Raw genomic sequence first — 72,089 nt, forward strand, 5'->3', positions numbered from 1 at the left:
AGTGGTGTTAAGATACAGATCATCCATGATCAAATGTTATGGGGGAACAGGCTCCAGAGGCTGAATGGTCTCTTACTATATGTGGAGCCTGCACATTCTTCCTGTGTCAGCATGGGTTTCCTCCGGGTTCTCCAGTTTCCTCCCACAGTCTGAAAGACGCGCTGGTTAGGTGCATTGGCTGTGTTAAATTCTCCCTCAGTGTACCCGAACAGGTGTCGGAGTGTGGCGACTAAGAGGTTTTCACAGTAACTTCATTGCAGTGTTAGTGTAAACCAACTTGTGACGAATAAATAAACAAACTTTACTTTATAGTATCATAGAATGGTTAGAGCACAGAAGGAGGCCATTCAGCCCATCCTGTCTGTTCCAGCTCTCTGGAAGAGCAACTCATTGAGACCCACTGCCCTGCCTTTTCCCCGTAGTCCTGCAAACTCTTTCACTTCAGATAACCGTTGTGATTCTCTTCTGAAAGCCTTGATGGAATCTGCCTCCACCGCACTCAGGCAGAACATTCCAGATCCTAACCGCTTGCAGCATCGAGAGGTTTATTCTCATAGTTTTTCTGAACAAGAAAGTGGTCATTTCTGCTGTTGATGTGGACCGGGTGATGGTGCAGGATCTGCGTACAGAACTTGAATGTTACTGAAATGAGAGACATCTTGCTGAACCTTTTCAACTCGCACTCATCAGGACAAACAGGAGAATACCAAATTTCAAGCGATCACCTTGTTTATAAATTCAAGTCCAGAGACTTTGATGTGAAGCTGAGAAGTTCATATGTTTATTTTCTTGCAATTGTTCCATCAAAGTAATCAACCGTGACATTAAATGGAGGTTTGTGTTATCAAAGCTTCTTTGAACAGAACAGGATCTGGTGAGTGCTGCACAGTTAAAGTAATATTTACTTTATGTAAAAAAAAACTTTTAACGTCCCGAGAAGGCGCTGAAACAGATCACGTTTAGAACATAGAACATAGAACAGAACATAGAACAGTACAGCAAAGAACAGGCCCTTCGGCCCACGATGTTGTGCCGAGCTTTATCTGAAACCAAGATCAAGCTATCGCACTCCCTATCATCCTGGTGTGCTCCATGTGCCTATCCAATAACCGCTTAAATGTTCCTAAAGTGTCTGACTCCACTATCACTGCAGGCAGTCCATTCCACACCCCAACCACTCTCTGCGTAAAGAAGCTACCTCTGATATCCTTCCTATATCTCCCACCACGAACCCTATAGTTATGCCCCCTTGTAATAGCTCCATCCACCCGAGGAAATAGTCTTTGAACGTTCACTCTATCTATCCCTTTCATCATTTTATAAACCTCTATTAAGTCTCCCCTCAGCCTCCTCCGCTCCAGAGAGAACAGCCCTAGCTCCCGCAACCTTTCCTCATAAGACCTACCCTCCAAACCAGGCAGCATCCTGGTAAATCTCCTCTGCACTCTTTCCAGCGCTTCCACATCCTTCCTATAGTGAGGTGACCAGAACTGCACACAGTATTCCAAACGTGGTCTCACCAAGGTCCTGTACAGTTGCAGCATAACCCCACGGCTCTTAAACTCCAACCCCCTGTTAATAAAAGCTAACACACTATAGGCCTTCTTCACAGCTTTAGTGGAGGAAGTGTGACTAAAAGCTGGGGTCAATCAGTCCATCAGTGTTTTCTGTATTTCTCAGGAATGTGTCACTCCCAACACCACCCAAAATTTGGGAAAATGGTCAGCGTCCTTTAGGGATTGATAAATCCACATGGACTTCTGGTAAAGGTTTTCTACCTCACTCCTTGCACTGTTCCTCTCTCCCCACCTTACAGTTTCACCTCAAACTCCATTTAAAGATGGCAAATGGTCAAATCTCTCACTGTCGCAGAGGGGCAGGACCCCCTGGAGCACCGACTTCATGGATTCCTCCTGGGTCTTGGATTCCTCTGGTGCTCCATCTGAAAAATATGGCGGAGTGGAATTCTGCTAAAGCAGCTCAGGGGACAGTAACTATATGGGTAATGAGATTATGGACGGACGGTCGGACGGACGGATAGATGGATGGATGAATGGATGGATGGGTGGATGGACGGATGAATGGGAAGAGTGTTTTCGAGTCAGCTTCAGAGTGAAATAGACTGGGAATAGTGTCCTGCAGTCAGTGTTGTGGTGAAACAGTCTGGTAATAGTGTCCTGCAGTCAGTAACACAGTGAAGCAGACTGGGAATAGTGTCCTGCTGTCAATAACACAGTGAAACAGACTGGGAATAGTGTCCTGCTGCCAATAACACAGTGAAACAGTCTGGGAATAGTGTCCTGCAGTCGGCATCACAGTGAAACAGTCTGGGAATAGTGTCCTGCAGTCGGCATCACAGTGAAACAGTCTGGGAATAGTGTCCTGCAGTCGGGATCACAGTGAAACAGTCTGGGAATAGTGTCCTGCAGTCGGGATCACAGTGAAACAGTCTGGGAATAGTGTCCTGCAGTCGGGATCACAGTGAAACAGTCTGGGAATAGTGTCCTGCAGTCGGCATCACAGTGAAACAGTCTGGGAATAGTGTCCTGCAGTCGGGATCACAGTGAAATAGTCTGGGAATAGTGTCCTGCAGTCGGGATCACAGTGAAACAGTCTGGGAATAGTGTCCTGCAGTCGGCATCACAGTGAAACAGTCTGGGAATAGTGTCCTGCAGTCAATAACACAGTGAAACAGTCTGGGAATAGTGTCCTGCAGTCAATAACACAGTAAAGCAGACTGGGAATAGTGTCCTGCTGTCAATAACACAGTGAAACAGTCTGGGAATAGTGTCCTGCAGTCAATAACACAGTGAAACAGTCTGGGAATAGTGTCCGGCAGTCAGTAACACAGTGAAACAGTCTGGGAATAGTGTCCTGCAGTCAATAACACAGTAAAGCAGACTGGGAATAGTGTCCTGCTGTCAATAACACAGTGAAACAGTCTGGGAATAGTGTCCTGCAGTCAATAACACAGTGAAACAGTCTGGGAATAGTGTCCGGCAGTCAGTAACACAGTGAAACAGTCTGGGAATAGTGTCCTGCAGTCAATAACACAGTGAAACAGTCTGGGAATAGTGTCCTGCTGTCAATAACACAGGTGGAGAAGGTGGTGAAGAAGGCATATGGCATGCTTGCCTTTATAGGACGGGGCATAGAGTATAAAAGTTGGGGTCTGATGTTGCAGATGTATAGAACGTTGGTTCGGCCGCATTTGGAATACTGCGTCCAGTTCTGGTCGCCACACTACCAGAAGGACGTGGAGGCTTTGGAGAGAGTACAGAGGAGGTTTACCAGGATGTTGCCTGGTATGGAGGGGCTTGGTTATGAGGAGAGATTGGGGAAACTGGGGTTGTTCTCCTTGGAAAGACGGAGGATGAGGGGAGACTTAATAGAGGTGTATAAAATTATGAAAGGCATAGATAGGGTGAACGGTGGGAAGCTTTTCCCCGGGTCGGTGGTGACGTTCACGAGGGGTCATAGGTTCAAGGTGAAGGGGGGGAGGTTTAACACAGATATCAGAAGGACATATTTCACACAGAGGGTCGTGGGGGCCTGGAATGTGTTGCCGGGCAAGGTGGTGGAGGCGGACACACTGGGAATGTTTAAGACTTATCTAGACAGCTATATGAACGGAGTGGGAATGGAGGGATACAAAAGAGTGGTCTAGTTTGGACCAGGGAGCGGCGCGGGCTAATTGTTCCTGGTTTCTCGTTTCAAGGCTTCATTCTACGATCATCTTGCTGGTGCCAGTACAGAGTGAGACTGCGGATAGTTGGGAACCTGTCTCGGGGGCAGGGAATTCATATGGTGTTCGTGGAAGTGGAAATGACTAGGGTTGGGAAGCATTTTCCGATCGGGGCCATTGTGATCTCCTGGACTCGTTTCGATCGCCTCAGGGGGTCGGAGAGGAATTTCCCAGATTTTTTTTTTTTCCCCATATTGGCCCTGGGGTTTTTCACTCTGGGTTTTCGCCTCTCCCTGGAGATCACATGGTCTGGAATGGGGGGGTGGGGGTAAGTTAATAGGTGTAATGAACAAAGCATCATAGCTGTGAGGGACAGCTCGGTGGATAGGATATTGCTATGTAGATAGGCTGGAAAATTGGGCGGGGATCCTGGATTCAGGATTCAATCCTGGACCTGGGAGCGGCGCGGGCTTGGAGGGCCGAAGGGCCTGTTCCTGTGCTGTATTGTTCTTTGTTCTTTGTTCTTTGTTCTTGAAACAGTCTGGGAATAGTGTCCTGCAGTCAATAACACAGTGAAACAGTCTGGGAATAGTGTCCTGCAGTCAATAACACAGTGAAACAGTCTGGGAATAGTGTCCTGCTGTCAATAACACAGTGAAACAGTCTGGGAATAGTGTCCTGCAGTCAGTAACACAGTGAAACAGTCTGGGAATAGTGTCCGGCAGTCAGTAACACAGTGAAACAGTCTGGGAATAGTGTCCTGCAGTCGGCATCACAGTGAAACAGTCTGGGAATAGTGTCCGGCAGTCAGTAACACAGTGAAACAGTCTGGGAATAGTGTCCTGCAGTCAATAACACAGTGAAACAGTCTGGGAATAGTGTCCTGCAGTCGGCATCACAGTGAAACAGTCTGGGAATAGTGTCCGGCAGTCAGTAACACAGTGAAACAGTCTGGGAATAGTGTCCTGCAGTCAATAACACAGTGAAACAGTCTGGGAATAGTGTCCTGCAGTCGGCATCACAGTGAAACAGTCTGGGAATAGTGTCCGGCAGTCAGTAACACAGTGAAACAGTCTGGGAATAGTGTCCTGCAGTCAATAACACAGTGAAACAGTCTGGGAATAGTGTCCTGCAGTCAATAACACAGTGAAACAGTCTGGGAATAGTGTCCTGCTGTCAGTAACACAGTGAAACAGACTGGGAATAGTGTCCTGCAGTCAATAACACAGTGAAACAGACTGGGAATAGTGTCCTGCAGTCAATAACACAGTGAAACAGTCTGGGAATAGTGTCCTGCAGTCAATAACACAGTGAAACAGTCTGGGAATAGTGTCCTGCAGTCAATAACACAGTGAAACAGTCTGGGAATAGTGTCCTGCTGTCAGTAACACAGTGAAACAGACTGGGAATAGTGTCCTGCAGTCAGTAACACAGTGAAACAGTCTGGGAATAGTGTCCTGCAGTCAATAACACAGTGAAACAGTCTGGGAATAGTGTCCTGCTGTCAGTAACACAGTGAAACAGTCTGGGAATAGTGTCCTGCAGTCAATAACACAGTGAAACAGTCTGGGAATAGTGTCCTGCAGTCAATAACACAGTGAAACAGTCTGGGAATAGTGTCCTGCTGTCAGTAACACAGTGAAACAGACTGGGAATAGTGTCCTGCAGTCAATAACACAGTGAAACAGTCTGGGAATAGTGTCCTGCAGTCAATAACACAGTGAAACAGTCTGGGAATAGTGTCCTGCTGTCAGTAACACAGTGAAACAGACTGGGAATAGTGTCCTGCTGTCAATAACACAGTGAAACAGTCTGGGAATAGTGTCCTGCAGTCAATAACACAGTGAAACAGTCTGGGAATAGTGTCCTGCTGTCAATAACACAGTGAAACAGTCTGGGAATAGTGTCCTGCAGTCAATAACACAGTGAAACAGACTGGGAATAGTGTCCTGCTGTCAGTAACACAGTGAAACAGACTGGGAATAGTGTCCTGCAGTCAATAACACAGTGAAACAGACTGGGAATAGTGTCCTGCAGTCAGTAACACAGTGAAACAGTCTGGGAATAGTGTCCTGCAGTCAATAACACAGTGAAACAGACTGGGAATAGTGTCCTGCAGTCAATAACACAGTGAAACAGACTGGGAATAGTGTCCTGCAGTCAATAACACAGTGAAACAGACTGGGAATAGTGTCCTGCAGTCAATAACACAGTGAAACAGACTGGGAATAGTGTCCTGCAGTCAATAACACAGTGAAACAGACTGGGAATAGTGTCCTGCAGTCAATAACACAGTGAAACAGACTGGGAATAGTGTCCTGCAGTCAATAACACAGTGAAACAGACTGGGAATAGTGTCCTGCTGTCAATAACACAGTGAAACAGACTGGGAATAGTGTCCTGCAGTCAGTAACACAGTGAAACAGACTGGGAATAGTGTCCTGCAGTCAATAACACAGTGAAACAGACTGGGAATAGGTCCTGCTGTCAGTAACACAGTGAAACAGTCTGGGAATAGTGTCCTGCTGTCAATAACACAGTGAAACAGTCTGGGAATAGTGTCCTGCAGTCAATAACACAGTGAAACAGACTGGGAATAGTGTCCTGCAGTCAATAACACAGTGAAACAGACTGGGAATAGTGTCCTGCTGTCAATAACACAGTGAAACAGTCTGGGAATAGTGTCCTGCTGTCAGTAACACAGTGAAACAGTCTGGGAATAGTGTCCTGCAGTCAATAACACAGTGAAACAGTCTGGGAATAGTGTCCTGCAGTCAGTAACACAGAGAAACAGTCTGGGAATAGTGTCCTGCAGTCAATAACACAGTGAAACAGTCTGGGAATAGTGTCCTGCAGTCAATAACACAGTGAAACAGTCTGGGAATAGTGTCCTGCAGTCAATAACACAGTGAAACAGTCTGGGAATAGTGTCCTGCAGTCAATAACACAGTGAAACAGTCTGGGAATAGTGTCCTGCTGTCAATAACATAGTGAAACAGACTGGGAATAGTGTCCTGCAGTCAATAACACAGTGAAACAGACTGGGAATAGTGTCCTGCAGTCAATAACACAGTGAAACAGACTGGGAATAGTGTCCTGCTGTCAATAACACAGTGAAACAGACTGGGAATAGTGTCCTGCAGTCAGTAACACAGTGAAACAGACTGGGAATAGTGTCCTGCAGTCAATAACACAGTGAAACAGACTGGGAATAGGTCCTGCTGTCAGTAACACAGTGAAACAGACTGGGAATAGTGTCCTGCAGTCAGTAACACAGTGAAACAGTCTGGGAATAGTGTCCTGCAGTCAATAACACAGTGAAACAGTCTGGGAATAGTGTCCTGCTGTCAATAACACAGTGAAACAGACTGGGAATAGTGTCCTGCTGTCAATAACACAGTGAAACAGACTGGGAATAGTGTCCTGCTGTCAATAACACAGTGAAACAGACTGGGAATAGTGTCCTGCAGTCAGTAACACAGTGAAACAGACTGGGAATAGTGTCCTGCAGTCAGTAACACAGTGAAACAGACTGGGAATAGTGTCCTGCTGTCAATAACACAGTGAAACAGTCTGGGAATAGTGTCCTGCAGTCAATAACACAGTGAAACAGTCTGGGAATAGTGTCCTGCTGTCAGTAACACAGTGAAACAGTCTGGGAATAGTGTCCTGCAGTCAATAACACAGTGAAACAGTCTGGGAATAGTGTCCTGCAGTCAATAACACAGTGAAACAGTCTGGGAATAGTGTCCTGCTGTCAGTAACACAGTGAAACAGACTGGGAATAGTGTCCTGCAGTCAATAACACAGTGAAACAGTCTGGGAATAGTGTCCTGCAGTCAATAACACAGTGAAACAGTCTGGGAATAGTGTCCTGCTGTCAGTAACACAGTGAAACAGACTGGGAATAGTGTCCTGCTGTCAATAACACAGTGAAACAGTCTGGGAATAGTGTCCTGCAGTCAATAACACAGTGAAACAGTCTGGGAATAGTGTCCTGCTGTCAATAACACAGTGAAACAGTCTGGGAATAGTGTCCTGCAGTCAATAACACAGTGAAACAGACTGGGAATAGTGTCCTGCTGTCAGTAACACAGTGAAACAGACTGGGAATAGTGTCCTGCAGTCAATAACACAGTGAAACAGACTGGGAATAGTGTCCTGCAGTCAGTAACACAGTGAAACAGTCTGGGAATAGTGTCCTGCAGTCAATAACACAGTGAAACAGACTGGGAATAGTGTCCTGCAGTCAATAACACAGTGAAACAGACTGGGAATAGTGTCCTGCAGTCAATAACACAGTGAAACAGACTGGGAATAGTGTCCTGCAGTCAATAACACAGTGAAACAGACTGGGAATAGTGTCCTGCAGTCAATAACACAGTGAAACAGACTGGGAATAGTGTCCTGCAGTCAATAACACAGTGAAACAGTCTGGGAATAGTGTCCTGCTGTCAATAACACAGTGAAACAGTCTGGGAATAGTGTCCTGCAGTCAATAACACAGTGAAACAGACTGGGAATAGTGTCCTGCAGTCAATAACACAGTGAAACAGACTGGGAATAGTGTCCTGCTGTCAATAACACAGTGAAACAGTCTGGGAATAGTGTCCTGCTGTCAGTAACACAGTGAAACAGTCTGGGAATAGTGTCCTGCAGTCAATAACACAGTGAAACAGTCTGGGAATAGTGTCCTGCAGTCAGTAACACAGAGAAACAGTCTGGGAATAGTGTCCTGCAGTCAATAACACAGTGAAACAGTCTGGGAATAGTGTCCTGCAGTCAATAACACAGTGAAACAGTCTGGGAATAGTGTCCTGCAGTCAATAACACAGTGAAACAGTCTGGGAATAGTGTCCTGCAGTCAATAACACAGTGAAACAGTCTGGGAATAGTGTCCTGCTGTCAATAACATAGTGAAACAGACTGGGAATAGTGTCCTGCAGTCAATAACACAGTGAAACAGACTGGGAATAGTGTCCTGCAGTCAATAACACAGTGAAACAGACTGGGAATAGTGTCCTGCTGTCAATAACACAGTGAAACAGACTGGGAATAGTGTCCTGCAGTCAGTAACACAGTGAAACAGACTGGGAATAGTGTCCTGCAGTCAATAACACAGTGAAACAGACTGGGAATAGGTCCTGCTGTCAGTAACACAGTGAAACAGACTGGGAATAGTGTCCTGCAGTCAGTAACACAGTGAAACAGTCTGGGAATAGTGTCCTGCAGTCAATAACACAGTGAAACAGTCTGGGAATAGTGTCCTGCTGTCAATAACACAGTGAAACAGACTGGGAATAGTGTCCTGCTGTCAATAACACAGTGAAACAGACTGGGAATAGTGTCCTGCTGTCAATAACACAGTGAAACAGACTGGGAATAGTGTCCTGCAGTCAGTAACACAGTGAAACAGACTGGGAATAGTGTCCTGCAGTCAGTAACACAGTGAAACAGACTGGGAATAGTGTCCTGCTGTCAATAACACAGTGAAACAGTCTGGGAATAGTGTCCTGCAGTCAGTAACACAGTGAAACAGACTGGGAATAGTGTCCTGCAGTCAATAACACAGTGAAACAGACTGGGAATAGTGTCCTGCTGTCAATAACACAGTGAAACAGTCTGGGAATAGTGTCCTGCAGTCAATAACACAGTGAAACAGTCTGGGAATAGTGTCCTGCAGTCAATAACACAGTGAAACAGTCTGGGAATAGTGTCCTGCTGTCAATAACACAGTGAAACAGTCTGGGAATAGTGTCCTGCAGTCAGTAACACAGTGAAACAGTCTGGGAATAGTGTCCGGCAGTCAGTAACACAGTGAAACAGTCTGGGAATAGTGTCCTGCAGTCGGCATCACAGTGAAACAGTCTGGGAATAGTGTCCGGCAGTCAGTAACACAGTGAAACAGTCTGGGAATAGTGTCCTGCAGTCAATAACACAGTGAAACAGTCTGGGAATAGTGTCCTGCAGTCGGCATCACAGTGAAACAGTCTGGGAATAGTGTCCGGCAGTCAGTAACACAGTGAAACAGTCTGGGAATAGTGTCCTGCAGTCAATAACACAGTGAAACAGTCTGGGAATAGTGTCCTGCAGTCGGCATCACAGTGAAACAGTCTGGGAATAGTGTCCGGCAGTCAGTAACACAGTGAAACAGTCTGGGAATAGTGTCCTGCAGTCAATAACACAGTGAAACAGTCTGGGAATAGTGTCCTGCAGTCAATAACACAGTGAAACAGTCTGGGAATAGTGTCCTGCTGTCAGTAACACAGTGAAACAGACTGGGAATAGTGTCCTGCAGTCAATAACACAGTGAAACAGACTGGGAATAGTGTCCTGCAGTCAATAACACAGTGAAACAGTCTGGGAATAGTGTCCTGCAGTCAATAACACAGTGAAACAGTCTGGGAATAGTGTCCTGCAGTCAATAACACAGTGAAACAGTCTGGGAATAGTGTCCTGCTGTCAGTAACACAGTGAAACAGACTGGGAATAGTGTCCTGCAGTCAGTAACACAGTGAAACAGTCTGGGAATAGTGTCCTGCAGTCAATAACACAGTGAAACAGTCTGGGAATAGTGTCCTGCTGTCAGTAACACAGTGAAACAGTCTGGGAATAGTGTCCTGCAGTCAATAACACAGTGAAACAGTCTGGGAATAGTGTCCTGCAGTCAATAACACAGTGAAACAGTCTGGGAATAGTGTCCTGCTGTCAGTAACACAGTGAAACAGACTGGGAATAGTGTCCTGCAGTCAATAACACAGTGAAACAGTCTGGGAATAGTGTCCTGCAGTCAATAACACAGTGAAACAGTCTGGGAATAGTGTCCTGCTGTCAGTAACACAGTGAAACAGACTGGGAATAGTGTCCTGCTGTCAATAACACAGTGAAACAGTCTGGGAATAGTGTCCTGCAGTCAATAACACAGTGAAACAGTCTGGGAATAGTGTCCTGCTGTCAATAACACAGTGAAACAGTCTGGGAATAGTGTCCTGCAGTCAATAACACAGTGAAACAGACTGGGAATAGTGTCCTGCTGTCAGTAACACAGTGAAACAGACTGGGAATAGTGTCCTGCAGTCAATAACACAGTGAAACAGACTGGGAATAGTGTCCTGCAGTCAGTAACACAGTGAAACAGTCTGGGAATAGTGTCCTGCAGTCAATAACACAGTGAAACAGACTGGGAATAGTGTCCTGCAGTCAATAACACAGTGAAACAGACTGGGAATAGTGTCCTGCAGTCAATAACACAGTGAAACAGACTGGGAATAGTGTCCTGCAGTCAATAACACAGTGAAACAGACTGGGAATAGTGTCCTGCAGTCAATAACACAGTGAAACAGACTGGGAATAGTGTCCTGCAGTCAATAACACAGTGAAACAGTCTGGGAATAGTGTCCTGCTGTCAATAACACAGTGAAACAGTCTGGGAATAGTGTCCTGCAGTCAATAACACAGTGAAACAGACTGGGAATAGTGTCCTGCAGTCAATAACACAGTGAAACAGACTGGGAATAGTGTCCTGCTGTCAATAACACAGTGAAACAGTCTGGGAATAGTGTCCTGCTGTCAGTAACACAGTGAAACAGTCTGGGAATAGTGTCCTGCAGTCAATAACACAGTGAAACAGTCTGGGAATAGTGTCCTGCAGTCAGTAACACAGAGAAACAGTCTGGGAATAGTGTCCTGCAGTCAATAACACAGTGAAACAGTCTGGGAATAGTGTCCTGCAGTCAATAACACAGTGAAACAGTCTGGGAATAGTGTCCTGCAGTCAATAACACAGTGAAACAGTCTGGGAATAGTGTCCTGCAGTCAATAACACAGTGAAACAGTCTGGGAATAGTGTCCTGCTGTCAATAACATAGTGAAACAGACTGGGAATAGTGTCCTGCAGTCAATAACACAGTGAAACAGACTGGGAATAGTGTCCTGCAGTCAATAACACAGTGAAACAGACTGGGAATAGTGTCCTGCTGTCAATAACACAGTGAAACAGACTGGGAATAGTGTCCTGCAGTCAGTAACACAGTGAAACAGACTGGGAATAGTGTCCTGCAGTCAATAACACAGTGAAACAGACTGGGAATAGGTCCTGCTGTCAGTAACACAGTGAAACAGACTGGGAATAGTGTCCTGCAGTCAGTAACACAGTGAAACAGTCTGGGAATAGTGTCCTGCAGTCAATAACACAGTGAAACAGTCTGGGAATAGTGTCCTGCTGTCAATAACACAGTGAAACAGACTGGGAATAGTGTCCTGCTGTCAATAACACAGTGAAACAGACTGGGAATAGTGTCCTGCTGTCAATAACACAGTGAAACAGACTGGGAATAGTGTCCTGCAGTCAGTAACACAGTGAAACAGACTGGGAATAGTGTCCTGCAGTCAGTAACACAGTGAAACAGACTGGGAATAGTGTCCTGCTGTCAATAACACAGTGAAACAGTCTGGGAATAGTGTCCTGCAGTCAATAACACAGTGAAACAGTCTGGGAATAGTGTCCTGCTGTCAGTAACACAGTGAAACAGTCTGGGAATAGTGTCCTGCAGTCAATAACACAGTGAAACAGTCTGGGAATAGTGTCCTGCAGTCAATAACACAGTGAAACAGTCTGGGAATAGTGTCCTGCTGTCAGTAACACAGTGAAACAGACTGGGAATAGTGTCCTGCAGTCAATAACACAGTGAAACAGTCTGGGAATAGTGTCCTGCAGTCAATAACACAGTGAAACAGTCTGGGAATAGTGTCCTGCTGTCAGTAACACAGTGAAACAGACTGGGAATAGTGTCCTGCTGTCAATAACACAGTGAAACAGTCTGGGAATAGTGTCCTGCAGTCAATAACACAGTGAAACAGTCTGGGAATAGTGTCCTGCTGTCAATAACACAGTGAAACAGTCTGGGAATAGTGTCCTGCAGTCAATAACACAGTGAAACAGACTGGGAATAGTGTCCTGCTGTCAGTAACACAGTGAAACAGACTGGGAATAGTGTCCTGCAGTCAATAACACAGTGAAACAGACTGGGAATAGTGTCCTGCAGTCAGTAACACAGTGAAACAGTCTGGGAATAGTGTCCTGCAGTCAATAACACAGTGAAACAGACTGGGAATAGTGTCCTGCAGTCAATAACACAGTGAAACAGACTGGGAATAGTGTCCTGCAGTCAATAACACAGTGAAACAGACTGGGAATAGTGTCCTGCAGTCAATAACACAGTGAAACAGACTGGGAATAGTGTCCTGCAGTCAATAACACAGTGAAACAGACTGGGAATAGTGTCCTGCAGTCAATAACACAGTGAAACAGTCTGGGAATAGTGTCCTGCTGTCAATAACACAGTGAAACAGTCTGGGAATAGTGTCCTGCAGTCAATAACACAGTGAAACAGACTGGGAATAGTGTCCTGCAGTCAATAACACAGTGAAACAGACTGGGAATAGTGTCCTGCTGTCAATAACACAGTGAAACAGTCTGGGAATAGTGTCCTGCTGTCAGTAACACAGTGAAACAGTCTGGGAATAGTGTCCTGCAGTCAATAACACAGTGAAACAGTCTGGGAATAGTGTCCTGCAGTCAGTAACACAGAGAAACAGTCTGGGAATAGTGTCCTGCAGTCAATAACACAGTGAAACAGTCTGGGAATAGTGTCCTGCAGTCAATAACACAGTGAAACAGTCTGGGAATAGTGTCCTGCAGTCAATAACACAGTGAAACAGTCTGGGAATAGTGTCCTGCAGTCAATAACACAGTGAAACAGTCTGGGAATAGTGTCCTGCTGTCAATAACATAGTGAAACAGACTGGGAATAGTGTCCTGCAGTCAATAACACAGTGAAACAGACTGGGAATAGTGTCCTGCAGTCAATAACACAGTGAAACAGACTGGGAATAGTGTCCTGCTGTCAATAACACAGTGAAACAGACTGGGAATAGTGTCCTGCAGTCAGTAACACAGTGAAACAGACTGGGAATAGTGTCCTGCAGTCAATAACACAGTGAAACAGACTGGGAATAGGTCCTGCTGTCAGTAACACAGTGAAACAGACTGGGAATAGTGTCCTGCAGTCAGTAACACAGTGAAACAGTCTGGGAATAGTGTCCTGCAGTCAATAACACAGTGAAACAGTCTGGGAATAGTGTCCTGCTGTCAATAACACAGTGAAACAGACTGGGAATAGTGTCCTGCTGTCAATAACACAGTGAAACAGACTGGGAATAGTGTCCTGCTGTCAATAACACAGTGAAACAGACTGGGAATAGTGTCCTGCAGTCAGTAACACAGTGAAACAGACTGGGAATAGTGTCCTGCAGTCAGTAACACAGTGAAACAGACTGGGAATAGTGTCCTGCTGTCAATAACACAGTGAAACAGTCTGGGAATAGTGTCCTGCAGTCAGTAACACAGTGAAACAGACTGGGAATAGTGTCCTGCAGTCAATAACACAGTGAAACAGACTGGGAATAGTGTCCTGCTGTCAATAACACAGTGAAACAGTCTGGGAATAGTGTCCTGCAGTCAATAACACAGTGAAACAGACTGGGAATAGTGTCCTGCAGTCAGTAACACAGTGAAACAGACTGGGAATAGTGTCCTGCAGTCAATAACACAGTGAAACAGACTGGGAATAGTGTCCTGCTGTCAATAACACAGTGAAACAGTCTGGGAATAGTGTCCTGCAGTCAGTAACACAGTGAAACAGACTGGGAATAGTGTCCTGCTGTCAATAACACAGTGAAACAGTCTGGGAATAGTGTCCTGCAGTCAGTAACACAGTGAAACAGACTGGGAATAGTGTCCTGCAGTCAATAACACAGTGAAACAGTCTGGGAATAGTGTCCTGCTGTCAGTAACACAGTGAAACAGTCTGGGAATAGTGTCCTGCTGTCAATAACACAGTGAAACAGACTGGGAATAGTGACCTGCTGTCAATAACACTGTGAAACAGACTGGGAATAGTGTCCTGCTGTCAATAACACAGTGAAACAGTCTGGGAATAGTGTCCTGCAGTCAGTAACACAGTGAAACAGACTGGGAATAGTGTCCTGCTGTCAATAACACAGTGAAACAGTCTGGGAATAGTGTCCTGCAGTCAATAACACAGTGAAACAGACTGGGAATAGTGTCCTGCTGTCAATAACACAGTGAAACAGACTGGGAATAGTGTCCTGCAGTCAATAACACAGTGAAACAGTCTGGGAATAGTGTCCTGCAGTCAGTAACACAGTGAAACAGTCTGGGAATAGTGTCCTGCTGTCAATAACACAGTGAAACAGTCTGGGAATAGTGTCCTGCTGTCAATAACACAGTGAAACAGTCTGGGAATAGTGTCCTGCAGTCAGAAACACAGTGAAACAGACTGGGAATAGTGTCCTGCAGTCAATAACACAGTGAAACAGACTGGGAATAGTGTCCTGCAGTCAATAACACAGTGAAACAGTCTGGGAATAGTGTCCTGCAGTCAATAACACAGTGAAACAGTCTGGGAATAGTGTCCTGCAGTCAGTAACACAGTGAAACAGTCTGGGAATAGTGTCCTGCAGTCAGTAACACAGTGAAACAGTCTGGGAATAGTGTCCTGCAGTCAGAAACACAGTGAAACAGTCTTGGAATAGTGTCCTGCAGTCAGAAACACAGTGAAACAGACTGGGAATAGTGTCCTGCAGTCAGTAACACAGTGAAACAGTCTGGGAATAGTGTCCTGCAGTCAGAAACACAGTGAAACAGTCTGGGAATAGTGTCCTGCAGTCAGAAACACAGTGAAACAGACTGGGAATAGTGTCCTGCAGTCAGTAACACAGTGAAACAGTCTGGGAATAGTGTCCTGCAGTCAGAAACACAGTGAAACAGACTGGGAATAGTGTCCTGCAGTCAGTAACACAGTGAAACAGTCTGGGAATAGTGTCCTGCAGTCAATAACACAGTGAAACAGTCTGGGAATAGTGTCCTGCAGTCGGGATCACAGTGAAACAGTCTGGGAATAGTGTCCTGCAGTCAATAACACAGTGAAACAGTCTGGGAATAGTGTCCTGCAGTCAATAACACAGTGAAACAGACTGGGAATAGTGTCCTGCAGTCAATAACACAGTGAAACAGTCTGGGAATAGTGTCCTGCAGTCAATAACACAGTGAAACAGACTGGGAATAGTGTCCTGCAGTCAATAACACAGTGAAACAGTCTGGGAATAGTGTCCTGCAGTCAATAACACAGTGAAACATTCTGGGAATAGTGTCCTGCAGTCAATAACACAGTGAAACAGTCTGGGAATAGTGTCCTGCAGTCAGTAACACAGTGAAACAGTCTGGGAATAGTGTCCTGCAGTCAATAACACAGTGAAACAGACTGGGAATAGTGTCCTGCTGTCAGTAACACAGTGAAACAGACTGGGAATAGTGTCCTGCAGTCAGTAACACAGTGAAACAGACTGGGAATAGTGTCCTGCTGTCAACAACACAGTGAAACAGACTGGGAATATTGTCCTGCAGTCAGTAACACAGTGAAACAGACTGGGAATAGTGTCCTGCTGTCAGTAACACAGTGAAACAGTCTGGGAATAGTGTCCTGCAGTCAGTAACACAGTGAAACAGACTGGGAATAGTGTCCTGCACCCAGTAACACAGTGAAACAGACTGGGAATAGTGTCCTGCAGTCAATAACACAGTGAAACAGACTGGGAATAGTGTCCTGCTGTCAATAACACTGTGAAACAGACTGGGAATAGTGTCCTGCTGTCAATAACACAGTGAAACAGTCTGGGAATAGTGTCCTGCAGTCAGTAACACAGTGAAACAGACTGGGAATAGTGTCCTGCTGTCAATAACACAGTGAAACAGTCTGGGAATAGTGTCCTGCAGTCAATAACACAGTGAAACAGACTGGGAATAGTGTCCTGCTGTCAATAACACAGTGAAACAGACTGGGAATAGTGTCCTGCAGTCAATAACACAGTGAAACAGTCTGGGAATAGTGTCCTGCAGTCAGTAACACAGTGAAACAGTCTGGGAATAGTGTCCTGCAGTCAGAAACACAGTGAAACAGTCTGGGAATAGTGTCCTGCAGTCAGAAACACAGTGAAACAGACTGGGAATAGTGTCCTGCAGTCAGTAACACAGTGAAACAGTCTGGGAATAGTGTCCTGCAGTCAGAAACACAGTGAAACAGACTGGGAATAGTGTCCTGCAGTCAGTAACACAGTGAAACAGTCTGGGAATAGTGTCCTGCAGTCAATAACACAGTGAAACAGACTGGGAATAGTGTCCTGCAGTCATGCAGGGGCGGCACGGTAGCACAGTGGTTAGCACTGCTGCTTCACAGCTCCAGGGTCCCAGGTTCGATTCTCGGCTCAGGTCACTGTCTGTGTGGAGTTTGCACATTCTCCTCGTGTCTGCGTGGGTTTCCTCCGGGTGCTCCGGTTTCCTCCCACACTCCAAAGATGTGCGGGTTAGGTTGATTGGCCAGGTTAAAAAAAAAAATTGCCCCTTAGAGTCCTGAGATGCGTAGGTTAGAGGGATTAGTGGGTAAATATGTGGGAGTAGGGCCTGGGTGGGATTGTGGTCGGTGCAGACTCGATGGGCCGAATGGCCTCCTTCTGCACTGTAGGGTTTCTATGAATAACACAGTGAAACAGTCTGGGAATAGTGTCCTGCAGTCAATAACACAGTGAAACAGTCTGGGAATAGTGTCCTGCAGTCAATAACACAGTGAAACAGTCTGGGAATAGTGTCCTGCAGTCAATAACACAGTGAAACAGTCTGGGAATAGTGTCCTGCAGTCAATAACACAGTGAAACAGACTGGGAATAGTGTCCTGCAGTCAATAACACAGTGAAACAGTCTGGGAATAGTGTCCTGCAGTCAATAACACAGTGAAACAGACTGGGAATAGTGTCCTGCAGTCAATAACACAGTGAAACAGTCTGGGAATAGTGTCCTGCAGTCAATAACACAGTGAAACAGACTGGGAATAGTGTCCTGCAGTCAATAACACAGTGAAACAGACTGGGAATAGTGTCCTGCTGTCAATAACACAGTGAAACAGACTGGGAATAGTGTCCTGCAGTCAATAACACAGTGAAACAGACTGGGAATAGTGTCCTGCAGTCAATAACACAGTGAAACAGACTGGGAATAGTGTCCTGCAGTCAATAACACAGTGAAACAGACTGGGAATAGTGTCCTGCAGTCAATAACACAGTGAAACAGACTGGGAATAGTGTCCTGCAGTCAGTAACACAGTGAAACAGACTGGGAATAGTGTCCTGCAGTCAATAACACAGTGAAACAGACTGGGAATAGTGTCCTGCAGTCAATAACACAGTGAAACAGTCTGGGAATAGTGTCCTGCAGTCAGTAACACAGTGAAACAGACTGGGAATAGTGTCCTGCAGTCAATAACACAGTGATACAGACTGGGAATAGTGTCCTGCAGTCAATAACACAGTGAAACAGACTGGGAATAGTGTCCTGCAGTCAATAACACAGTGAAACAGACTGGGAATAGTGTCCTGCAGTCAATAACACAGTGAAACAGTCTGGGAATAGTGTCCTGCAGTCAGTAACACAGTGAAACAGACTGGGAATAGTGTCCTGCTGTCAGTAACACAGTGAAACAGACTGGGAATAGTGTCCTGCAGTCAATAACACAGTGAAACAGACTGGGAATAGTGTCCTGCAGTCAATAACACAGTGAAACAGTCTGGGAATAGTGTCCTGCAGTCAATAACACAGTGAAACAGTCTGGGAATAGTGTCCTGCAATCAATAACACAGTGAAACAGACTGGGAATAGTGTCCTGCAGTCTGTAACACAGTGAAACAGACTGGGAATAGTGTCCTGCAGTCAGTAACACAGTGAAACAGACTGGGAATAGTGTCCTGCAGTCAGTAACACAGTGAAACAGACTGGGAATAGTGTCCTGCAGTCAATAACACAGTGAAACAGTCTGGGAATAGTGTCCTGCAGTCAATAACACAGTGAAACAGACTGGGAATAGTGTCCTGCAGTCAATAACACAGTGAAACAGTCTGGGAATAGTGTCCTGCAGTCAGTAACACAGTGAAACAGTCTGGGAATAGTGTCCTGCAGTCAATAACACAGTGAAACAGTCTGGGAATAGTGTCCTGCTGTCAATAACACAGTGAAACAGACTGGGAATAGTGTCCTGCAGTCAGTAACACAGTGAAACAGACTGGGAATAGTGTCCTGCAGTCAATAACACAGTGAAACAGACTGGGAATAGTGTCCTGCAGTCAATAACACAGTGAAACAGTCTGGGAATAGTGTCCTGCAGTCAGTAACACAGTGAAACAGACTGGGAATAGTGTCCTGCAGTCAGTAACACAGTGAAACAGACTGGGAATAGTGTCCTGCAGTCAGTAACACAGTGAAACAGACTGGGAATAGTGTCCTGCAGTCAGTAACACAGTGAAACAGACTGGGAATAGTGTCCTGCAGTCAATAACACAGTGAAACAGTCTGGGAATAGTGTCCTGCAGTCAGTAACACAGTGAAACAGTCTGGGAATAGTGTCCTGCAGTCAGTAACACAGTGAAACAGTCTGGGAATAGTGTCCTGCAGTCAATAACACAGTGAAACAGTCTGGGAATAGTGTCCTGCAGTCAGTAACACAGTGAAACAGTCTGGGAATAGTGTCCTGCAGTCAGTAACACAGTGAAACAGTCTGGGAATAGTGTCCTGCAGTCAATAACACAGTGAAACAGTCTGGGAATAGTGTCCTGCTGTCAATAACACAGTGAAACAGACTGGGAATAGTGTCCTGCAGTCAATAACACAGTGAAACAGTCTGGGAATCGTGTCCTGCAGTCAGTAACACAGTGAAACAGTCTGGGAATAGTGTCCTGCAGTCAGTAACACAGTGAAACAGACTGGGAATAGTGTCCTGCAGTCAATAACACAGTGAAACAGACTGGGAATAGTGTCCTGCAGTCAATAACACAGTGAAACAGACTGGGAATAGTGTCCTGCAGTCAATAACACAGTGAAACAGACTGGGAATAGTGTCCTGCAGTCAGTAACACAGTGAAACAGTCTGGGAATAGTGTCCTGCAGTCAGTAACACAGTGAAACAGACTGGGAATAGTGTCCTGCAGTCAGTAACACAGTGAAACAGACTGGGAATAGTGTCCTGCAGTCAGTAACACAGTGAAACAGTCTGGGAATAGTGTCCTGCAGTCAGTAACACAGTGAAACAGACTGGGAATAGTGTCCTGCAGTCAGTAACACAGTGAAACAGACTGGGAATAGTGTCCTGCAGTCAATAACACAGTGAAACAGTCTGGGAATAGTGTCCTGCAGTCAGTAACACAGTGAAACAGTCTGGGAATAGTGTCCTGCAGTCAGTAACACAGTGAAACAGTCTGGGAATAGTGTCCTGCAGTCAATAACACAGTGAAACAGTCTGGGAATAGTGTCTTGCAGTCAGTAACACAGTGAAACAGTCTGGGAATAGTGTCCTGCAGTCAATAACACAGTGAAACAGTCTGGGAATAGTGTCCTGCAGTCAATAACACAGTGAAACAGTCTGGGAATAGTGTCCTGCAGTCAATAACACAGTGAAACAGACTGGGAATAGTGTCCTGCAGTCAGTAACACAGTGAAACAGACTGGGAATAGTGTCCTGCAGTCAGTAACACAGTGAAACAGTCTGGGAATAGTGTCCTGCAGTCAATAACACAGTGAAACAGTCTGGGAATAGTGTCCTGCAGTCAATAACACAGTGAAACAGACTGGGAATAGTGTCCTGCAGTCAGTAACACAGTGAAACAGACTGGGAATAGTGTCCTGCAGTCAGTAACACAGTGAAACAGTCTGGGAATAGTGTCCTGCAGTCAGTAACACAGTGAAACAGTCTGGGAATAGTGTCCTGCAGTCAATAACACAGTGAAACAGACTGGGAATAGTGTCCTGCAGTCAGTAACACAGTGAAACAGTCTGGGAATAGTGTCCTGCAGTCAATAACACAGTGAAACAGTCTGGGAATAGTGTCCTGCAGTCAATAACACAGTGAAACAGACTGGGAATAGTGTCCTGCAGTCAATAACACAGTGAAACAGACTGGGAATAGTGTCCTGCAGTCAATAACACAGTGAAACAGACTAGGAATAGTGTCCTGCAGTCAATAACACAGTGAAACAGTCTGGGAATAGTGTCCTGCAGTCAATAACACAGTGAAACAGTCTGGGAATAGTGTCCTGCAGTCAATAACACAGTGAAACAGTCTGGGAATAGTGTCCTGCAGTCAATAACACAGTGAAACAGTCTGGGAATAGTGTCCTGCAGTCAATAACACAGTGAAACAGTCTGGGAATAGTGTCCTGCAGTCAGTAACACAGTGAAACAGACTGGGAATAGTGTCCTGCAGTCAATAACACAGTGAAACAGTCTGGGAATAGTGTCCTGCTGTCAATAACACAGTGAAACAGACTGGGAATAGTGTCCTGCAGTCAGTAACACAGTGAAACAGTCTGGGAATAGTGTCCTGCAGTCAGTAACACAGTGAAACAGTCTGGGAATAGTGTCCTGCAGTCAATAACACAGTGAAACAGTCTGGGAATAGTGTCCTGCAGTCAGTAACACAGTGAAACAGTCTGGGAATAGTGTCCTGGTGTCAATAACACAGTGAAACAGTCTGGGAATAGTGTCCTGCAGTCAGTAACACAGTGAAACAGACTGGGAATAGTGTCCTGCAGTCAGTAACACAGTGAAACAGTCTGGGAATAGTGTCCTGCAGTCAGTAACACAGTGAAACAGACTGGGAATAGTGTCCTGCAGTCAGTAACACAGTGAAACAGTCTGGGAATAGTGTCCTGCAGTCAGTAACACAGTGAAACAGTCTGGGAATAGTGTCCTGCAGTCAATAACACAGTGAAACAGTCTGAGAATAGTGTCCTGCAGTCAATAACACAGTGAAACAGACTGGGAATAGTGTCCTGCAGTCAATAACACAGTGAAACAGTCTGGGAATAGTGTCCTGCAGTCAGTAACACTGTGAAACAGTCTGGGAATAGTGTCCTGCAGTCAGTAACACAGTGAAACAGACTGGGAATAGTGTCCTGCAGTCAGTAACACAGTGAAACAGTCTGGGAATAGTGTCCTGCAGTCAGTAACACAGTGAAACAGACTGGGAATAGTGTCCTGCTGTCAATAACACAGTGAAACAGACTGGGAATATTGTCCTGCAGTCAGTAACACAGTGAAACAGACTGGGAATAGTGTCCTGCTGTCAGTAACACAGTGAAACAGTCTGGGAATAGTGTCCTGCAGTCAGTAACACAGTGAAACAGACTGGGAATAGTGTCCTGCTCTCAGTAACACAGTGAAACAGACTGGGAATAGTGTCCTGCAGTCAATAACACAGTGAAACAGACTGGGAATAGTGTCCTGCAGTCAATAACACAGTGAAACAGTCTGGGAATAGTGTCCTGCAGTCAATAACACAGTGAAACAGTCTGGGAATAGTGTCCTGCAGTCAATAACACAGTGAAACAGTCTGGGAATAGTGTCCTGCAGTCAATAACACAGTGAAACAGTCTGGGAATAGTGTCCTGCAGTCAATAACACAGTGAAACAGACTGGGAATAGTGTCCTGCAGTCAATAACACAGTGAAACAGTCTGGGAATAGTGTCCTGCAGTCAATAACACAGTGAAACAGATTGGGAATAGTGTCCTGCAGTCAATAACACAGTGAAACAATCTGGGAATAGTGTCCTGCAGTCAATAACACAGTGAAACAGACTGGGAATAGTGTCCTGCAGTCAATAACACAGTGAAACAGACTGGGAATAGTGTCCTGCTGTCAATAACACAGTGAAACAGACTGGGAATAGTGTCCTGCAGTCAATAACACAGTGAAACAGACTGGGAATAGTGTCCTGCAGTCAATAACACAGTGAAACAGACTGGGAATAGTGTCCTGCAGTCAATAACACAGTGAAACAGACTGGGAATAGTGTCCTGCAGTCAGTAACACAGTGAAACAGACTGGGAATAGTGTCCTGCAGTCAATAACACAGTGAAACAGACTGGGAATAGTGTCCTGCAGTCAATAACACAGTGAAACAGTCTGGGAATAGTGTCCTGCAGTCAGTAACACAGTGAAACAGACTGGGAATAGTGTCCTGCAGTCAATAACACAGTGAAACAGACTGGGAATAGTGTCCTGCAGTCAATAACACAGTGAAACAGACTGGGAATAGTGTCCTGCAGTCAATAACACAGTGAAACAGACTGGGAATAGTGTCCTGCAGTCAATAACACAGTGAAACAGTCTGGGAATAGTGTCCTGCAGTCAGTAACACAGTGAAACAGACTGGGAATAGTGTCCTGCTGTCAGTAACACAGTGAAACAGACTGGGAATAGTGTCCTGCAGTCAATAACACAGTGAAACAGACTGGGAATAGTGTCCTGCAGTCAATAACACAGTGAAACAGTCTGGGAATAGTGTCCTGCAGTCAATAACACAGTGAAACAGTCTGGGAATAGTGTCCTGCAATCAATAACACAGTGAAACAGACTGGGAATAGTGTCCTGCAGTCAGTAACACAGTGAAACAGACTGGGAATAGTGTCCTGCAGTCAGTAACACAGTGAAACAGATTGGGAATAGTGTCCTGCAGTCAGTAACACAGTGAAACAGACTGGGAATAGTGTCCTGCAGTCAATAACACAGTGAAACAGTCTGGGAATAGTGTCCTGCAGTCAATAACACAGTGAAACAGACTGGGAATAGTGTCCTGCAGTCAATAACACAGTGAAACAGTCTGGGAATAGTGTCCTGCAGTCAGTAACACAGTGAAACAGTCTGGGAATAGTGTCCTGCAGTCGATAACACAGTGAAACAGTCTGGGAATAGTGTCCTGCTGTCAATAACACAGTGAAACAGACTGGGAATAGTGTCCTGCCGTCAATAACACAGTGAAACAGTCTGGGAATAGTGTCCTGCAGTCAATAACACAGTGAAACAGTCTGGGAATAGTGTCCTGCAATCAATAACACAGTGAAACAGACTGGGAATAGTGTCCTGCAGTCAGTAACACAGTGAAACAGACTGGGAATAGTGTCCTGCAGTCAGTAACACAGTGAAACAGATTGGGAATAGTGTCCTGCAGTCAGTAACACAGTGAAACAGACTGGGAATAGTGTCCTGCAGTCAATAACACAGTGAAACAGTCTGGGAATAGTGTCCTGCAGTCAATAACACAGTGAAACAGACTGGGAATAGTGTCCTGCAGTCAATAACACAGTGAAACAGTCTGGGAATAGTGTCCTGCAGTCAGTAACACAGTGAAACAGTCTGGGAATAGTGTCCTGCAGTCAATAACACAGTGAAACAGTCTGGGAATAGTGTCCTGCTGTCAATAACACAGTGAAACAGACTGGGAATAGTGTCCTGCAGTCAATAACACAGTGAAACAGTCTGGGAATAGTGTCCTGCTGTCAATAACACAGTGAAACAGACTGGGAATAGTGTCCTGCAGTCAATAACACAGTGAAACAGTCTGGGAATAGTGTCCTGCAGTCAGTAACACAGTGAAACAGTCTGGGAATAGTGTCCTGCAGTCAGTAACACAGTGAAACAGACTGGGAATAGTGTCCTGCAGTCAGTAACACAGTGAAACAGACTGGGAATAGTGTCCTGCAGTCAGTAACACAGTGAAACAGTCTGGGAATAGTGTCCTGCAGTGAGTAACACAGTGAAACAGTCTGGGAATAGTGTCCTGCAGTCAATAACACAGTGAAACAGACTGGGAATAGTGTCCTGCAGTCAATAACACAGTGAAACAGTCTGGGAATAGTGTCCTGCAGTCAATAACACAGTGAAACAGTCTGGGAATAGTGTCCTGCATTCGGGATCACAGTGAAACAGACTGGGAATAGTGTCCTGCAGTCAATAACACAGTGAAACAGACTGGGAATAGTGTCCTGCAGTCAGTAACACAGTGAAACAGACTGGGAATAGTGTCCTGCAGTCAGTAACACAGTGAAACAGTCTGGGAATAGTGTCCTGCAGTCAGTAACACAGTGAAACAGTCTGGGAATAGTGTCCTGCAGTCAATAACACAGTGAAACAGACTGGGAATAGTGTCCTGCAGTCAGTAACACAGTGAAACAGTCTGGGAATAGTGTCCTGCAGTCAATAACACAGTGAAACAGTCTGAGAATAGTGTCCTGCAGTCAATAACACAGTGAAACAGACTGGGAATAGTGTCCTGCAGTCAATAACACAGTGAAACAGTCTGGGAATAGTGTCCTGCAGTCAGTAACACAGTGAAACAGTCTGGAAATAGTGTCCTGCAGTCAGTAACACAGTGAAACAGACTGGGAATAGTGTCCTGCAGTCAGTAACACAGTGAAACAGACTGGGAATAGTGTCCTGCAGTCAGTAACACAGTGAAACAGATTGGGAATAGTGTCCTGCAGTCAGTAACACAGTGAAACAGACTGGGAATAGTGTCCTGCAGTCAATAACACAGTGAAACAGTCTGGGAATAGTGTCCTGCAGTCAATAACACAGTGAAACAGACTGGGAATAGTGTCCTGCAGTCAATAACACAGTGAAACAGTCTGGGAATAGTGTCCTGCAGTCAGTAACACAGTGAAACAGTCTGGGAATAGTGTCCTGCAGTCAATAACACAGTGAAACAGTCTGGGAATAGTGTCCTGCTGTCAGTAACACAGTGAAACAGACTGGGAATAGTGTCCTGCAGTCAATAACACAGTGAAACAGTCTGGGAATAGTGTCCTGCTGTCAATAACACAGTGAAACAGACTGGGAATAGTGTCCTGCAGTCAATAACACAGTGAAACAGTCTGGGAATAGTGTCCTGCAGTCAGTAACACAGTGAAACAGTCTGGGAATAGTGTCCTGCAGTCAGTAACACAGTGAAACAGACTGGGAATAGTGTCCTGCAGTCAGTAACACAGTGAAACAGACTGGGAATAGTGTCCTGCAGTCAGTAACACAGTGAAACAGTCTGGGAATAGTGTCCTGCAGTGAGTAACACAGTGAAACAGTCTGGGAATAGTGTCCTGCAGTCAATAACACAGTGAAACAGACTGGGAATAGTGTCCTGCAGTCAATAACACAGTGAAACAGTCTGGGAATAGTGTCCTGCAGTCAATAACACAGTGAAACAGTCTGGGAATAGTGTCCTGCATTCGGGATCACAGTGAAACAGACTGGGAATAGTGTCCTGCAGTCAATAACACAGTGAAACAGACTGGGAATAGTGTCCTGCAGTCAGTAACACAGTGAAACAGACTGGGAATAGTGTCCTGCAGTCAGTAACACAGTGAAACAGTCTGGGAATAGTGTCCTGCAGTCAGTAACACAGTGAAACAGTCTGGGAATAGTGTCCTGCAGTCAATAACACAGTGAAACAGACTGGGAATAGTGTCCTGCAGTCAGTAACACAGTGAAACAGACTGGGAATAGTGTCCTGCAGTCAATAACACAGTGAAACAGTCTGAGAATAGTGTCCTGCAGTCAATAACACAGTGAAACAGACTGGGAATAGTGTCCTGCAGTCAATAACACAGTGAAACAGTCTGGGAATAGTGTCCTGCAGTCAGTAACACAGTGAAACAGTCTGGGAATAGTGTCCTGCAGTCAGTAACACAGTGAAACAGACTGGGAATAGTGTCCTGCAGTCAGTAACACAGTGAAACAGTCTGGGAATAGTGTCCTGCAGTCAGTAACACAGTGAAACAGACTGGGAATAGTGTCCTGCTGTCAATAACACAGTGAAACAGACTGGGAATATTGTCCTGCAGTCAGTAACACAGTGAAACAGACTGGGAATAGTGTCCTGCTGTCAGTAACACAGTGAAACAGTCTGGGAATAGTGTCCTGCAGTCAGTAACACAGTGAAACAGACTGGGAATAGTGTCCTGCTCTCAGTAACACAGTGAAACAGACTGGGAATAGTGTCCTGCAGTCAATAACACAGTGAAACAGACTGGGAATAGTGTCCTGCAGTCAATAACACAGTGAAACAGTCTGGGAATAGTGTCCTGCAGTCAATAACACAGTGAAACAGTCTGGGAATAGTGTCCTGCAGTCAATAACACAGTGAAACAGTCTGGGAATAGTGTCCTGCAGTCAATAACACAGTGAAACAGTCTGGGAATAGTGTCCTGCAGTCAATAACACAGTGAAACAGACTGGGAATAGTGTCCTGCAGTCAATAACACAGTGAAACAGTCTGGGAATAGTGTCCTGCAGTCAATAACACAGTGAAACAGACTGGGAATAGTGTCCTGCAGTCAATAACACAGTGAAACAATCTGGGAATAGTGTCCTGCAGTCAATAACACAGTGAAACAGACTGGGAATAGTGTCCTGCAGTCAATAACACAGTGAAACAGACTGGGAATAGTGTCCTGCTGTCAGTAACACAGTGAAACAGACTGGGAATAGTGTCCTGCAGTCAATAACACAGTGAAACAGACTGGGAATAGTGTCCTGCAGTCAATAACACAGTGAAACAGACTGGGAATAGTGTCCTGCAGTCAATAACACAGTGAAACAGACTGGGAATAGTGTCCTGCAGTCAGTAACACAGTGAAACAGACTGGGAATAGTGTCCTGCAGTCAATAACACAGTGAAACAGACTGGGAATAGTGTCCTGCAGTCAATAACACAGTGAAACAGTCTGGGAATAGTGTCCTGCAGTCAGTAACACAGTGAAACAGACTGGGAATAGTGTCCTGCAGTCAATAACACAGTGAAACAGACTGGGAATAGTGTCCTGCAGTCAATAACACAGTGAAACAGACTGGGAATAGTGTCCTGCAGTCAATAACACAGTGAAACAGACTGGGAATAGTGTCCTGCAGTCAATAACACAGTGAAACAGTCTGGGAATAGTGTCCTGCAGTCAGTAACACAGTGAAACAGACTGGGAATAGTGTCCTGCTGTCAGTAACACAGTGAAACAGACTGGGAATAGTGTCCTGCAGTCAATAACACAGTGAAACAGACTGGGAATAGTGTCCTGCAGTCAATGACACAGTGAAACAGTCTGGGAATAGTGTCCTGCAGTCAATAACACAGTGAAACAGTCTGGGAATAGTGTCCTGCAATCAATAACACAGTGAAACAGACTGGGAATAGTGTCCTGCAGTCAGTAACACAGTGAAACAGACTGGGAATAGTGTCCTGCAGTCAGTAACACAGTGAAACAGATTGGGAATAGTGTCCTGCAGTCAGTAACACAGTGAAACAGACTGGGAATAGTGTCCTGCAGTCAATAACACAGTGAAACAGTCTGGGAATAGTGTCCTGCAGTCAATAACACAGTGAAACAGACTGGGAATAGTGTCCTGCAGTCAATAACACAGTGAAACAGTCTGAGAATAGTGTCCTGCAGTCAGTAACACAGTGAAACAGTCTGGGAATAGTGTCCTGCAGTCAATAACACAGTGAAACAGTCTGGGAATAGTGTCCTGCTGTCAATAACACAGTGAAACAGACTGGGAATAGTGTCCTGCAGTCAATAACACAGTGAAACAGTCTGGGAATAGTGTCCTGCAGTCAATAACACAGTGAAACAGTCTGGGAATAGTGTCCTGCAATCAATAACACAGTGAAACAGACTGGGAATAGTGTCCTGCAGTCAGTAACACAGTGAAACAGACTGGGAATAGTGTCCTGCAGTCAGTAACACAGTGAAACAGATTGGGAATAGTGTCCTGCAGTCAGTAACACAGTGAAACAGACTGGGAATAGTGTCCTGCAGTCAATAACACAGTGAAACAGTCTGGGAATAGTGTCCTGCAGTCAATAACACAGTGAAACAGACTGGGAATAGTGTCCTGCAGTCAATAACACAGTGAAACAGTCTGGGAATAGTGTCCTGCAGTCAGTAACACAGTGAAACAGTCTGGGAATAGTGTCCTGCAGTCAATAACACAGTGAAACAGTCTGGGAATAGTGTCCTGCTGTCAATAACACAGTGAAACAGACTGGGAATAGTGTCCTGCAGTCAATAACACAGTGAAACAGTCTGGGAATAGTGTCCTGCTGTCAATAACACAGTGAAACAGTCTGGGAATAGTGTCCTGCTGTCAATAACACAGTGAAACAGACTGGGAATAGTGTCCTGCAGTCAGTAACACAGTGAAACAGACTGGGAATTGTGTCCTGCAGTCAGTAACACAGTGAAACAGACTGGGAATAGTGTCCTGCAGTCAGTAACACAGTGAAACAGTCTGGGAATAGTGTCCTGCAGTCAGTAACACAGTGAAACAGTCTGGGAATAGTGTCCTGCAGTCAATAACACAGTGAAACAGACTGGGAATAGTGTCCTGCAGTCAATAACACAGTGAAACAGTCTGGGTATAGTGTCCTGCAGTCAATAACACAGTGAAACAGTCTGGGAATAGTGTCCTGCAGTCGGGATCACAGTGAAACAGACTGGGAATAGTGTCCTGCAGTCAATAACACAGTGAAACAGACTGGGAATAGTGTCCTGCAGTCAGTAACACAGTGAAACAGACTGGGAATAGTGTCCTGCAGTCAGTAACACAGTGAAACAGTCTGGGAATAGTGTCCTGCAGTCAGTAACACAGTGAAACAGTCTGGGAATAGTGTCCTGCAGTCAATAACACAGTGAAACAGACTGGGAATAGTGTCCTGCAGTCAGTAACACAGTGAAACAGTCTGGGAATAGTGTCCTGCAGTCAATAACACAGTGAAACTGTCTGGGAATAGTGTCCTGCAGTCAATAACACAGTGAAACAGACTGGGAATAGTGTCCTGCAGTCAATAACACAGTGAAACAGACTGGGAATAGTGTCCTGCAGTCAATAACACAGTGAAACAGTCTGGGAATAGTGTCCTGCAGTCAATAACACAGTGAAACAGTCTGGGAATAGTGTCCTGCAGTCAATAACACAGTGAAACAGTCTGGGAATAGTGTCCTGCAGTCAATAACACAGTGAAACAGACTGGGAATAGTGTCCTGCAGTCAATAACACAGTGAAACAGACTGGGAATAGTGTCCTGCAGTCAATAACACAGTGAAACAGTCTGGGAATAGTGTCCTGCAGTCAATAACACAGTGAAACAGTCTGGGAATAGTGTCCTGCAGTCAGTAACACAGTGAAACAGACTGGGAATAGTGTCCTGCAGTCAATAACACAGTGAAACAGTCTGGGAATAGTGTCCTGCAGTCAGTAACACAGTGAAACAGACTGGGAATAGTGTCCTGCAGTCAGTAACACAGTGAAACAGTCTGGGAATAGTGTCCTGCAGTCAGTAACACAGTGAAACAGTCTGGGAATAGTGTCCTGCAGTCAATAACACAGTGAAACAGTCTGGGAATAGTGTCCTGCAGTCAGTAACACAGTGAAACAGTCTGGGAATAGTGTCCTGCAGTCAATAACACAGTGAAACAGTCTGGGAATAGTGTCCTGCAGTCAGTAACACAGTGAAACAGACTGGGAATAGTGTCCTGCAGTCAGTAACACAGTGAAACAGTCTGGGAATAGTGTCCTGCAGTCAGTAACACAGTGAAACAGACTGGGAATAGTGTCCTGCAGTCAATAACACAGTGAAACAGACTGGGAATAGTGTCCTGCAGTCAATAACACAGTGAAACAGACTGGGAATAGTGTCCTGCAGTCAATAACACAGTGAAACAGTCTGGGAATAGTGTCCTGCAGTCAGTAACACAGTGAAACAGTCTGGGAATAGTGTCCTGCAGTCAGTAACACAGTGAAACAGACTGGGAATAGTGTCCTGCAGTCAGTAACACAGTGAAACAGTCTGGGAATAGTGTCCTGCAGTCAGTAACACAGTGAAACAGTCTGGGAATAGTGTCCTGCAGTCAATAACACAGTGAAACAGTCTGGGAATAGTGTCCTGCAGTCAGTAACACAGTGAAACAGTCTGGGAATAGTGTCCTGCAGTCAGTAACACAGTGAAACAGTCTGGGAATAGTGTCCTGCAGTCAGTAACACAGTGAAACAGTCTGGGAATAGTGTCCTGCAGTCAATAACACAGTGAAACAGTCTGGGAATAGTGTCCTGCAGTCAGTAACACAGTGAAACAGTCTGGGAATAGTGTCCTGCAGTCAATAACACAGTGAAACAGACTGGGAATAGTGTCCTGCAGTCAATAACACAGTGAAACAGTCTGGGAATAGTGTCCTGCAGTCAGTAACACAGTGAAACAGTCTGGGAATAGTGTCCTGCAGTCAGTAACACAGTGAAACAGACTGGGAATAGTGTCCTGCAGTCAGTAACACAGTGAAACAGTCTGGGAATAGTGTCCTGCAGTCAGTAACACAGTGAAACAGTCTGGGAATAGTGTCCTGCAGTCAATAACACAGTGAAACAGTCTGGGAATAGTGTCCTGCAGTCAGTAACACAGTGAAACAGTCTGGGAATAGTGTCCTGCAGTCAATAACACAGTGAAACAGTCTGGGAATAGTGTCCTGCTGTCAATAACACAGTGAAACAGTCTGGGAATATTGTCCTGCAGTCAGTAACACAGTGAAACAGACTGGGAATAGTGTCCTGCAGTCAGTAACACAGTGAAACAGACTGGGAATAGTGTCCTGCAGTCAGTAACACAGTGAAACAGTCTGGGAATAGTGTCCTGCTGTCAATAACACAGTGAAACAGTCTGGGAATAGTGTCCTGCTGTCAATAACACAGTGAAACAGTCTGGGAATAGTGTCCTGCAGTCAGTAACACAGTGAAACAGTCTGGGAATAGTGTCCTGCTGTCAATAACACAGTGAAACAGTCTGGGAATAGTGTCCTGCTGTCAATAACACAGTGAAACAGTCTGGGAATAGTGTCCTGCAGTCAGTAACACAGTGAAACAGTCTGGGAATAGTGTCCTGCAGTCGGCATCACAGTGAAACAGTCTGGGAATAGTGTCCTGCAGTCAGTAACACAGTGAAACAGTCTGGGAATAGTGTCCTGCAGTCAATAACACAGTGAAACAGACTGGGAATAGTGTCCTGCTGTCAATAACACAGTGAAACAGTCTGGGAATAGTGTCCTGCAGTCAGTAACACAGTGAAACAGTCTGGGAATAGTGTCCTGCTGTCAATAACACAGTGAAACAGTCTGGGAATAGTGTCCTGCTGTCAATAACACAGTGAAACAGTCTGGGAATAGTGTCCTGCAGTCAGTAACACAGTGAAACATTCTGGGAATAGTGTCCTGCAGTCGGCATCACAGTGAAACAGTCTGGGAATAGTGTCCTGCAGTCAGTAACACAGTGAAACAGTCTGGAAATAGTGTCCTGCAGTCAATAACACAGTGAAACAGACTGGGAATAGTGTCCTGCAGTCAATAACACAGTGAAACAGTCTGGGAATAGTGTCCTGCAGTCAATAACACAGTGAAACAGTCTGGGAATTGTGTCCTGCAGTCAGTAACACAGTGAAACAGTCTGGGAATAGTGTCCTGCAGTCAATAACACAGTGAAACAGTCTGGGAATAGTGTCCTGCTGTCAATAACACAGTGAAACAGTCTGGGAATAGTGTCCTGCTGTCAGTAACACAGTGAAACAGACTGGGAATAGTGTCCTGCAGTCGGCATCACAGTGAAACAGACTGGGAATATTGTCCTGCAGTCGGCATCACAGTGAAACAGTCTGGGAATAGTGTCCTGCAGTCAGTAACACAGTGAAACAGACTGGGAATAGTGTCCTGCAGTCAGTAACACAGTGAAACAGACTGGGAATAGTGTCCTGCAGTCAGTAACACAGTGAAACAGTCTGGGAATAGTGTCCTGCTGTCAATAACACAGTGAAACAGTCTGGGAATAGTGTCCTGCTGTCAATAACACAGTGAAACAGTCTGGGAATAGTGTCCTGCAGTCAGTAACACAGTGAAACAGTCTGGGAATAGTGTCCTGCTGTCAATAACACAGTGAAACAGTCTGGGAATAGTGTCCTGCTGTCAATAACACAGTGAAACAGTCTGGGAATAGTGTCCTGCAGTCAGTAACACAGTGAAACAGTCTGGGAATAGTGTCCTGCAGTCGGCATCACAGTGAAACAGTCTGGGAATAGTGTCCTGCAGTCAGTAACACAGTGAAACAGTCTGGGAATAGTGTCCTGCAGTCAATAACACAGTGAAACAGACTGGGAATAGTGTCCTGCTGTCAATAACACAGTGAAACAGTCTGGGAATAGTGTCCTGCAGTCAGTAACACAGTGAAACAGTCTGGGAATAGTGTCCTGCTGTCAATAACACAGTGAAACAGTCTGGGAATAGTGTCCTGCTGTCAATAACACAGTGAAACAGTCTGGGAATAGTGTCCTGCAGTCAGTAACACAGTGAAACATTCTGGGAATAGTGTCCTGCAGTCGGCATCACAGTGAAACAGTCTGGGAATAGTGTCCTGCAGTCAGTAACACAGTGAAACAGTCTGGGAATAGTGTCCTGCAGTCAATAACACAGTGAAACAGACTGGGAATAGTGTCCTGCAGTCAATAACACAGTGAAACAGTCTGGGAATAGTGTCCTGCAGTCAATAACACAGTGAAACAGTCTGGGAATTGTGTCCTGCAGTCAATAACACAGTGAAACAGTCTGGGAATAGTGTCCTGCAGTCAATAACACAGTGAAACAGTCTGGGAATAGTGTCCTGCTGTCAATAACACAGTGAAACAGTCTGGGAATAGTGTCCTGCTGTCAGTAACACAGTGAAACAGACTGGGAATAGTGTCCTGCAGTCGGCATCACAGTGAAACAGACTGGGAATATTGTCCTGCAGTCGGCATCACAGTGAAACAGTCTGGGAATAGTGTCCTGCAGTCAATAACACAGTGAAACAGTCTGGGAATAGTGTCCTGCAGTCAGTAACACAGTGAAACAGACTGGGAATAGTGTCCTGCAGTCAATAACACAGTGAAACAGTCTGGGACTAGTGTCCTGCTGTCAGTAACACAGTGAAACAGACTGGGAATATTGTCCTGCAGTCGGCATCACAGTGAAACAGTCTGGGAATAGTGTCCTGCAGTCGGCATCACAGTGAAACAGACTGGGAATAGTGTCCTGCAGTCAATAACACAGTGAAACAGACTGGGAATAGTGTCCTGCAGTCAGTAACACAGTGAAACAGACTGGGAATAGTGTCCTGCAGTCAATAACACAGTGAAACAGTCTGGGAATAGTGTCCTGCTGTCAATAGCACAGTGAAACAGTCTGGGAATAGTGTCCTGCAGTCAATAACACAGTGAAACAGACTGGGAATAGTGTCCTGCAGTCAATAACACAGTGAAACAGTCTGGGAATAGTGTCCTGCTGTCAATAACACAGTGAAACAGTCTGGGAATAGTGTCCTGCAGTCAGTAACACAGTGAAACAGTCTGGGAATAGTGTCCTGCTGTCAATAACACAGTGAAACAGTCTGGGAATAGTGTCCTGCTGTCAATAACACAGTGAAACAGTCTGGGAATAGTGTCCTGCAGTCAGTAACACAGTGAAACATTCTGGGAATAGTGTCCTGCAGTCGGCATCACAGTGAAACAGTCTGGGAATAGTGTCCTGCAGTCAGTAACACAGTGAAACAGTCTGGGAATAGTGTCCTGCAGTCAATAACACAGTGAAACAGACTGGGAATAGTGTCCTGCAGTCAATAACACAGTGAAACAGTCTGGGAATAGTGTCCTGCAGTCAATAACACAGTGAAACAGTCTGGGAATTGTGTCCTGCAGTCAATAACACAGTGAAACAGTCTGGGAATAGTGTCCTGCAGTCAATAACACAGTGAAACAGTCTGGGAATAGTGTCCTGCTGTCAATAACACAGTGAAACAGTCTGGGAATAGTGTCCTGCTGTCAGTAACACAGTGAAACAGACTGGGAATAGTGTCCTGCAGTCGGCATCACAGTGAAACAGACTGGGAATATTGTCCTGCAGTCGGCATCACAGTGAAACAGTCTGGGAATAGTGTCCTGCAGTCAGTAACACAGTGAAACAGACTGGGAATAGTGTCCTGCAGTCAGTAACACAGTGAAACACACTGGGAATAGTGTCCTGCAGTCAGTAACACAGTGAAACAGTCTGGGAATAGTGTCCTGCTGTCAATAACACAGTGAAACAGTCTGGGAATAGTGTCCTGCTGTCAATAACACAGTGAAACAGTCTGGGAATAGTGTCCTGCAGTCAGTAACACAGTGAAACAGTCTGGGAATAGTGTCCTGCTGTCAATAACACAGTGAAACAGTCTGGGAATAGTGTCCTGCTGTCAATAACACAGTGAAACAGTCTGGGAATAGTGTCCTGCAGTCAGTAACACAGTGAAACAGTCTGGGAATAGTGTCCTGCAGTCGGCATCACAGTGAAACAGTCTGGGAATAGTGTCCTGCAGTCAGTAACACAGTGAAACAGTCTGGGAATAGTGTCCTGCAGTCAATAACACAGTGAAACAGACTGGGAATAGTGTCCTGCTGTCAATAACACAGTGAAACAGTCTGGGAATAGTGTCCTGCAGTCAGTAACACAGTGAAACAGTCTGGGAATAGTGTCCTGCTGTCAATAACACAGTGAAACAGTCTGGGAATAGTGTTCTGCTGTCAATAACACAGTGAAACAGTCTGGGAATAGTGTCCTGCAGTCAGTAACACAGTGAAACATTCTGGGAATAGTGTCCTGCAGTCGGCATCACAGTGAAACAGTCTGGGAATAGTGTCCTGCAGTCAGTAACACAGTGAAACAGTCTGGGAATAGTGTCCTGCAGTCAATAACACAGTGAAACAGACTGGGAATAGTGTCCTGCAGTCAATAACACAGTGAAACAGTCTGGGAATAGTGTCCTGCAGTCAATAACACAGTGAAACAGTCTGGGAATTGTGTCCTGCAGTCAATAACACAGTGAAACAGTCTGGGAATAGTGTCCTGCAGTCAATAACACAGTGAAACAGTCTGGGAATAGTGTCCTGCAGTCAATAACACAGTGAAACAGTCTGGGAATAGTGTCCTGCTGTCAGTAACACAGTGAAACAGACTGGGAATAGTGTCCTGCAGTCGGCATCACAGTGAAACAGACTGGGAATATTGTCCTGCAGTCGGCATCACAGTGAAACAGTCTGGGAATAGTGTCCTGCAGTCAATAACACAGTGAAACAGTCTGGGAATAGTGTCCTGCAGTCAGTAACACAGTGAAACAGACTGGGAATAGTGTCCTGCAGTCAATAACACAGTGAAACAGTCTGGGACTAGTGTCCTGCTGTCAGTAACACAGTGAAACAGACTGGGAATATTGTCCTGCAGTCGGCATCACAGTGAAACAGTCTGGGAATAGTGTCCTGCAGTCGGCATCACAGTGAAACAGACTGGGAATAGTGTCCTGCAGTCAATAACACAGTGAAACAGTCTGGGAATAGTGTCCTGCAGTCAGTAACACAGTGAAACAGACTGGGAATAGTGTCCTGCAGTCAATAACACAGTGAAACAGTCTGGGAATAGTGTCCTGCAGTCAATAGCACAGTGAAACAGTCTGGGAATAGTGTCCTGCAGTCAATAACACAGTGAAACAGACTGGGAATAGTGTCCTGCAGTCAATAACACAGTGAAACAGTCTGGGAATAGTGTCCTGCAGTCAATAACACAGTGAAACAGACTGGGAATAGTGTCCTGCAGTCAATAACACAGTGAAACAGACTGGGAATAGTGTCCTGCAGTCAATAACACAGTGAAACAGTCTGGGAATAGTGTCCTGCAGTCGGCATCACAGTGAAATAGTCTGGGAATAGTGTCCTGCTATCAATAACACAGTGAAACAGTCTGGGAATAGTGTCCTGCAGTCAATAACACAGTGAAACAGACTGGGAATAGTGTCCAGCAGTCAGTAACACAGTGAAACAGACTGGGAATAGTGTCCTGCAGTCAGTAACACAGTGAAACAGACTGGGAATAGTGTCCTGCAGTCAATAACACAGTGAAACAGACTGGGAATAGTGTCCTGCTGTCAATAACACAGTGAAACAGTCTGGGAATAGTGTCCTGCAGTCAATAACACAGTGAAACAGACTGGGAATAGTGTCCTGCAGTCAATAACACAGTGAAACAGACTGGGAATAGTGTCCTGCAGTCAGTAACACAGTGAAACAGTCTGGGAATAGTGTCCTGCAGTCAATAACACAGTGAAACAGTCTGGGAATAGTGTCCTGCAGTCAATAACACAGTGAAACAGACTGGGAATAGTGTCCTGCTGTCAATAACACAGTGAAACAGACTGGGAATAGTGTCCTGCTGTCAATAACACAGTGAAACAGACTGGGAATAGTGTCCTGCAGTCAGTAACACAGTGAAACAGTCTGGGAATAGTGTCCTGCAGTCAATAACACAGTGAAACAGTCTGGGAATAGTGTCCTGCAGCCAATAACACAGTGAAACAGACTGGGAATAGTGTCCTGCAGTCAATAACACAGTGAAACAGACTGGGAATAGTGTCCTGCAGTCAGTAACACAGTGAAACAGTCTGGGAATAGTGTCCTGCAGTCAATAACACAGTGAAACAGTCTGGGAATAGTGTCCTGCAGTCAATAACACAGTGAAACAGTCTGGGAATAGTGTCCTGCTGTCAGTAACACAGTGAAACAGTCTGGGAATAGTGTCCTGCAGTCAGCAACACAGTGAAACAGTCTGGGAATAGTGTCCTGCAGTCAATAACACAGTGAAACAGACTGGGAATAGTGTCCTGCAGTCAATAACACAGTGAAACAGTCTGGGAATAGTGTCCTGCAGTCAATCACACAGTGAAACAGACTGGGAATAGTGTCCTGCAGTCAATAACACAGTGAAACAGACTGGGAATAGTGTCCTGCAGTCAATAACACAGTGAAACAGTCTGGGAATAGTGTCCTGCAGTCAATAACACAGTGAAACAGACTGGGAATAGTGTCCTGCAGTCAATAACACAGTGAAACAGACTGGGAATAGTGTCCTGCAGTCAGTAACACAGTGAAACAGTCTGGGAATAGTGTCCTGCAGTCAATAACACAGTGAAACAGTCTGGGAATAGTGTCCTGCAGTCAATAACACAGTGAAACAGTCTGGGAATAGTGTCCTGCAGTCAATAACACAGTGAAACAGACTGGGAATAGTGTCCTGCAGTCAATAACACAGTGAAACAGTCTGGGAATAGTGTCCTGCAGTCAGTAACACAGTGAAACAGTCTGGGAATAGTGTCCTGCAGTCAATAACACAGTGAAACAGTCTGGGAATAGTGTCCTGCAGTCAATAACACAGTGAAACAGTCTGGGAATAGTGTCCTGCTGTCAGTAACACAGTGAAACAGTCTGGGAATAGTGTCCTGCAGTCAGTAACACAGTGAAACAGTCTGGGAATAGTGTCCTGCAGTCAATAACACAGTGAAACAGATTGGGAATAGTGTCCTGCAGTCAATAACACAGTGAAACAGTCTGGGAATAGTGTCCTGCAGTCAATCACACAGTGAAACAGACTGGGAATAGTGTCCTGCAGTCAATAACACAGTGAAACAGTCTGGGAATAGTGTCCTGCAGTCAGTAACACAGTGAAACAGACTGGGAATAGTGTCCTGCAGTCAATAACACAGTGAAACAGACTGGGAATAGTGTCCTGCAGTCAGTAACACAGTGAAACAGACTGGGAATAGTGTCCTGCTGTCAATAACACAGTGAAACAGTCTGGGAATAGTGTCCTGCAGTCAGTAACACAGTGAAACAGACTGGGAATAGTGTCCTGCAGTCAATAACACAGTGAAACAGACTGGGAATAGTGTCCTGCAGTCAGTAACACAGTGAAACAGTCTGGGAATAGTGTCCTGCAGTCAATAACACAGTGAAACAGTCTGGGAATAGTGTCCTGCAGTCAGTAACACAGTGAAACAGTCTGGGAATAGTGTCCTGCAGTCAGTAACACAGTGAAACAGACTGGGAATAGTGTCCTGCTGTCAATAACACAGTGAAACAGTCTGGGAATAGTGTCCTGCAGTCAATAACACAGTGAAACAGACTGGGAATAGTGTCCTGCAGTCAACAACACAGTGAAACAGTCTGGGAATAGTGTCCTGCAGTCAGTAACACAGTGAAACAGTCTGGGAATAGTGTCCTGCAGTCAATAACACAGTGAAACAGTCTGGGAATAGTGTCCTGCAGTCAGTAACACAGTGAAACAGTCTGGGAATAGTGTCCTGCAGTCAATAACACAGTGAAACAGTCTGGGAATAGTGTCCTGCAGTCAGTAACACAGTGAAACAGTCTGGGAATAGTGTCCTGCAGTCAGTAACACAGTGAAACAGACTGGGAATAGTGTCCTGCTGTCAATAACACAGTGAAACAGTCTGGGAATAGTGTCCTGCAGTCAATAACACAGTGAAACAGACTGGGAATAGTGTCCTGCAGTCAACAACACAGTGAAACAGTCTGGGAATAGTGTCCTGCAGTCAGTAACACAGTGAAACAGTCTGGGAATAGTGTCCTGCAGTCAATAACACAGTGAAACTGTCTGGGAATAGTGTCCTGCAGTCAACAACACAGTGAAACAGTCTGGGAATAGTGTCCTGCAGTCAGTAACACAGTGAAACAGACTGGGAATAGTGTCCTGCAGTCAGTAACACAGTGAAACAGTCTGGGAATAGTGTCCTGCAGTCAGTAACACAGTGAAACAGACTGGGAATAGTGTCCTGCAGTCAATAACACAGTGAAACAGTCTGGGAATAGTGTCCTGCTGTCAATAACACAGTGAAACAGTCTGGGAATAGTGTCCTGCAGTCAGTAACACAGTGAAACAGTCTGGGAATAGTGTCCTGCAGTCAATAACACAGTGAAACAGTCTGGGAATAGTGTCCTGCTGTCAGTAACACAGTGAAACAGACTGGGAATAGTGTCCTGCAGTCAGTAACACAGTGAAACAGACTGGGAATAGTGTCCTGCTGTCAATAACACAGTGAAACAGACTGGGAATAGTGTCCTGCAGTCAATAACACAGTGAAACAGTCTGGGAATAGTGTCCTGCTGTCAATAACACAGTGAAACAGACTGGGAATAGTGTCCTGCTGTCAATAACACAGTGAAGCAGACTGGGAATAGTGTCCTGCAGTCAGTAACACAGTGAAACAGTCTGGGAATAGTGTCCTGCAGTCGGGATCACAGTGAAACAGTCTGGGAATATTGTCCTGCAGTCGGCATCACAGTGAAACAGTCTGGGAATAGTGTCCTGCAGTCGGGATCACAGTGAAACAGACTGGGAATAGTGTCCTGCAGTCAATAACACAGTGAAGCAGTCTGGGAATAGTGTCCTGCTGTCAATAACACAGTGAAACAGACTGGGAATAGTGTCCTGCTGTCAATAACACAGTGAAACAGACTGGGAATAGTGTCCTGCAGTCAGTAACACAGTGAAACAGTCTGGGAATAGTGTCCTGCTGTCAATAACACAGTGAAACAGACTGGGAATAGTGTCCTGCTGTCAGTAACACAGTGAAACAGTCTGGGAATAGTGTCCTGCTGTCAATAACACAGTGAAACAGACTGGGAATAGTGTCCTGCTGTCAATAACACAGTGAAACAGACTGGGAATAGTGTCCTGCTGTCAATAACACAGTGAAACAGACTGGGAATAGTGTCCTGCTGTCAGTAACACAGTGAAACAGTCTGGGAATAGTGTCCTGCTGTCAATAACACAGTGAAACAGACTGGGAATAGTGTCCTGCTGTCAATAACACAGTGAAACAGTCTGGGAATAGTGTCCTGCTGTCAATAACACAGTGAAACAGACTGGGAATAGTGTCCTGCTGTCAATAACACAGTGAAACAGACTGGGAATAGTGTCCTGCAGTCAGTAACACAGTGAAACAGTCTGGGAATAGTGTCCTGCAGTCAATAACACAGTGAAACAGTCTGGGAATAGTGTCCTGCAGTCAGTAACACAGTGAAACAGACTGGGAATAGTGTCCTGCTGTCAATAACACAGTGAAACAGACTGGGAATAGTGTCCTGCAGTCAATAACACAATGAAACAGTCTGGGAATAGTGTCCTGCAGTCAATAACACAGTGAAACAGTCTGGGAATAGTGTCCTGCAGTCAATAACACAGTGAAACAGACTGGGAATAGTGTCCTGCAGTCAATAACACAGAGAAACAGTCTGGGAATAGTGTCCTGCAGTCAGTAACACAGTGAAACAGACTGGGAATAGTGTCCTGCAGTCAATAACACAGTGAAACAGACTGGGAATAGTGTCCTGCAGTCAGTAACACAGTGAAACAGTCTGGGAATAGTGTCCTGCAGTCAATAACACAGTGAAACAGTCTGGGAATAGTGTCCTGCAGTCAGTAACACAGTGAAACAGTCTGGGAATATTGTCCTGCAGTCAGTAACACAGTGAAACAGACTGGGAATATTGTCCTGCAGTCGGCATCACAGTGAAACAGTCTGGGAATAGTGTCCTGCAGTCGGGATCACAGTGAAACAGACTGGGAATAGTGTCCTGCAGTCAATAACACAGTGAAACAGTCTGGGAATATTGTCCTGCAGTCGGCATCACAGTGAAACAGTCTGGGAATAGTGTCCTGCAGTCGGGATCACAGTGAAACAGACTGGGAATAGTGTCCTGCAGTCAATAACACAGTGAAGCAGTCTGGGAATAGTGTCCTGCTGTCAGTAACACAGTGAAACAGTCTGGGAATAGTGTCCTGCTGTCAATAACACAGTGAAACAGACTGGGAATAGTGTCCTGCTGTCAATAACACAGTGAAACAGACTGGGAATAGTGTCCTGCAGTCAATAACACAGTGAAGCAGACTGGGAATAGTGTCCTGCTGTCAATAACACAGTGAAGCAGACTGGGAATAGTGTCCTGCAGTCAATAACACAGTGAAGCAGACTGGGAATAGTGTCCTGCAGTCAATAACACAGTGAAACAGACTGGGAATAGTGTCCTGCAGTCAATAACACAGTGAAGCAGACTGGGAATAGTGTCCTGCTGTCAATAACATAGTGAAACAGACTGGGAATAGTGTCCTGCAGTCAATAACACAGTGAAGCAGTCTGGGAATAGTGTCCTGCAGTCAATAACACAGTGAAGCAGACTGGGAATAGTGTCCTGCTGTCAATAACACAGTGAAACAGACTGGGAATAGTGTCCTGCAGTCAATAACACAGTGAAGCAGACTGGGAATAGTGTCCTGCTGTCAATAACATAGTGAAACAGACTGGGAATAGTGTCCTGCAGTCAATAACACAGTGAAACAGTCTGGGAATAGTGTCCTGCAGTCAATAACACAGTGAAACAGACTGGGAATAGTGTCCTGCAGTCAATAACACAGTGAAGCAGACTGGGAATAGTGTCCTGCTGTCAATAACATAGTGAAACAGACTGGGAATAGTGTCCTGCTGTCAATAACACAGTGAAACAGTCTGGTAATAGTATCCTGCAGTCAATAACACAGTGAAGCAGTCTGGGAATAGTGTCCTGCTGTCAATAACACAGTGAAACAGACTGGGAATAGTGTCCTGCTGTCAATAACATAGTGAAACAGTCTGGGAATAGTGTCCTGCAGTCAATAACACAGTGAAACAGACTGGGAATAGTGTCCTGCAGTCAATAACACAGTGAAGCAGTCTGGGAATATTGTCCTGCAGTCGGGATCACAGTGAAGCAGTCTGGGAATAGTGTCCTGCAGTCAATAACACAGTGAAGCAGTCTGGGAATAGTGTCCTGCAGTCAATAACACAGTGAAGCAGTCTGGGAATAGTGTCCTGCAGTCAATAACACAGTGAAACAGTCTGGGAATAGTGTCCTGCAGTCAGTAACTGAGTGAAACAGTCTGGGAATATTGTCCTGCAGTCAATAACACAGTGAAGCAGTCTGGGAATAGTGTCCTGCAGTCAATAACACAGTGAAGCAGTCTGGGAATAGTGTCCTGCTGTCAATAACACAGTGAAACAGTCTGGGAATAGTGTCCTGCTGTCAGTAACACAGTGAAACAGTCTGGGAATAGTGTCCTGCTGTCAATAACACAGTGAAGCAGTCTGGGAATAGTGTCCTGCAGTCAATAACACAGTGAAACAGTCTGGGAATAGTGTCCTGCTGTCAATAACTGAGTGAAACAGTCTGGGAATATTGTCCTGCAGTCAATAACACAGTGAAACAGTCTGGGAATAGTGTCCTGCAGTCAATAACACAGTGAAACAGTCTGGGAATAGTGTCCTGCAGTCGGCATCACAGTGAAACAGTCTGGGAATAGTGTCCTGCAGTCAGTAACACAGTGAAACAGTCTGGGAATAGTGTCCTGCAGTCAGTAACACAGTGAAGCCGACTGGGAATGATGTCCTGCTGTCAACATCACAGTGAAGCAGTTTGTGAACTTGCTGATTGGTAAATAGGAACTGGTGAGTATCTATTCCACAAGAGGCAATAAAGGAATAAAAGGCAAAAAGCAACCAGTTGTTCGTTTGTCCTGAGACATGGGTTTAGTGTAAGGAAAAGTGGCAGAAAAACCAAAGTAAGATTATTGTATCTAAATGTCTAGAGCTTAAAACTTCAGATCAATGAACTAACAACACAATAGAGTTCACTGGCTATGATCTAATAGCCATTCCTGAGGTATGGTAAAACAAAGAGATCAAAGTTGGGAAAGCAGTATCCAGGATGATTTGATAGTTTGGAAGGCTAGGCAGGAAGGAAAAGGCGGTGGGGTGGATCTGCTAGTCAGAGAGGAAATAAGTTCATTTCCGAGGGAGGATCTAAGCTCAGAGGATGTGGAGTTGATTTAGGTGGAAATAAGTGGTTAACACTGCTGCCTCACAGTGCCAGGGACCTGGGTTCGAATCCCGGCTTGGCTCACTGTGTGTGCAGAGTCTGTACGTTCTCCCTGTGTCTGTGTGGGCTTCCTCTGAGGTCTTTGTTGCTTATAGACCTTTAAACTTATCTTCTAAACAGGGTGAGGACTTAGAACCATAGAACCATAGAAAATTACAGCTCAGAAACAGGCCTTTTGGCCCTTCTTGTCTGTGCCGAACCATTTTATGCCTAGTCCCACTGACCTGCACTTGGACCATATCCCTCCACACCCCTCTCATCCAACTTCTTGTTAAAGCTTCCGAAGTTGCTGCCTGCAGTCTCTCAGTGCCCGGCACCCCCCCCTCCCCTGGTAGGCTCTGCTTGGATTCGGAGCATGGCAATCTCACCCTCTTCACTTTCCCACACTCAGGAGACACAGCTGCAACTCCTTGAGTGTTTTCTTACACTTTTCACTCAAAACACTTCTCTTTGCTTTCCTTTCGAGACAGAAAACCTAGAACAACTCTTTGTCCTTTTTTAAAAACTTAAGTGCCACTTTTCCTGAAACAGAAAATCTCAGCTCTTGCTTCTGAGGGTTATTTTCTGCTCCTTCCTTTTCAATAAATGTCTATTACTTCTGACTGTACTGGCCAATTCAGCTTTCCTCTGCATCTATTCCTCAGGGTTTGGCAATATCTCAACATCCCCCTACTCACACATCTCGGGTCACAGGCAGTGTCTTCATAATCCATTTTATCCTCGTTGCCAGTGTAATGATGCACATGCACAGTCTTTGTCAGAAACACAGAGGGTATTTATTAGCAAGGATAAACAGCCCACCAGCTGCCTCAGTCCCAACATATCTTCTACATGCCTTCTGGAGTCTTCTGCTTAAGAGAGAGAGCTCCACCCCCTGTGATGATTACCCACTCTCCGTCTCAATTGGTCCCTCAAGCCAGGTGATCCTCTTCTGCTACGTTGCCCTGAAAGGGACAATCACCAAAGTTAGACATGGAAAGAAATCGGAGAAATAAAGACTTGCATTTATATGGTGCCTGTTTTAACCACAGGATGCCTCAAGACACTCCAGTGACGCGCTTCTGAAGTGTCGGGCGGGATTCTCCGACCTCATCTGTGTCTGCAAGTGAGAAGGGAGAATTTAGTGTTCCAGACAAAACTCCAATCACTTGCAGTGGCACCGGAGAATCCCAGCCGTTAGCAAGGATGGAGATTTGTCGCCGTAGTCACTGTTGGAATGTAATTGGGACAATAGAAGGAGACAGCGAGCAAGATATGGATAGAAAGAGAAAGGATGAGGACAGAGACAGAAAGAAACAAAGGGATATGAGATCGCGAGGGAGCAAAGAGAACGGCAGTGAGGGATGGAAAAATAGGAAGGAGGAAAGAGACAGAGATAAAGAGAGCAAAAGATAAATTGGAAGAAGTGGAATCCACAGAATCCCTATTGTGCAGGGGATGCCATTCGGCCCATTGAGTCTGCACCAATTCTCCGAAACTGCATCTTACACAAGCCCATCCCCACCTTCTCCTTGTAACTTGATCATTTACCATGGCTAATCCAGCCAATCCGCACATGTCTGGACTGTGGGAGGAAACCGGACCACCTGGAGGAAACCCACGCAGACACGGGGAGAACGTGCAACCTCCACACAGTCAGTTACCCGAGGTTGGAATTGAAACCGGGCCCCTGGCACTGTGAGGCAGCAGTGCCAACCACTGTGCCATCGTGACGTGGAATGAGGTCGGGATAAAGAGAGAAAAGGGAGAGAGATAGAGGAAGAAGAAAGGGAAGAGTTAGAGAGACAGTGAAAGGGAAGAGAGAGTATGGTTCTGTCAGATCTCCTACTCCCCGTGAACTGGTCCCTATAGCAGGCCAGACAGAAATTAATGGGGACTAGGATTTGAATGGAAGCTACGGCTCTCCTACCCTCTAACTGGTTGCTGCTCATCGCTAAATCTTTTTTTAACAGTGCATTCAATCATTCTTGACCTTCACTAAACAAATACACATGGAAGACGCAAGTTAACAGCTTCACTGTCATCATTTTGTTTCCAAACCCCTAGTTGTGGCATCCAAATGGGTCAAAGTGCATGTACACAACACACAAGTACAGCATGTGTAGAACAAGAGTGACGCACATTACCCTCACTTCACTCAGCCTGGTTATGCAGTGGAGGTGTGGGTTGATGCAAGCTGGGGTTAACATGTAAAACCACAGCACAAGAAGAGGCCATTCAGCCCACTGTGCCTGTGCCATCTCTATGGTAGGTCTCACCAAATATTTTTTCCCATAGCCCTGGAACTTCCTCCTAGTATTTAGCCAACTCTTTTTTTTTTCAAAATTGCTCTGGAATGGGCTTCCACCGCAATTTTAAGCAGAGTATTATAGGTCATGACAACTCTGCATGAAAAATGTTTCAAGTCACCTCTCGTCCTTTTACCAATCATTTTAATGACATTTTAAAGTTTTAACAAAAAGTTTAAAGTTTATTTATTGGTGTCACAAGTAGGCTTACATTAACACTGCAATGAAGTTATTGTGAAAATCCCCTAGTCGCCACACTCCGGCGTCTGTTCGGGTACACTGAGGGAGAATTTAGCATGGCTAATCCACCTAACCAGCACATAATCCGGGCTGTGGTAGGGAATCAGAGCACCCGGAGGAAACCCAAGCAGACACGGGGAGAACGTGCATGCTCCGCACAGACCGTGACCCAAGCAGGGAATCGAACCCATGTCCTTGGCACTGTGAGGCAGCCGTTGCAAACTGGCACATTCCAAGGTCCAGGACTACATGCTGAGGGACACGATAAAGCTTGGAGCAACCTCTGCAGAGACGCAATGGGGGAAGGTCGGTGTCTGAGACCTTTTAGCCGCAGTGAACAGAGGGGAGGGGATTTATATAGAACACCCTCGGGCTATGTGACTCACATTGAATATATACAGTGAATATTACATGTATCGCAATTGTATTGAAGCACCTCAGAGTGCAACTAATTCTATATAGACAACTTAAATACCATTATACTGTTTGTAAATACCATTTTAAAATGCTTGTAATGTTTCTTTAACTGTATTATTTTGATTTGATTTGATTTGATTTATTATTGTCGCATGTATTAGCATACAGTGAAAAGTATTGTTTCTTGCGTGCTATACAGACAAAGTATACCATTCATAGAGAAGGAAACGAGAGAGTGCAGAATGTAGTGTGACAGTCATAGCTAGGGTATAGAGAAGGATCAACTTTATGTGAGGTAGGTCCATTCAAAAGTCGGACAGCAGCAGGGAAGAAGCTGTTCTTGAGTCGGTTGGTACGTGACCTCAGACTTTTGTATCTTTTTCCCGATGGAAGAAGGTGGAAGAAGGGTGCCCCTCAGGTAGAATGCAACAGGATCTACGTAGAAAACCTGAATATTATTACGCTTTGTGCGCTGGTCACTTTGAAATGTTTGTCATGATTGTTCAGATACTGCACTAATATGCAACAAAAATACAATTTCCCCTTCTTCACTCTCTCAAAATCCTTCTTGATTTTGAATGCCATCTCTCCCCCTAACCTTCCCTGCTCTAAAGAGAACAAACCCAGCTTCTCATTTGTCACACAGAGTTATCATGATCTACAATACTGTGCCCGGTACCTCCATGCAGCAGGTTTAAGTCTCTCTAAAACTGTAATGGAACTATTGGCAGCAATGTTGGCTGGTCCAAACCAATTCCTAATCTGCTACAGCTCACAACACAAACAGTGACTGCAATTCTGGCAATACATTCACTATCTCACTTATAAAGGTCACAGAAATGGTCTTTGGGGAAGCAACACACATTGTAAGATCTCACTTGATCTCTGAAGCACTCGCAGTAATATAGAGAAAATAAACTCACATTTATGTAGCTTTTATGCTTGAGTAGTCAGTACTAAAGGGGGAGGTGGTGGCACAGTGGTATTGTCACTGGACTAGTAATCCAGAAAGCCAGGGTAATACTCTGGGGTTCGAATACCCGGGTTCGAATCCCACCACGGCAGATGGTGAAATTTGAATTCAATAAAAATCTGGAATTAAAAGATCTACCGATGACTATGAAACCATTGTCGATTGTTGGAAAAACCCATCTAGTTCACTAATGTCCTTTAAGGAAGGAAATCTGCCATCCTTACCTGGTCTGGCCCACCTGTGACTCCAGACCCACAGCAATGATTGACTCTCAAATGCCCTCTGAATTGAGGGACAGGAAGGAAAGGGCAAAAAAAATCATAGAATCCCTACAGTGTGACAGGAAGGCCATTCGGCCCATCGAGTCAGCACCGAACACAATCCCACCCAGGCCCTATTCCATAACTCCACATATTTACCCTGCCAATCCCCCTGACACTAAGGGGCAATGTAGCATGGCCAATCCACCTAACCTGCACATCTTTGGAGTGTGTGAGGAAATTGGAGCACCCGGAGGAAACCCACGCAGACACGGGGAGAACGTGCAAACTGCACACAGACAGTCACCCGAGGCTGGAATTGAACCCAGGTCCCTGGCGCTGTGAGGCAGCAGTGCTAACCACTGTGCCACTGTGCTGCCTCAGCCAGCCACACTCAGCCTAGATTCTGACTGGAACCTGACTGCTGTTGAAAATAATCTTCCCTGAGGGGCAAATGTGGGTCTTAACTCCAATGGCCTTCCTGTCTGTTCAATCTTCCCAGATGCAGTGAGTTAAGAGGCGGCCTCCAGGAGCCCTGTCTTATTAAGGGTTGTGGGCAGCTTCCTGAGGCTTCAGGCCTAGTCCGACCACCTTCAGCTTTGAAAGGCGGGCTGGGCGAGGTGGGTGTTGCTCCAGACAGCAAGAAGAGTGGGAGGGCATCTCCAACATGGAGGTATGCCAGCAATTTAAAAATGATTGGAGCCAATGCCAGTGGCCCCTCAGGATGGAACCTGTCCATTGAAACGGTTTTTGCTGCGGGTGTGGCCTTTCCTTCCCTTGGCCCCATCATTGAGTCACTGTGCCCCAGGTTATGAGGGTACTGGACCCAAACCCCACATACATGATGAAGCTAATTTTGACCCCAATAGTTTTCTTTATTTTTGACATAGATGTGAGGATAGGATGTCTCCATCTAGGAGTGATTCAACTGACAAATTAGGGATCTTTTATCAAAATAAGCTTTATTCATAACACAGTTTAAATATAGCTCAAACAAAATGAAGTAGCTTAACTTTTAACAGTTGAACAATACTTAAAATGAAAAGAAACAATCCTAATTTCTAATTTACCACTATTTCAGTTCCAATTGAGCAATATTTCTCTTATAGACTGAAAACACACTTTAAATGTAGTTAGCAATCACAAATATGCTTTCTCTGACTTGACCAACAGCCTTGGAGATTTCAGAGGGGATTTGATTTTCAGAGCAACCTGCAGACTTGTGTTTTTGAACTGCCCCAGTCAGCAACTAACCACAGAAAGCTGTTTTTCCCTCTGTTACAAAACTAGCTCTTCCCATCAACCTCATGATCACATGACCCTGTATATCTAAACTCACCTTCCATTACTTTAATGAACACCAACCCCCCCTCCCCCGCCACAGTGTCCTCTCTATTTATAAACAAGAGTGCATTAGCCTTTAGCTAAATAAACACTTGCATATCTAAAATGAATAATTATCCTGCTTTCTCAGCATCTGAGCTGCATTCCTGCCAAACATACTGACTGCCTGCAGCAAAATGCTGAAACTTAAACATAAAATATATCAATAGCACAGCATCATCACAGACTGCCTTCATGAGCCACTTTCATAGAATCCTTACAGTGCAGAAGGTGACATTTTGGCCCATCGAGCCTGCACCGACAACAATCCCACCCAGGTCCTATCCCTATAACCCCACATATTTACCCTGCGAGCCCCCCTGACACTAAGGGGCAATTTACCATGGCCAATCTGCACATCTTGGACTGTGGGAGGAAACCGGAGCACCCGGAGGAAACCCAAGCAGGCACGGGGAGAACGTGCAAACTCCACACAGACAGTGACCCAAGGCTGGAATCGAACCCGGGTCCCTGGTGCTGTGAGGCAGCAGTGCTAACCGCTATGCCATCGTGCCGCGCTTCACTGGGTGCCTCAGGAAGAGGCCATTCTGACACCGGGAAGATCCCAATGGAGTCCTTCCTGTCCCCACCGCCTAGTCTCCTGATTACTACTTGTCGTCATCCTGCCACCGATGGCAGGCAACTACTGCTGATATGAGCCCACTTCCGGCAAAAACCAGCTGGGCCGCTGACCTAACATTGACCTTTCATGTTACCCTCCTGGACCTGTCTCCATACCCGCCAGGGCTAGTCTCAAAAGGCCCACACCCTCTGACTCCATTGGTAGAATGGTCAGTAGAGAGAGAGGACACAGATTTAACCTAAAATAAAAGCGTAAAGTGCTGGAAAACTTAGCAGGTCTGGCAGCATCCATGGAGAGAGAGAGAGACAGACAGAGTTAACATTTCGAGTCCAATGTGACTCTTTAGAACAAATTTAACCTGATTGGAAAAACCAAACAGAAGGGAGATGAAAGAATTCTATTTATGTTGTGATCTGGAATGTTCCGTCGGAAAGAGCAGTGGAAGCAGATACAATAATATCATTCAAAAGGGAACTGAATAAATATTTGAACAGGAAAACATTTGCAGGGCCACGGGAGAGTGGGACTAATTGGATGATACTTTCAAAGAGCTGGCATGGATACAACGGGCCAAATGGCCTCCCTCTGTGTGGTATCATTCTTTGAAGCTATACTCTGATTCAAGAACAATCAATGAGGAGACAAGCAGAGCAGGTAAACTCAGTCCAGGTTACAAATACTCAAATACTCACAAGCCAATCCTAGGCATAGATACAGAAATAGCAGAAACTTAATGAATGGGAACATTGGCCCATTCCTTGTGTGTTCATCATTCACCCACCTCTTCCCCAGGGATTTAATAATCTTGTTTGCCTTAATAAATCCCTTCATATCAACATTCCCCCAGCTCTGTATATAAACTATACGCAGCAATTCCCACACATAGGACCAAGTAATGTCCCACATACAACAAGATGGTGATCACATCATCTATTTTTAGTGATATGGATGAAGGATAAATATTAGCCCAGGGTGCCTCTCTTGCTGTATTGGATCACTGACCATTGCCTTTTTTTGCACCGCTTGCCTGGGCTTCGGTTAAATGTCTCAAATAGGGCACCTGTGGCAGTGCTGCACTCCTGCGGAACCGCGATGGGAGCGTCAGCCTCGACTTTGCTTTCAAGCCTCTGGAGCCAGATTTGAACCCACTCCGGATCCAGGCGAGTGTGCTGCCCACTGAGCCTCGGCTGACGGCTGCTAATTATTCTCATAACGCTGCCGGGACTGAGAATACCACGCGCTGTACCTCTCAGTAATCCGTTGTGTACGAGGAGCACTCTGCAACATTACTTGACAGGCACAATAACACGCTATCTAAACACAAGCACTTTCCAGCTATCGACACTATTTCCCAGGTGGCAGGTAATGTTTAAACACCTCGAGAATACCTTCTCAATTCACATCTCAATGTCATCGCGACTCCCTCTGCCTTTCCACATTCTACTCTTTCCAGATTTATCTCATCCATTCTGTTCATTTTTCCACACGGAATTTAGACAGTGGCCTTTGTCAACTCTGACCTAGCATCATCAGTCTTTCCCTGCCCTAATGTGATTAATTCCAGCCCTCCAACATCTCCCCCATCACCTGGACACCTCCACATATCTCCAAGCTGCTCTGCAGTCAGACTGTTCAAACCCTGTTGGTTTAAATAGATTTACATCATAGAATCCATAGAATACCTACAGTGCAGAAGGAGGCCATTCTGCTCATCGATCCTGCACCAACCACAATCCCACGCCGACCCTATTCCCATAGCCCCATATATTTGCCCTGCTAATCCCCTCACACTAAGGGGCAATTTAGCATGGCTATTCAACCTAACCCGCACATCTCTGGACTGTGGGAGGAAACCGGGGCACCCGGAGGAAACCCACGTAGACACAGGGAGAACGTGCAGACTCTGCACAGACAGTGACCCAAGCTGGGAATCAAACCTGGGTCCCTGGCACTGTGAGGCAGCAGTGCTAACCCCTGCGCCACCGTGCCGTCCAGGAAACCATTTCATTCCTATAGCAACTTTCACAACCTTGGGATGCCCCAGAGTGCTGCACTGCCAATGAAGAACTTTTTGAAGTGTGGTCGCTCTTGTAATGTGGAAAGGGTGGCAGCCAATCTGTGCACAGCAAGATCCCACAGTCAACAATATGATAATGACAGTATAATCTGGGGTAGGTAGACTTGATTAGCTGTAAGTATTCACATTCCAACCATTATTTTGTAAATTGAGTTTGTGTCTTTATATGCCCTGTTTGTGAACAGAACTCCCACTCACCTGGCAAAGGAGCAGCGCTCCGAAAGCTTGTGGCTTTTGCTACCAAATAAACCTGTTGAACTTTAACCTGGTGTTGTGAGACTTCTTATTGTGTTTACCCCAGTCCGACGCCAGCATCTCCACATTGTAGATATCAGCCACAGAACAACAAGGAGACCTCTGCGACAACAAAAACAGAAAGTGCTGGAAAATCTTAGCAGGTCTGACAGCCTCTGCGGAGAGAGAATGGAGCCAACGTTTCGAGTCTGGATGACAGTCATACTGCACAGGCACATTAACAGTAGCAGGGATCTGACAGACAGAGAGAGAGCTGTCAGGCTCCTGCTGCTGCAGGCAGCCTCAACTAGCTCCCCACCCACCGCAATCGCAGGGGCCCATGGGCGGAGATGCAGGCCCTGCTCCACCCCCCCCCCCCCCCCCACACCCCCCCTCCCTTGCCACCCCCTGCCACCCGGTCTGATCACGGCCCCCATTCCCACCCCCACCAATCGCAGGCAGAGCGGGAGCGGGAGCGGGCCCCACCCCCCATTCGCTTGCCCCTCATTGGCCTGCTCCCATTGGCCCCACCCCTCACCCGCCCCCATTGGCCTGATCTACCTCCCAATGGCCCCATCCCCTGGCACTGCCTCCCACAGGTCCCGTCCTCAACACTGCCCAGTGGACATTGCCCAGGTGCCAGGCTGGCGTTGCCCAGTGTCTGGGTGGCACTGCTCAAGGGGCACCCCCCCCCCCCCCCTTGTCCTTGGCCTCCCCAGGGGGCCTCAATGGTCTCCGGTTCCACCAGCGAGGCCAACACGACTGTTCCCCATTCATGGAGAGCAGGTGTTTTCCTCGCTGGAGAGAACCTCTCCCGGTGAGGCCATAAAGGCAAGTGAACCTGGACGATTGAGCGCTGGGCTTGCTAAACACATTGAAATCAAATTTAAATAAGTTTAAATTAATTAACCAGCTTCTCGCCCATTTCCAGTGAGAGGCTGACCGCACCGGAAATCCGGGTGTCGCAAACTCGTGACAGGCGTGAAAACAGGTGCCATTCACGCTAGCCGCTTTACACCCGATTTTATGACATTTTCTCACCTCAGAACAGGAGTAAAGAGGTCGGAAAATTCCACCCATAGAGTTTTACAGCACAGAAAAAGGACCTTCGGCCCATTGCACCTGTGCCAGCCTTCAAGCACCCGTTTATTCTAATCCCATTTTCCAGCACTTGGCCCATAACCATTTTATGCTACGGCATTTCGAGTGCTCATCGGAATTACTGTCGAGTGGTTCATTAATGAGGCCACCCTGTTGCCAGGGGGCGGGATGACTGCGGTGGGCCTTTCTCACCGCAGATTCCGATGCTGAGAATCGGGTGTGAGGACTCCCGTCCGATTCAGCCGTCCTGCTCACCATCCTGCCTGCTCCAGCAGGGTCCACTAAATTCCACCCAATCCCTCTGTACCCACTCGATCCAAACCTCTCATCATTCTGAAGAGCTCGACTGGGTCAACCCTCAGCCTTCTTTCCAAAGAAAATAGACCCAGAATCCTTCCCTGATAAACAAAAACTCACACATTTCTCCGATCATCCTTGTAAATCCCCTGTCCACCCTCTCCAATCTATCTATTCAAAACATTATGCTTAAACATACCTCCTTTAATTCATAAGTCCAATGAGAAGCGGTACGTCCCAAGAGCCCTTTCAGAATCACAGAATCACAGATTACTACAGTGCAGAAGAGGCCCTTCAGCCCATCGAGTCTGCACCCATGTATGAAAGGCCCTGACTTGCCCACCTCATCCCACTTGCCAGCACTTGGCCCATAGCCTTGGATGTAATGGCGTGCCATATTCTTTCATGGGATGTGGGTATCACTGGCAAGGTCAGCCCTTGTTGCCTATTCCTAATTGCCCCTGAACCAAGTGTCTTACTTGGCCATTTCAGACGGCAGTGAGGAGTCAATGACATTGCTGTGGGTCTGGAGTCACATGTAGGCCAGACCAGGTAGGGGCGGCAGATTTCCTTTCCTAAAGGACATTAGTGAACCAGATGGATTTTTCCGACAATCGACAATGGTTTCATGGTCATCAGGAGATTCATAATTCCAGATATTTTTTATTGAATTCAAATTCAACCATCTGCTGTGGTGGGATTTGAAACCTGGTCCAGCGATCTTGCCCTGGGTCACTGGATTATTAATCTAGTGACAATACCACTGCCTCCTATTACAAATGATGTGGAGATGCCGGCGTCAAGCTGGGGTGGGCACAGTAAGAAGTCTCACAACATCAGGTTAAAGTCCAACAGGGTTATTTGGAATCATGAGCTTTCAGAGCGCTGCTCTTTCCTCAGGTGAGTGACTCACTTGATAAAGGAGCAGTGCTCCGAAAGCTCGTGATTCCAAGTAAACCTGTTGGACTTTAACTTGGTGTTGTGAGACTTTCCAATACTAAGATCACAACTGATCTTCACCCCTACTTTCTCTTTCCTGGCTGTATCCCTTGAACCTCTTTTTCCCCTCACCCCCGAACCCTCTGCAAAACCTACCTACTCTCGGTGATTATTTTCGCATTCTCTAACACCACGCTGTCAGCTTCCCTCGCCTGCCTCGGAAAATTGGAAACCTGGATGTTTTTTGGTAGGTTTATTCTTTGTTTTAATTTGCACTGAAGTTTCAGAAGCTAAGCCATCCTTTCCAGCTTCCAGCATTCATGGCAGTCCATTGCCCCTTCTCCAGGAGTCCCCATACATTGCACATTCCATCAAGATATTAAACATGATACGTTCTCTCCATAAGTCTAGCCTGAAGCACTACAATCATTTCAGTATGAAAGTGCCTTATTAAACTTTAAACTCTGTCCCCCAGGAATTCAAATTCATTCACTGCTATGAAAACTTGACTTGAATTCGCTTTTGTTTATTCCCTTCTTAAAACTTTCTTTCAGTCTCCTCCAAGTCTTCTTTCCTAAGGGACGACGTCGGTTTTCTAAACTCTCATCTAAACAACATTCCTGATGCTGGGGATGGTAAGCTCTGCATCTTCCGATTAGTGAGGTTTATGTACTCAGTTCCTGCATACCCCCTGCTGTTTATTCATTCATAGCGTGTGGACATCACCAGAGAGATCAATAATTTATTGTTCATCAATTGTACATCGCAGGAAGGCTGTGGATTCAGGTTACACTCCATACACAGAATGGAGCTCCAAATCTATCTACTCCGATACTTCTGGTGCCACACTGAGGGAGTGCTGCACTGTCAGAGGGTCAGTGCTGAGGGAGTGCTGCACTGTCAGAGGGTCAGTACTGAGGGAGAGCTGCACTGTCAGAGGGGCAGTACTGAGGGAGTGCTGCACTGTCAGAGGGGCAGTACTGAGGGAGTGCCGCACTGTCAGAGGGTCAGTGCTGAGGGAGTGCTGCACTGTCAGAGGGTCAGTCCTGAGGGAGTGCTGCACTGTGAGAGGGTCAGTACTGAGGGAGTGTTGCAGTGTCAGAGGGTCAGTACTGAGGGAGTCTGCACTGTGAGAGGGTCAGTACTGAGGGAGTGCTGCACTGTCAGAGAGTCAGTACTGAGGGAGTGCCGCACTGTCAGAGGGTCAGTACTGAGGGGGTGCTGCACTGTCAGAGGGTCAGTACTGAGGGAGTGCTGCACTGTCAGAGGGTCAGTACTGAGGGAGTGCTGCACTGTCAGAGGGTCAGTACTGAGGGAGTGCTGCACTGTCAGAGGGTCAGTACTGAGGGAGTGCTGCACTGTCAGAGGGGCAGTACTGAGGGAGTGCCGCACTGTCAGAGGGGCAGTACTGAGGGAGTGCTGCACTGTCAGAGGGGCAGTACTGAGGGAGTGCTGCACTGCTGGAGCTGCTGCTTTGAAAGAGTCATTAAACTGAGGCTCCATCTCATTTCTTGGGAGAGTGTATGGGATCTGAAGAAGTGGGAAAATTGCTGCCATTTGACTTGGCCAACATTCATGCACCAACCAATGGCACGACCAGAATAGTGGTACATGAGAAGTAAGAGCAGGTGTGGGCCCTACCATCCCCCGGAACTGATCCGCTTTTCATTAAGACCATAGCTGAAGCTCTATCTCACTTTACTGCTAGTCCCCTCTACTCAGAGATCTTGAATATTCTCCATACTGAGCAGCCACAACCCTCGGCGGGAGAGAATTCCAAACATTCACAACCCTTTGAGTGAAGAAATTTCTCCTCATCTCAGTCCTAAACGACTGATCCTTTTTTACTGACCCTTTGCTCTTGGCTTGGGTCACTGTCTGTGGGGAGTCTGCATGTTCTCCCCGTATCTGTGTGGGTTTCTTCCGGGTGTTCCAGTTTCCTCCCACAGTCCAAAGACGTGCGGGTTAGGTGCATTGGCCAAGCTCAATTGCCCCTTAGTGTCCTGGGATGGGTAGGTTAGAGGGATTAGCAGGGTAAATATGTGTGGTTACGGGGATAGGGCCTGGGTGGGATTGTTGTCAGTGCAGGCCCGATGGGCTGAATGGCCTCCTTCTGCACTGGAGGGTTTTTATGATTCTGTGATGACTCTCTGGCCAGGCTAACTGCCTTTCAGCATATTTCCAAGGCTTCATCCCAAAAGCATTTGTACTGACTGTTCATGGCGTCATTAGGCACAGAACCAGGTCACTGGACCCACTCTGTCCACCTCCCGAATTTCATTGTTGCGTGTGAGATATTCCTGTGTGAAAATCCCTTGCTATGTTTAATTATGAAGCAAGAGTAACTGCATTTCAATCAGTATTTAATAGCCTGTGAAATACTTTGGGAGATTCTCAGAGTGTCACAGGGATTGGATAATGTACCATTTTGGACGGATTTCTTTGTGGTCCGACCCGTTTTACTTCAGGATTTTTCTTTGTTGAATGAGCCATGTTTTTTCAATGGAGGATTCCAGACCCCAAAAGCAGCAGGTGATTCCGAATGCAGCTCTGACCAAAGGAATGTTAGTGGCAAGGGAATGAGGGCTAAAAACAAGGCAGACTCGCATTTCTGTAGCGTCTTTCTCGTCCTCAGGATCTCTCACAGAACACAGAACACAGAACAGTACAGCACAGAACAGGCCCTTCGGCCCACGATGTTGTGCCGAGCTTTATCTGAAACCAAGATCAAGCTATCCCACTCCCTATCATCCTGGTGTGCTCCATGTGCCTATCCAATAACCGCTTAAATGTTTCTAAAGTGTCTGACTCCACTATCACTACAGGCAGTCCATTCCACACCCCAACCACTCTCTGCGTAAATAACCTACCTCTGATATCCGTCCTGTATCTCCCACCACGAACCCTATAGTTATGCCCCCTTGTAATAGCTCCATCCACCCGAGGAAATAGTCTCAACATATTTTATAGTCAAGTAAGTACTTCTGAAATGAAAAATGAAGTGTAGTCACTGTTGCAATGTAGGAAATCTGACAACCAGTTGTTGCTCAGCAAGCTCCCACAAACAACATTGCCCGGGCACCTGGGGAGAAGTCCTCTTCATCGAGTATCATAGAATCCCTACAGTGCAATAGGAAGCCATCTGGCCCATTGAGTCTGTACCGACTCTCTGACAGTGTTTCTTAACCAGGCCCACCTCCTCACATCCCTGTAAACGCCCATCCATCCCCGTAACCCCACGCATTCACCCGCATACCCCCTAACCTACACCTCTTGGGACACTAAGGGGCAATTTAGCATGGCCAATCCACCTAACCTACACTTCTTGGGACACTAAGGGGCAATTTAGCATGGCCAATCCACCTAACCTACACATCTTTGGACACCAAAGGGTAATTTAGCATGGCCAATCCATCTAGCCTGCATATCTTTGGACTGTGCGTGGAAACCGGAGCACCTGGAGGAAACCCACGCAGACACGGGGAGAACATGCAGATTGCACACAGACAGTAACCCAAACCAGGAATTGAACCCGGGCGCCTGGCGCTGTGAGGCAGCAGTGCTAACCACTGTGCCACCCCACCCCTTCTTGTATTAAGCACAGTACAATCATGTATGCTCACCTGAGAGGGCAGACAGAGCTTCAGATGGCAGTGCTGCACTCCCCCAGTGCGACACTGGAAAGGTCAGGCTGGACTTTCTGGCCAGGTTTCCGGAGTGGCGTTTGAACACATGACCTCTGAACTCAGAAACGGGCGCTGACCTCGGGCGGGAAATTCTGGTCTCGCTCGCGCAAGGCCATAAAATCCTGCCCATAGGTTCGGCACGAGCCGTCCACACCGTTGGAGCGTCGATGCAGACTCGATGGCCAAATGACCTCCTATTCCATTGCAGGGGTTCTATGATACTCTATGAAGAGGGCTTCTTCCCAGGCGCCCGGGACAATACTTGTCCTTCAACCATCCAGTCATTTATCACAATGCAGTTTGTGGGAGCTTGCTGTACACAAATTGATTGTCAGATTTCCTACATTACAACAGTGACCATGTAAGGAGATTACAGATAGCTCCAAGAAATAATAGGGTAATAGTAGGGGATTTTAACTTTCCCAACATTGACTGGGACAGCCATAGCATTAGAGGGTTGAATGGAGAGAAATTTGTTGAGTGTCTACAGGAGGAATTTCTCATTCAGTATGTGGATGGCCCGACTAGAGAGGGGGCAAAACTTGACCTCCTCTTGGGAAATAAGGAAGGGCAGGTGACAGAAGTGTCAATGAGGGATCACTTTAGGACCAGTGACCATAATTCCATTGGTTTTAAGATAGCAATAGAGAATGATAGGTCTGGCCCAAAAGTTAAAATTCTAAATTGAGGCAAGGTCAATTTTGATGGGATCAGGCAAGAATTTTCAACAGTTAATTTGGGGAGTCTGTGGGAAGGCAAAGGGACGTCTGGTAAGTGGGAGGCTTTCAAAAGTGTGTTAACCAGGGTTCAGGGTAAGCACATTCTCTTAGAGTGAAGGGCAAGGCTGGTAGAAGTAGGGAACCCTGGATGACTTGGGATATTGAGGCCCTAGTCAAGAAGAAGAAGGAGGCACATGACATGCATAGGCAGCTGGGATCAAGTGGATCCCTTGAAGAGTATAGAGAGTGTAGGAGTAGAGAAAAGAGAGAAATCAGGAGGGTAAAAAGGGGACACGAGATTGTTTTGGAAGGTAAGGCAAAGGAGAATCCAAAGATCTTCTACAAATACATAAAGGGCAAAAGAGTAACCAGGGAGAGAGTAGGACCTCTTAAGGATCAACAAGATCATCTATGTGTGGATCCACAAGAGATGGGTGAGATCCAAAATGAATATTTGTCATCAGTATTTACTATTGAGAAAAGCATGGATGTTAGGGAACTTGGGGACATAAATAGTGATGTCTTGAGGAGTGTACATATAACAGAGAAGGAGTGCTGGAAGTCTTAAAGCGCATCAAGGTAGATAAATCCTCAGGACTTGATGAAGTGTATCCCAGGACACTGTGGGAGGCTAGGGAGGAAATTGCTGGTCCCCCAGCAGAGATGTTTGAATCATCGATAGTCACGGGTGAGGTGCCTGAAGATTGGAGGGTGGCAAATATTGTGCCTTTGTTTAAGAAGGGCTGCAGGAGAGAAGCCTGGGAACTACAGGCCAGTGAGCCTCACATGTGTGGTGGGTAAGTTGTTGGAAGGTATTCTGAGAGACAGGACCTACAGCCATTTAGAGACGCAAGAACTGATTAGGGACAGTCAGCATGGCTTTGTGAGTGGAAGATCATGTCTCACAAATTTGATTGAGATTTTTGAAGGGGTAACCAAGAAGGTAGATGAGGGCAGTGCAGTTGATGTTGTCTACATGGACTTTAGCAAGGCCTTTGACAAGGTACCACATGGTAGGTTGTTGCATAGGGTTAAATCTCACAGGATTTAGGGTGAGGTAGCCAAATGGATACAAAATTGGCTTGATGACAGAATGATGTGGGGATGCCGGCGTTGGACTGGGGTAATGACAGAAGACAGAGGGTTGTTGTAGAGGGCTGTTTTTCAACCTGGAGGCCTGTGACCAGTGGTGTGTCTCAGGGATCGGTGCTGGGTCCACTGTTATTTGTAATTTATATTCATGACTTGGGTGAGAATTTAGTAGGCATGGTTAGTAAGTTTGCAGATGACACCAAGATTGGTGGCATAGTGGACAGCGAAGAAGGTATCTAGGATTGTAATGGGATCTTGATCAATTGGACCAGTGGGCTGACGAATGGCAGATGGAGTTTAATTTAGATAAATGCGAGGTGATGCATTTTGGTCGATCGAACCGGGGCAGGACTTAGTTAATGGTAGGGCGTTGGGGAGAGCTACAGAACAAAGAGAACTAGGGGTACAGATTCATAGCTCCTTGAAAGTGGAGTCACAGGTGGACAGAGTGGTGAAGAAGGCATTTGGCATGCTTGGTTTCATTGGTCAGAACATTGAATGCAGGAGTCAGGTCTTATTGAAGTTGTAGAAGACATTGGTAAGGCCACACTTGGAATACTGTGTACAGTTCTGGTCACCCTATTATAGAAAGGATATTATTAAACTAGAAAGCATGCAGAAAAGATTTACTCAGATGCTACCGGGACTTGATGGTTTGAGTTATAAAGAGAGGCTGGATAGACTGGGACCTTTTTCCCTGGAGCGTAGGAGGCTGAGGGGTGATCTTATAGAGGTCTATCACATAATGAGGAGCATAGATCAGCTAGATAGTCAATATCTTTTCGCAAAGCTAGGGAAGTCTAAAACTAGAGGGCATAGGTTTAAGGTGAGAGGGGAGAGATACAAAAGGTTCCAGAGGGGCAATTCTTTCACACAGAGGGTGGTGAGTGTCTGGAACAAGCTGCCAGAGGTAGTAGTAGAGGTGGGTACAATTTTGTCTTTGAAAAAGCATTTAGACAGTTACATGAGTAAGATAGGTATAGAGGGATATGGGCCAAATGCGGGCAATTGGGATTAGCTTAGGAGTAAAACAAAAAGGCAGCATGGACAAGTTGGGCCGAAGGGTCTGTTTCCATGCTGTAAACATGAATGACTCTATGACTCTATGGCCTCCCTTATTGCAGTGAGCCTCCCCTACTCCATGCCAGCCGTGGGTGGCACTCTCCTGCTTCTGAAACCGAAGGGTTGTGGGTTCAAATCCCACACCGGGTCTCAAGGCTGACATTTCCGGGAAAAACTGAGGGAGGGCTGCCTTGTGGGAGGGGCTGAATTTCAATGAGAAATTAAAGTGAGCCCCACACCCCCATCCCACCCCTACTTTGCCCTCTCGGGTGGATGTCAATGATCCCGGGGGAACATTCTCATTGGCATCCTGGCCAACATTCATCCCTCTATCAACATTTCAAAAACAGATGATGTGGCCGTTATTAAATGATGCTTGTGGCAACTTACTGTGCATGTGTTGGCTACTGTTTTTTTCTACCTCATAACATTGGTTACACTTCCAAAGCACTTCATTGACTGTCAAGTGCTTTAAGACTTGAAGGTGCTATATAAATGCAGGTCTTTATGTGTTCAGGCTGTGACTGAGTATAACCAACATCAAATGAACAGGGCAGCAAACCGTTCTCGAACTCGGTAGGGGGGCGGGGGAGGGGGGGTGCTGGGGGGGTTACTCGTGAAGCGTATTCGTAGGGGAGTGGGACTTTCTGTGAGCGAAGGTACAGGCAATTGAGTTTTGGATGACCTCAGGTTTGTGGAGGGTTGAATGAAGGAGACTGGCCAGGGGGCGTGGGCAGCGCTGGCTGGCCAGCATCTATTGCCCATCCCTAGTTGCCTGAGGGCAGGTAAGAGTCAACCACATTGCTGTGGCTCTGGAGTCACATGTAGGCCAGATCAGGTAAGGATGGCAGGTTTCCATCCCTAAAGGACATTCGTGAACCAGATGTTTTTTTCCAACAATGGTTTCATGGTCACCAGTAGATTCTTAATTCCAGATTTTTTTTTATTGAATTCAATTTCCACCATCTGCCGTGGCAGGGTTCGAACCCGGGTTCCCAGAACATTAGCTGAGTTTCTGGAATAGTAGCCTAGCAATAATACCACTAGGCCATCACCTCCTCTTGGAATAGATAACAATCCAGGCCTAGTTTTTTTTAAAATTTGTTCTTGGGACATGAGCGTCACTGGCTGGACCAGCATTTATTGCCCATCCCTAGTTCCCAGGGGCAGTTGAGAGTCAACCACTTTGCTCTGAGTCTGGCGTCACAAGTAGGCCAGACCAGGTAAGGATGGCAGATTTCCTTCCCTTAAGGACATTAGTGAACCAGATGAACATTAGCTGAGTTTCTGGATTAATAGTCTGGCGATAATATCACTCGGCCATTGCCTTCCCTAACTGGCACCCAACTGGCCTCTGAAGAGATGGGGCAAGTCACTCAGTCACTACCAGGAGATTACCCAGCACCATCTCAAGGGTGGGCAATAAATGCCAGCCTTACCCATGCCGAGAATGAATAAGAAAATGCTCGGTGGTGAGTGGAACTGGCTGTTCTCATCCAGCCCTTTTCTGTCGGCTAATGTAATTCCCACATTGAGTTTTTCTGTTTGTGTTAAAGCAAACCTTGAGGGCTGTTATTTTGGAACGGATCTACAGTGCGATTTACTCCAGCTGGATAACTCGCTGAGTAAGGACATGTTTCTAGAATAAGCATTTAGGCCCTGCAGAATATATTACTGGGAGGCAGGAACTGAGAATTACAGATGTGAGCTGTGTGGGAAGAAGGTAGAAACTAGTGCCCATTTGTTTTAAAACAAGATGAGTGAGTACCAGAAGCACTCTAAATATAAATTGTGACTGATTCATACAGCCTGCAGTCACTGGGCTTATCTTTGGAACCTTTTTTAGAACTAGGGTGTAACATTTGCAATTCTCTAGCCCTGTGTCTAAGGAAGACTGAAAGATTCTGGCCAATGCCCCTACAATTTCCACTCTCACTCCCTCCGCATCCTCGGATGCATCTCCTCCGGTCCTGGTGTACCTTATCAACTGTAAACATAGACAGCCTATCCAATACAGTAAATCCCCATTTTAGGTGTTCCCTTTTAAAGTGGTTGCATCTTAAAAGGCTTCATTTCAAATCTCAAGTTGTCTGAAGAGAGACAGAATCATATCAGCATGGCCAGTGCAGCTCAGACCTCAGGTCTGTTCCTGTGATTACACACACACAGCAAGGGCCTGGCAAATCAGAGAGACTTAATATTATAGTGGGTTCATTGAAAGTCACTCGCAGCTGCTGTGGCAGGTCATTCTCCAGACAGCAATGAGTCACCAATCGCTGGGTTAGCAAAACAGCACAGCACACAGCACAGGAGGCCGTTCAGCCCACAGCGCATGTGCTAGTTCTTTGAAGAAGACTCTACTGGTCCCTAGCCTATTTTGGCTAGGTCAGCTCATTGTCAAGGCTGCACGTTAATCACAGACACAATACATTGAGTGAAAAGGGTTATGATTGAGGGCTCCTGCTGCTCTTTAAGGGCCGCTACTCCTCTTCAAATGGCTGTAGGAGCTGTGCAAACCAGCAATTGTGGGAGTTGAACAGGGGAGGCAGGCCACCAGAATGGCGCTGCCAGAGATCTTGCAGGGAAGAATCTCACTGCCCAAGTCTCGTGAAACTTTGCGCCCCCATGTTGCTGTTGATGTTGCCTGTGAATGTGTGCACAAAATTGGGCACACCACAGGACATAGGAGAAAAGTAGACCATTCGGCCCATCATGATCTAGTCATGATCTGACCAGAGTGTCCTACTCCTGAGTTAAAATCTTGTGACATCTTTATTGTGTCGACTGAGATCGACTCCAACATTAGTTGGGGTACAAACACGAGACTTGTCAGTACGTTTACCAATGAATGCAGAGGGAAAAACAAAGGGCTAAGGAACATCTTCAAGACACTCCTCGGATGCTTGTGTTTTGCTAACCCAGCGATTGACGACTCGTTGCTGTCTGGAGAATGATCTGACCCATCACAGCAGCTGAGAGTGACTTTCAATGAACCCACTGTAACATTAGTCTCTCTGATTTGCCAGGCCCTTTCTGTGCATGTGTAAAGGCAGGAACAGATCTGTAGTTTGAGCTGTACAGGCCATGCTGATATGATTCTGTCTCTCCTCAGACAACTTGTCGTCTGAAAAATGTGCAACTGGATTGAAAAGGAAATGAGTTTATTCTCTCATCAGAATTCACTTCTTGGTTTTCATTCTTGGCAAGTATTTATCCTCTTCTTCCAAAGCACAGACTCGCACTGAGGTATGGTTATACTGCTGCGAAATACTAACTTTAATTACAGCCCATTTCACTGTGTGTTTTTGTCCTGAATCTAGTTGGGGTACAGGGTTATGGGTGCGCTTGCCCTGATTCTGTTCCAGGGACAATTTTATTTATTTATTCTTGGGACATGGGTGTCGCCGGCTGGCCAGCGTTTATTGCCCATCCCTAGTTGCCCTGGAGAAGGTGGTGGTGAGCTGCCTCCTTGAATCGCTGCAGTCCACGTGCTGTGGGTTGACCCACAATGCTGTTCGGGAGGGAATTCCAGGATTTTGACCCAGTGACTGTGAAGGAACGGTGATATATTTCCAAGTCAGGATGGTGAGTGGCTTGGGGGGGAACTTGCAGGTGGGGGTGTTCCCACTTATCTGCTACCCTTGTCTTTCTAGATGGAAGTGGTCATGGGTTTGGAAGGTGCTGTCTAAGGATCTTTGGTGAATTGCTGCAGTGCATCTTGTAGATAGTACACACTGCTGCTACTGAGCGTCAGTGGTGGAGGGATTGAATGTTTGACTGCTTGGGAGCTACCTCCCTGGTACTCTCAGACTTAACAAAAGGGTTTTATACATGGAGACAGGGGGGAACTTAATGATGATATCACACTGGGCATGTCACACAACATTATAAATGGAGGCCAGACATAAAAACATGAAAGGAAAAAGGAATCTGAAACAAAAACAGAAAATGTTGGAAAATCTCAGCTGGTCTGACAGCGTCTGTGAGGAGTGAATAGAGCCAACTTTTCAAGTCTGGATGACCCTTCGTCAGAGCTGAGTTGGGGATCAAACATGAGACTTGTCAGTATATTTACCAATGAATGCAGAGGGAAAAACAAAGGGTTAAGGAACATCTTCAAGACACTCCTCGGACACTCATGTTTTGCTAACCCAGCGATTGGTGACTCATTGCTGTCTGGAGAATGACCTGCCACAGCAGCTGCGAGTGACTTTCAATGAACCCACTATAACATTAAGTCTCTCTGATTTGCCAGGCCCTTTCTGTGCGTGAGTAATCGCAGGAACAGACAAAGAACAAAGAAAATTACAGCACAGGAACAGGCCCTATGGTCCTCCAAGCCTGCACCGACCATGCTGCCCGACTGAACTAAAACCCCCTATCCTTCTAATGACCATATCCCTCTATTCCCATCCTATTCATGCATTTGTCAAGACACCCCTTAAAAGTTACTACCGTATCCGCTTCCACTACCGCCGCCCACCGACCCCCCCCCCCCCTTCCCACACCCCCCTCCCCCACCGCCCCGGCAATGTGTTCCAGGCACCCACCACCCTCTCTGTAAAACATTTGCCTCGTACATTTCCTTTAAACCTTGCCCTTTGCACCTTAAACCTGTGCCCCCTAGTAATTGACTCTTCCACCAAGGGAAAAAGCTTCTGACTATCCACTCTGTCCATGCCCCTCATAATATTGTAGACTTCTATCAGTTTGCCCCTCAAGCTCCATCGTTCCAGTGAGAATAAACAAAGTTTCTCCAACCTCTCCTCATAGCTAATGCCCTCCATACCAGGCAACATCCTGGTAAATCTTTTCTGTACCCTCTCCAAAGCCTCCACATCCTTCTGGTATTGTGGTGACCAGAATTGAACACTATATTCCAAGTGCGGCCTAACTAAGGTTCTATAAAGCTGCAACATGACTTGCCAATTTTTAAACTCAATGCCCTGGCCGATGAAGGCAAGCATGCCGTATGCCTCTTGACTACCTTCTCCACCTGCATTGCCACTTTCAGTGACCTGTGTACCTGTACACCCAGATCCCTCTGCCTATCAATACTCTTAAGGGTTCTGCCATTTACTGTATATTTCCTATCTGTATTAGACCTTCCAAAATGCATTACCTCACATTTGTCCGGATTAAACTCCATCTGCCATCTCTCCGCCCAAGTCTCCAACTGATCTATATCCTGCTGTATCCTCTGATGGTCCTCATCGCTATCCACAAATCCACCAATTTTTGTGTCATCTGCAAACTTACTAATCAAACCAGTTACATTTTCCTCCAAATCATTTATATATATTACAAACAGCAAAGGTCCCAGCACTGATCCCTGAGGAACACCACTTGTCACAGCCCTCCATTCAGAAACATACCTTTCCACTGCTACCCTCTGTCTTCTTTGACCGAGTAAGAAGTCTCACAACACCAGGTTAAAGTCCAACAGGTTTATTTGGTAGCAAATACCATAAGCTTTCGGAGCATAGCTCCTTCGTCAGATGGAGTGGTTATCTGTTCTCAAACAGTGCAAACAGACACAGAAATCAAATTACAGAATACTGATTAGAATGCAAATCTCTACAGCCAGCCAGGTCTTAAATGTACAGACAATGTGGGTGGAGGGAGCATTCAACACAGGTTAAAGAGATGTGTATTGTCTCCAGACAGAACAGCTAGTGAAATTCTGCAAGCCCAGGAGGCAAGCTGTGGGGGTTACTGATAATGTGACATAAATCCAACATCCCGGTTTAGGTGGTACCTTTGACCAAGCCAGTTTTGTGTCCACCTTGCCAGCTCATTCTGATCCCATGCGACTTCACCTTCTGCACCAGCCTGCCATGAGGGACCTTGTCAAAGGCCTTACTGAAGCCCATGTAGACAACATCCACTGCCCTACCCTCATCAATCATCTTCGACACTTCCTCAAAAAACTCGATCAAGTTCGTGAGACACGACCTCCCCTTCATAAAACATGTTGCCTCTCATTAATACGTCCACTTATTTCCAAGTGAGAATAAATCCTGTCTCGAAGAATCCTCTCCAATAATTTCCCTACCACTGATGTAAGGCTCACCAGCCTGTAATTACCTGGATTATTCTTGCTATCCTTCTTAAACAAAGGAACAACATTGGCTATTCTCCAATCCTCTGGGACCTCCCCTGTAGTCTGAGCTGCACTGGCCATGCTGATGTGATTCTGTCTCTCCTCAGACAACTTGACGTCTGAAATGAAGACTTTTAAGATGAAACCACTTTAAAAGGGGACACCTAAAATGGGGATTTACTGTATTGGATAGGCTGTCTATATTTACAGTTGATGAGGTACCAGGACCAGAGGAGATGCATCCGAGGATACGGAAGGAGTGAGAGTGGAAATTGTAGGGGCACTGGTCAGAATTTTTCAGTCTTCCTTAGACACAGGGCTAGAGAATTGCAAATGTTATACCCTCGTTCAAAAAAAGTTTGTAAAGAAAAGCCCAGTGACTACAGGCCTGACAATTTAACTTCAGTGATGGGGAAACTTCTAGAAACAATAACATGGGAAAATATTAATAGTCATACGGATTAGTGCAGGTTAATTAAGGAAAGCCAGCATAGATTTGTTCGGGGAAAATCGTGTTTAACTAATTGTTGTTCAAAGAGGTAACAGAGAGGGTCGATGAGGGTAATTCTGTAGATGTGGTGTACATGGACTTTCAGAAGGCATTTGATACGGTGCCACACAACAGACTTGTGAACAAAATTCTAGCTCATGCAATAAAAGAGGCAGGAGCAACACGGATACAAATTGGCTGAGTGATAGTTTTTGAGTTGGAAAAATGTTTGTAGTGGAATTCTCCAGGGGTCAGCGTTGGGACTCTACTCTTCCTGAGGCTGGGAATCCTGTGGCAAGTAACCCAGTGTTATTTGTCAGCATGGTGGCACAGTGGTTAGCACTGCTACCTCACAGCACCAGGAACCCGGATTCAATTCCAACCTTGGGTAACTATCTGTGTGAGTTTACATCTTCTCCCAGTGTCTGCATGGGTTTCCTCCGGGTGCTCCAGTTTCCTCCCACAGTCCAAAGATGTGCAGGTGAGGTTAATTGGTCGTGCTAAATTGCCACTTAGTGTCAGGGGGACTAGTAGGGTAAATGCATGGGGTTACAGTGGTCGGGCCTGGGTGGGATTGTTGTCAGTGCAGGCTTGTTGGGCTGAATGGCCTCTTTCTGCACTGTCGGGATTCTATGATTGTTCTTTTCTACCTCTTCACTCCTGAAGCCTGTCTACCATCAAAAGGCACAAGTCGGGAATGTGATGGAATACTCTCCATTTGCCTTCATGAGTGCAACTCCAGCACTCAAGAAGCTCAACACCATCCAGGACAAAGCAGCCTGCTTAACTGGCACCTCCTCCACATATGTTCACTGCCTCAACCACCGACGCACGTGTGTACCATCTACAAGATGTACTGCAGGAACTCACCAAGGCTCCTTAGACAGCACCTTCCAAACACACGACCACTACCATTAGAAGGACAAGAGCAGCACCACCACCTGCAAGATCCCCTCCACATCACACACCACCCTAACTTGGAAATATATCGCCATTCCTTCACCGTCACTGGGTCAAATTGCTGGAACTCCCTCCATAACAGCACCAACACCACATGGACAGGGACTGCAGCGGGTCAGGAAGGCGGCTCACTACCATCTTCTCAAGGACAATTAGGGATGGACAATAAATGTTGGCCCAGCCAGCGACACCCACATCCCATCAATTAGTGAAAACACCTAGACCTTGGTGCACAGGGCATATATCACAATTTGTAAATGATACAAAACTTGGAACATAGGAATTAGAGCAGAAGTCGGCAAGTTCAGCCCTTCAAGCCTGCTCCGCCATTCAATCAGATCATGGCTGATCTCTCCCTGGACTCAAATCCACCTCCCCACCTGTTCCCCATATCCCTCTTTCCCGTTTTTTAATTAGAGATATATCTATCTCTCTCTCGAAACCATTTAATGATTCACACTCCACCGCGTGATGGAGCAGCGAGTTCCACAAATTCACCACCCTCTGTGAGAAGCAAGAAACATAGAAACAATAGAATACTACAGCACAAAACAGGCCCCTCGGCCCCACAAGTTGTGCCGAACATATCCCTACCATTTAGGCCTACCTATAACCCTCCATCCTATTAAGTTCCATGTACTCATCCAGGAGTCTCTTAAAGAATAGAATAGAATCCCTACAGTACAGAAAGAGGCCATTTGGCCCATCGAGTCTGCACTGACCACAATCCCACACAGGCCCTTCCCCCATATCCCTACATATTTAACCACTAATCCCTCTAACCTACACATCCCGGGACACTAAGGGGCAATTTTTTAGCATGGCCAATCAACCTAACCCGCACATCTTTGGACTGTGGGAGGAAACCGGAGTACCCGGAGGAAACCCACGCAGACACGAGGAGAATGTGCAAACTCCACACAGACAGTGGCCCAAGCCGGGAATCGAACCCAGGTCCCTGGAGCTGTGAAGCAGCAGTGCTAACCACTGTGCTACCGTGCCACCCATTTTTGAAAAAATTTACTATGTTCTGTTTTCCACTCACTCAGTCCAGTTTATTCATAGAATAGAATCTCTACAGTACAGAAAGAGGCCATTTGGCCTCTATTGAGGCCCTAAAAGACCCTATTGAGTTTGCCTCCACCACCACTGACGGCAGCCGATTCCACTCGCCCACCACCCTCTGTGTGAAAGACTTCCCCCTAATATTTTCCCTGTACCTACACTCCAGCACCTGTGTCCTTTTGTAGCAGCCATTTCCACCCTGGGAAAAAGCCTCTGAGAGTCCACCCGATCTGTGCCTCTCAACATCTTATATACCTCTATTAGGTCTCCTCTCATCCTATGTCTCTCCAAGGAGAAAAGACCGAGCTCCCTCAGCCTATCCTCATAAGGCATGCCACTCAATCCAGGCAACATCCTTATAAATCTCCTCTGCACCCTCCTTATCTCAGTTTTAAATCTACCACCTCTCAACCTATACCAGTGACCTCTTGTTCGAGATTGCCCCCAAGGGGAAACATTTGGTCTACATTTACTTTACCAATCCCTTTCAAAATTTTATATACCTCGATCAGATCCCCTCTCATCCTTCTAAACCCCAGTGAGTACAAACCCAAACTGCTTAATCTCTCTTCATACGTCAACCCTTTCATCCCCAGAATCAATCTGGTGAACTTCCTCTCAACTGCCTCCAATGCCACCATATTATGGGTGGCACCGTGGTTAGTGTTGCTGCCTCACAGCGCCAGGGACCCGGGTTCGATTCCCAGCTTGGGTGATTGTCTGTGTGGAGTCTGCACGTTCTCCCTGTGTGTGTGTGGGTTTCCTCCGGGTGCTCCGGTTTCCTCCCACACTCCAAAGATGTGCAGGTTAGGTTGATTGGCCGTGCTAAATTCCCCCTTAGTGTCAGGGAGATTTGTAGGGTAAACATGTGGGGTTACAGGGGTAGGGCCTGGGTGGGATTGTGGTCGGTGCAGACTCAATGGGCGAATGGCCTCCTTCTGCACTGTCGGGATTCTGTGATTCTATCCTTCCTCAAATAAGGAGACCAAAACTGGGCACAATACTCCAAATGTGATCTCACCAACACCCTATACAATTGCAACAACACTTCTCTACTTTTATACTCCAGTCCTTTTGCAATAAATGCCAACATCCCATTTGCCTTTTTTATTATGTGCTTCACCTGCATACTGACTTTCTGCGATTCATGAACACAGACACCCAGATCCCTCTGCCCAAACGCTTTTTGCATCTGCTTTCATTTAGGTAATAATTTCCCTTTCTAGTTTTTCTGCCAAAATGGATAACCTCACACTTATCCACATTAAACTCTATCTGCCAAATTTTGGCCCATTCTCCTAGCTATATCCATCTACAGAATCTTTATATCCTCTTCACTGCCTGCTTTTCCATCTTTTTTAGTATCATCCGCAAATTTTGCTATGTTACAGCCTCCCAGCCTTGACTCTGTCTACACTCCCCGCTGCCTCGGAAAAGCAGCCAGCATAATTAAGGACCCCACGCACCACAGACATTCTCTCTTCCACCTTCGTCTGTCGGGAAAAAGATACAAAAGTTTGAGGTCACGTACCAACCGACTCAAGAACAGCTTCTTCCCTGCTGCTGTCAGACTTTTGAATGGACCTACCTCGCACTGAGTTGATCTTTCTCTACACTCTGGCTATGACTGTAACACTACATTCTGCACTCTCTCCTTTCCTTCTCTATGAGTGGTATGCTTTGTCTGTATAGTGCGCAAGAAACAATCCTTTTCACTGTATACTAATACATGTGACAATAATAAATCAAATCAAATCTCTGTCCCTGCTTGCAGATCATTTATATAGATTGTAAACAGTTGAGATCCAAGGACTGACCCCAGCAGCACCCCGCTAGTTACATTTCGCCAGCCAGAGAAGGACCCATTTATCCCGGCCCTCTGCTTTCTGTCAGTCAGCCAATCCTCAATCCAATCTAATACTCTACCCCCAATCCCCTGTAATCTCACCTTCTGGAACAGTCTTTTATGCGGCATCTTGTCAAATAAATTCTGGAAGTCCAGATATGCCACATCCATAGGCTCCCCACTATCCACCTTGCTGGTTACGTCCTCAAAGCAAGTTTGTCAAGCATGGCTTTCCCTTCACAAAACCATGCTGACAATGATGGACTGAGCTTTGTCTTTCCCAAATGCTCAGTCATCTCCTCCTTAATGATTGATTCCAGCAACTTTCCCACCACAGAGGTCAATGAACCAGCCTATAGTTTCCTACATTTTGTCTCTCTCCCTTTTTGAATGGGTGCGTCACATTCGCATGTTTCCAATCCACCGGGACCTTGAAATATCACGACCAATGCATCCACTATCTCTGCTGCCACCTCCTTTAATACCCTAGGGTGCAGGCCACCAGATCCTGGGACTTATCTGCCTTTAATCCCATTAGTTTATTCAATACCCTCTCCTAGTGATGGTTAATGCACCAAGTTGCTCTGCATTAACTACTATTTTTGGAAAACCTTCATTATTCTCCACCTTGAAGATAGAGGCAAAATATTGGATTGGTGCCTCTGCCATCTCCGTGTTCCCCATTAATACCTCACCAGTATTGTCCTCTAAAGAGCCAACATTTAGTTTAGCTATTCTCTTCCTTTTCATATACTTACAGAAGCTTTTGGTATCTGTGTTTATGTTTTCT

Source organism: Mustelus asterias, chromosome 16 (genome assembly GCF_964213995.1).
Source record: "Mustelus asterias chromosome 16, sMusAst1.hap1.1, whole genome shotgun sequence".
NCBI classification, from domain to species: Eukaryota; Metazoa; Chordata; class Chondrichthyes; order Carcharhiniformes; family Triakidae; genus Mustelus; species Mustelus asterias.